Below are 72089 nucleotides of genomic sequence, written 5' to 3' on the forward strand. Positions count from 1 at the left end.
CTTGTTAGAATTCAGTTGTAGAAAGTTACACTCTTCTGGAGGTTGTAGGTTCAATCCTCATTCAAAATGAAATTGTGAATCACTTAGGTCTTCTACCCAGTCATGGCTGATGGAACGAGAGCATGCTACCTACTTGGATTGAATAAAAGGTTCCGTTCGAAATTCCATACAGATTCCCAAGTTTGACAGAAAGATTCTCGAGTTCGACAAGATACACCTGAAGAAAGTCAGAGGTTACATCGACCAAAACATTGTGAAAATAACTCAAAATGAGAACAGTAGTGCAAATAATCCAAATAATCGGTCCTCATCTCAAAAATTCACACCCGTAATTTGGAGACAATCAGTTAAATTCTCACTATTTAGAAATAACAACACAGCCGATCTCGCATTGATCAATGAATATACACATATCCAAAGCAATGTTAGAAAACGAACTACAGTCTGTAGTGGAATGGGACCATAAATGGATCGTAACATCTAATGTTAATAAGACTAAACTTCTTTGATTTTTTTTTTTTTTTTTTTTTTTTTTAAATAACAATTATAAAACATTCTCAACCATCGATTGCCATGATAAATAACAACTGAGAGCTCATAGTTCCAAATCCTCAGCTTAAAATTTACAGGCAACATGAATTGGAACAAATACTTTGAGGACATTGCCAAAACTGCTGTAAAGAAGGTAGGCTTAACAATATTATTGTGAATAAAAAAAAAAGAAAAAAAAGGTACTTGTTTAGTTTAATCAAGACATTAAAAAATGGAGATATTTGAAAAAAAAATTATATTGTACGTTATGGAATAAAGTTTTCATACAAAAAAAAATCACTTAATTCGATCAAGTAGTTTTATTTATTTTTTTTTTTTTTACAGAGGAAAATCAAACTTTAATGAGATCGATGGTGTCGCAACCATCTTGTTTATTTCACGAATGAGGAGGAACGGGGGACCAGGGGAGGTAACTCCAATCACCACTTAACGTTTGTCAAAATTTGACGAGATTATTTTGAAACATGGGCAGAAAAACTACCTAGATAAATACTTCAGTGTTTTTCATTTATTTTACAGAGTTTCCCTCTTCTTTTTTTTAATCCCTTGTGCATTTTGTCCTTTGTTAATCCCGTTTTCGTTAAAAGTCACCCCCCTTCTCGTTTGCGAAATAACCAAGATAGCCGTGATCTCATTAAAATTTTATTTTCATCTGTAATTTGATCAAATTAAGTGATTTTTTTTTTATTATGATAATTCCATAACGAGTGCGTATAATATAATTTTTTTTTTTTTTCATTTTTAATGTCTTAATTAAACTGTACAAGTACCAAAAAGGAAACAAGCAACAAATAAGCAGAGAACATTACTAAAGGCTGCTGCAAAGAAGGTGGGCTCCCTTTACCATGCTAGAAAATTATTCGAACCTGACAGTATCCTGTATCTCTACAAAATCACAATTCCTATGCATAGAATATGGTTGCTACATCTGGGCTGCTGCATCTCCCACTAGTCTCTCTCTTTTAGACAGGGTTCAAAGAAGAGTAAAAAAACAAAAATGTAGAAATTCATGTTCAACAGTAAACACTATTTGGATTATTTCGGACTACTGTTTTCATCCGTGACAAAAGTCTTCTGAATAATCCAACCCCACACAAATTGCAGAATAGTTAACACTTGATTGTTTTAACCACATCTTTACTGAAATATCTTTTCCATTTATTAAAAACTAGTGGGGGTGCCCAGGTGTTTGTAGGTGTGCGTGGAGGAATAAAAATGTGGTAGTAAGACAGGCAGGCTCGAACCCGAACAGCAAAGGAGGAAAAGAACATGAAAAAAAAAAAGTGTTAGTAGGCAGGTAGGCTTGAACCCAAAGCCTTGATGCGAAGGCAAAAAAAAAAGTGAAAGAAAACGTGAGATTTTTACCGCTGCTCTATGACGCGAGAGGAAGTGAAAAGCGTTCACATTTAGCAATCAAAAAGTTGACGTGCAGAAAGTGAAAGTTAAGTGAATGAGTTCGCGCAGGTGCAGAAATGAAATCATGCTGGTAGCCAGTTAAGTTTTCAGCTTTCCACCAGTCGTATTTGTTTCACCACAATGTTGGGTAAAACCAGCTCCCCCCCCCCAATGAATAGCAATTGTTTGATATGAGGGGCTTCCCCCGCAGTGATGAAAGCTAATTTCTTTTGGACGTACCTGGCACGAAAAAACACCAAAAAAAAAAAAAAATCACAAAAAAAGACACGCAAAAAGATGAAATAGCGTGAATTTTGTAAAAGTCGCTCAAATACAAAATAGAGACGACCTTCGTTCGCAAATCGTAGACATTGCAATCTAGGGAGTATATAAAAACTTCTAAAAAAAAAAATAGTACTACCCCCCCCCCCGAGAACCCCGGCAAAAAAAGCCTTTGCTGAACATAAAAAAACGCGTGTAGCCGTTTTGCCTTTTATATATATTGATTGCTAATTTAACAGCAAGAATTTATCATTCAATAATTTGTCAATCACACTTCAAGTTAACTTGTGTAACTTATTGCCTGGGAATCACCAAAACAGGTCAACAGTTCAGGATTCAGTTGTTAAACTTTTGGCATCTGCTGCTTCTGCTTCGAGTACTAAATATTATTTAAATAATTATTTTCGGTGTTTAAAAAAATGTAACACTTCTATTTTTATACATCCTATTTTATTTAGCTGCTGACTGTGTGTGTGTGCATAGAAAACATGGTACCTGTGCAGAATTTGAACCAGGCCTAACTCACCGTCCGCTCGTCTTTGCTTGAAACATGATGGCATGCTTAAAACATGAGTGCAAGGGCTTAAGTGCGACGTAGCAATATCAGTAGTTTTGTCTTTTTCTTATCAATTAGTTTTGTTTTGTGTAGTGACTTTTAAATTACAAAACCATATCATGCAGATGAAGCCGACTAATATTGAATAAAATATTTTTCAGTAATCATAAACTTCAATAAAAAAAAAAACAGATAAATACTTTGAAAAATGTATAGAAAATTGTAGTGATTGCAAAAATGTCTTCCCTCAGAAACGGTCATGTGTCTATGCGTTTTGTAGAGTCCAGTTGCTTGACAAATAGAAAAAAAAAAAAAAAAAAATGGCGATGTGAAGTTGATTTTATCCTCAACAGTCATACAAATTACTATGAATTCTTGACATTCGGATGCAAATTAGATGATCTTGGGCTGCATAAAAGAAAATCGTTTGAAGAAGAGGGGGTTTCATTTGAAGAAAGCGAGCTGCGCATACTTTGAGGCATAAGAGTCAAGTAAAAGAAAGAAAAAATGAAGAAAACTGGAAAGAATTAACTAAAATCTGTTTTAGATGGTCAAGGATTGCTTTGAGTTTCATTCTCAAAAGACATTGTGGACTTGTTTGTGTGCATTAACAGGTAAATCATCTGCTTGTTGTCTCTAACTGAATTTAGTGTTTGATTTCAACAATGGCCAGAGTGTCATTAGTAGTAGGCCTTCGTCAGTCAAGTTGATCAAATGGTTTTAAAATGAATAACAATGTTTTATTTGGAGAGTTTTAAAAATTATACTTGGTTTCTCAGCCAAATCATAGATTTATAATCAAACCAACAATCACTTCCAACCAAATACAAAATGGAGCGAGCTGCTTAAAAATCATGAACCTGTGATTTTTGGAAAATCTACAACAGTGAAGTAAATAATGGGCAGTCAACGATTCCCCCACTATCAAACAGTCATGAGGTTGCTTGCACGGCAACCGACAAGGCTAACCTGCTTGCCAGTCAGTTTGCTTCAAACTCCACATTGGACCCGGCACACCACTCTCTCCCTGACTTTCCTTTGCAGACAGACGCTACACTAGACGATTTGAAAATCACCCCTTCTCATGTATATGGTATCATAAAAAACCTAGACACCTCAAAAACAAGTGTACCCGATCTCATCCCAACTGTGCTATTAAAAAAAATGCTCCACTGAGGTTGCTCCAGTTCTCTCCAAACTATACAATAAATGCCTTGACGAATCTTGCTTTCCTGACTGTTCGAAAACCTCTTCTGTGATACCAGTCTTCAAGAATTCTGGTGAAAGAACTGACCCATTAAATTATCGTCCCATTAGCCTTCTTCTGCTCTACACCAAAATATTTGAGTCCTTAATTAATCAAGCCCTAGTCCAACACATTACAGCTGCTAAACTCCTGACCGACAAACAATATGGATTTAGGCAAGCCCGTTCCACAGCAGATATCTTAACTATAATTTCTGAACGTACATATCGTTCACTGGACAAAACAGGGAAGGGTAGAGCGGTAGCCCTCAATATATCTAAGGCTTTTGACAGGGTATGGCACGATGGTCTTCTAAGGAAAATTAGATCTGGAAGAATACATAATGTAATTAAATCCTTAAGTAAGAGAAAAATCCAAGTTGTCCTCGACAGTCGTACATCTAAACAATATGACATAAATGCAGGAGTACCTCAGGGGTCTATTCTTGGACCTTTATTATTCCTGATATTCATAAATGACCTCCCTGATAAAATTGTTTCTGAGATGGGTATATTTGCTAATGACACCACTCTCTATAACAGGCACGAGGGGAAAACAAATGAACACACATCTAAAGAAATGGCAGAAACATTAGAGGATGACCCCCAATCTGTACTGGAATGGGGACAAAAATGGATGGTCACATTCAATGCTGCCAAGACTAAGCTTGTTTTCTCCCATAATTACAAGAAACCTTCTCTACCACCAATAGCTAAGCCAAGAATACATTACCTGAAAGTACTTCCTTTAAACTCCTCGGCCTAACATTTACAAGGAACATGAACTGGAATAGATACATTGAGAGCATTGCCTAGGCTGCTGCAAAGAAGATGGGCTCTCTCTACCGTGCTAGAAAACTACTTATGCCTGAAAGTATCCTGTACCTCTATAAGGCCACCATTCGCCCATGTATGGAGTATTGTTGTCACATTTGGGCTGGTGCATCTGCTGCTTGTCTCTCACTCCTGGACAGAGTTCAAAAGAGAGTCGCCAACCTGATAGGTCCTGAACTATTAGCTAAGCTTTAGCCTCTGTCCCACCGAAGAAATGTTGCATCCCTTTGCCTGTCCTACAAGTACTTTAATGGTGAATGCTCTGACGAACTACAAGCACTTGTACCCCCTCGACGTGACTACCCCCGACAAACCCAACAAGCAGCTAAGTCCCACCCCTTCACAGTAGAGATCCCTAGGTGTAAGAAAGCCTTTTACTCCAATAGTTTCTTCCCCAGAACTGCTAGACTTTGGAACTCCCTTCTGGGATTCGGCTTTCCCAACTGTACTGACATGCAGAAGTTCAAGTGTAATGTGAACAAACATCTTGCTACTCCTCTCCCTTCATAATGTCCCTGCAACTTGTATCCCCGATAATAGCCCCCTACTTCAAAGTGGCAGTGTGCTTTGTTTGGGGTGAAAATTGATTAAAAAATTTTTTAAATGACTGAACCCAGAACCCAACTGAAACAAAATATGTCCATCTCCTGACAAGCAATCCACAGCCAGTTGACTCAAACGCAAAAATATCCCCTTTCTGTTTTGCTCAATATATATATATATATATATATATATATATATATATGTTATGTGTTAATAAGAAGGGTTCTATTCATGGGATGTGAAACTTTTGAAAAAAAAGTTCTTTCTACGCACTGATGAACCCCAGTTGCGCAAAATTATAATTGATGAACTGTTATACACTTTTATGCTAAAACCAGAGGCTGAAAACACAAGACCAATATTTTGAAAATGAGTAAATACTTGTGTGTCTATTCATTTTTAACATGGTATGTTTGAGATATATAAAGCAAATGGTAAAATGATTTATGTAAAAAGCATTTTAGGCACCAAGAAGAACTCAACATCAATAATTAATGAGTGTACACTCGTTTCTGAGATGATACAAGAATTGTTTTTGATTTGAATAATGTCTTATCATCAGAACCGAAATTAGGCATCAAATAGAAACCTTAAATATATGATCAATATCAAAGTGAGGATATCAAATCAAGGGTATAGCCTAAAAGTAGGTAAATATAATTAACTTAGAGAAATGCATATGAGGGTTATATCAAGCAATTGTAAATAATATTTAAATAAAAGATTAACACATAAGTGTTTGCAAATCAAGACTATAGCGAAAAGGTTGGGTTTTTTTATGGTATTTCTTTTGTTTGACTCGTTCCTAAGCAAGGGTCACTTCTCGAAAGGAAAGCTATTCTTGGAATAAAAATATGATCTGGAACTTCTATACTATCAGAATGAAATTTTGTTGTCAATAAATAGAGTTTTCAGATAAAAAAAATGGTTCTACTGACTTTTTTGTCAATTCTATTAAATTATAATATTAGCTTCTAAATTATGCAGTCAAAATTACCAGAATGTTAATGAATTATTAAAAAAACAACTTTAATCATGTTAACGGCCATCTTGTTTTTATAAAATAAATCGAAATGAAAACATAAACAAGAGAAGTAATTCTAAATGTTTAATGTGACTTACATAACAAAATAAACATAGCATAGTGAATAATTGCAGCCATCTTGTTTTTATAAAATAAATTGAAACGTAAACAAGGGAAGTAATTCTAAATATTTAATGTGACTAATGCAAAAAAAAATAAACATAGCATATATACAGTGTTTCTGAGTCTGGTTTTCATTTAAGATTTTTTTCATAATTGTTTAATATAAAAATATTTGCCTAAAAATTAAATAATGTAAAAATAACTTATATACAAGTTTTTTGCAACTGTTGAAACTTTTCTTGAGTTTTCCAAGAATTATCAAGAGGAAATGACCTCCCTTTTGAACTCTCCTATGTCTTACATAAGCAAATATGATCGTTTTCTTCAAATTCTATTTTCTACCATATCGATTTTCATAATTTTTGGAAATAATGATCTTAAAAATATAAGGAATATGGAGATACCATTGTTTTTATGTGAAATCCAGTATTCCAATTTCCGAAATTTTGTTCTGATAGGGTAGAAGCGCCTATGATCCCAAAAGGAATGACAAAAGAAATAACTATCGTAGAGAAAACGAAATGATTGAATTGCGAATATTAAATGTAGTCGTTCCAAGCAAAAATTGGCAGCATAAATCCAGCCAGAGAAGCTTTAGTTTATAATGTATGTGAAAAAAAAAATTTTTTAAATAGTAGTATGATCCAGTCAGGATCAGCAGTGTGTAGTTTCCTTCTTGTGTCAAGATGAAAAGATATAACCGAAAAAAAATCAAAGAGATTTACAAGGTGCTTTCAATAAGTTTCCAGACTTTTTTTATACGTATGATGGTACATACATGAAACTCTAGTCCCCTTCGAAGTAATCTCCTCTGGTTGCAATGCACTTGTTGTACCGTTCCAAACTCTGGAAAGCCCCATGGAAGTCCTCTTGTGTGAGCATGTCGATGACCTTCACCACAGCCTCTTTCATTTCCTCAATTGTTTCATAATGAAAGCCTCTAAGGTTTCCTTGAGCGTAGGGAAAAACCAAGTCACAGAAAGCAACGCCTGGACAATAGGGAGAGTGAGGAATTGTCTTGATGCCCATCTTGGTCAAATAGTCTGTGACAAGTTATCGACTGGTGCATTGTCCTGGTGGAAATGCCACTAACCTAATTTGAATTGTGTTGGTCTCTTCCGACAAAATCTCTTCCTGAACTCCCTTAAAACCTCAACCTAGCATTCCTTGTTGACTGTCTGTCTAATGGGAACCCAGTGCATGTAGATCATGCCTGTGCTGTCAAAAAAAAAGGGATCATCATAAGTTTCTAAGTGGATTTGCTCTGTCTGGCCTTTTTTGGTCTAGGAAAGCCAGCATGCTGGCTCTGGGAACTCTGTCTCTTGGTCTCTGGGTCATAGCAGTAGATCCAGCTTTCATCGCAGGTCACCTAGCATCAAGAACTGTCGGATCTGAAATGATCAGCTCGACCATCTGTTTGCTGTCATGACAATGTCTTTCTGATCTTCTCTGAAAACCCTTGGGACAAACTACACGCAAATGTTCTGCATCTTCAGTTTTTTTTTTGTTTGTTTTTTTTTTATTACATTTTCACCCCAAACAAGGCAAATTTCCACTTTGGTGTAGGGGGCTACTATCAGAGGCAACAACTACTGGGGTACTATGTAGGGATTTGGGCAGCAAGATGCCAGTTCACGTTACACTTGAACTTCTGCACGTCAGTACTGTTGGGGAAGCAGGGACCTGCAATGGAATTCCAGAGTCTAGCGGTTCTGGGGAAGAAACTATTGGAGTAAAAAGGTCTTTTACATCTAGGGATCTCTACAGTGTGGGGGTGGGATTTAGCAGCCTGTCGGGTTTGTCGAGGGTGCTCACGTCGTGGGGGCACAAGTGATTGCAGTTCGTCAGAGCATTCACCACTAAAATACTTGTAGAAAAGGCAGAGGGATGCAACATTTCGTTGATGGGACAGAGGCTGAAGCTTAGATGCCAGTTCAGGGCCTATCAGGTTTGCGACTCTCTTTTGAACCTTGTCAAGGAGCGAGAGACTAGTAGCAGATGCACCAGCCCAGATGTGACAGCAATACTCCATACATGGGCAAATGGTGGCCTTATAGAGGTACAGGATACTTTCGGGTGTTAGTAGTTGTCTAGCACGGTAGAGAGAGCCCACCTTTCTTGCAGCAGCCCTGGCAATGCCTTCAATGCAATTGTTCCAACTCATGTTTCCTGTGAAAGGAGTTTGAAAGCTGTACTCTCAGATAAAGAGTCACTGGCCATTGCTATAGGTGGTAGAGAGGGTTTCTTGTAATTATTGAATGAAACTAGTTTAGTCTTGGCGGCATTGAACGCGACCAACCACTTTTGTCCCCATTCCACCACAGAGTGGAAGTCTTCCTCTAGTGTTCTGCCATTTCTTTAGAAATGGTTTCATTCATCTTCCTGTCGTGCCTGCCATAGAGTGTAGTGTCATCAGCATATATACCCATCTCAGAGACAATTTTGTCAGTGATGTCATTTATGAATATCAGGAACAATAGAGGTCCAAGGATAGAACCCTGGGGCACCCCCGCATTTATATCATATTGTTTAGATGTACGACCGTCGAGGACAACCTGGATTTTTCTCTTATCTAAGAAGGATTTAATTATGTTAAGTATTCTACCAGTGATACCATATGATCTAATTTTCCTGAGGAGACCCTCATGCCATACCCTGTCAAAAGCCTTAGATATATCTAGAGCTACCGCTCTGCCCTCCCCCGCTTTGTCCAGTGAATGGTATATACGTTCAGAGATTACAGTTAGGATGTCTGCTGTGGAATGGGCTTGTCTAAATCCATATTGTTTGTCAGTCAGAAGTTTAGCATCTGTAAGGTTATGGACTAGAGCATGGTTAATTAAGGTCTCAAATATTTTGGCAAAAAGTGGGAGGAGGCTAATGGGGCGATAATTTGATGGGTCAGTCCTTTCGCCAGAATTCTTGAAAACTGGTACAACAGAAGCAGTTTTCCAACAGCCTGGAAAGCAAGCTTTATTAAGGCATTTGTTGTAGAGTTTGGAGAGAACTGGAGCTACTTCGGCTGAGCACTTTTTTAATAGCACAGCTGGGATGAGATCAGGTCCACATGCTTTTGAAGTGTCAATGTTTTTTTATGATGGCATGCACCTGAGCAGGGGTGATTTTCAGATCGTCTAGCGTGGCGTCTGTCTGCATAGGAAAGTCAGGTAGGGGGTGGTTGGAAGGGTCCAGTGTGTAGTTTGAGGCAAATCAACTGGCAAGCATGTTAGCCTTGTCGGTTGCTGAGGAGACAACCTCGTGATTGTTGGTTAGTGGGGGAATTGTTGATTGCCCATTATTTACTACACTGTTGTAGATTTTCCAGAAGTCTCAAGTTCCTAGTTTTTGTGCTTCGATGCGCTTTTTAGTGGTTTCCGTAAATTCTCTCTTAGCTGTCGCTATTTCTTTCTTAACATTATTTCTAGCTTCTATATACTTCAGTCTGTTTGAACTGGACTTATGTCGGTTAAACCTACGGTATGCATGCTGCTTTTGAGCAATGGAAGTTGCGCAAGTCGACGTAAACCATTGGGGAGAGTGGGGCTTACTATAAAATTTCCGCATGAGAACATGCGCTTCGATTACAGTTTTGAACCAGTCAGTGGTCTCGTTTGCACACTGTTCAGCAGGGAGAGAAAAAATATTTCTCCATGGGGCATCTCTGATTAGTTCCCTGATGGCTTCCCAGTCAGCCTCTTTATAATATCTCGTTGTTTTGAGCTCTTCAGTTTTGGCTCTAGAGTTTAGGGCGATTTCAACCATTATCACTGCATGATCAGCGTTCCTGAGTGGGCTGTGGGCCTTCGTTATGCAATCATCGGGAACTGTGGTCAAAAACAAATCTAGAAGTGATGCGTGTTGTTCTTCCTGGTCAGGGAAACGGGTTGGAAACGTTACCATTTGTGACAGGGAGTGAGATATAGTGAAGCTATGAGTTGTGCTGCCTGCTACATCTGTGTAAGTAGAGAATCCAAGCCAGTTTTTGTGGTGGACATTAAAGTCACCAAATACATGTGTTTGTGCGCTAGTGTCGAGGGACGAGTTCCTTGCGAATAATTGTGTGTGCAGTTCCCACATTAACATCAAACTGTGCATGTATCGTCTTTATAGACATACGACGGTTCTTATCCATGAAAATCTTTATTTGTCCAATCAACTCTGGTGTTCTGACTTCCTTACTCCTCCCATACATCTACTCATCCCTCACAAATTCCCTGCCTTCCTTGAATCTCTTATGCCACTCAAAAACTGATGCTCGATTCATGCAAGATAATCCAAAGGCAGTCCATACGTTTCTGTGACATTTTTTCAAGTTCTAAACATAATTTCATTGCATATCATTCTTCTAAAGTGTCCTCATGTCCAAATCGCATTTTTGAAATTTATTAGCTGTGACAATTAGGCTTTAGTAGGATGTATTCCAATTCCTGCTGTAGTTGTTCATTTGAATCTGAAATCATAAAAATTGGTCAGTCATCTCATAAGGCATAACAATAACATACTGAATTTTCAAGAGTCTATGACAATTTTTTAAAGTCTGGAAACTTATTGAAGGTGCCTCATAATACAGCGATTCTTGTATCTGATTAGTTCGTTCCTGTAAACCTTGATTATGTATATAAGTGTTCAAAATCTTTGATCATCTCTTAAATTATACCAAAAATATTGCAACACACCACCCCATCCCTTTTTGCGTATAGCATGAAAGTTTTCTTAGTTTAAATTGTTTTGTTTCAGAGCTTAAAAATGAAAATTACCATTTTAGTTTAAATTTTGTGTTTAAGAGTCCAAAAATAATAATAAAATGTGTGCGTGTATAAAAAAGAAAAGAAAAAATATCTATTTTTCCAGAAAAATAGAGCTTAGAAAAATTTTAACATTTTCAACAATAAATTTTGGAACTTTGTTAAATTTTTACATGTTTCAGTAGTAAAGCACTCTTCATATGGGTTTGAGATAAAAATGCCTTTTGGTGTAACATCTTGTATATAAAATAAAGTTGATTTTTTTTTTCTGCATCGTTTGTAATTAATAGCTGTTTTACTACAAAAACAAATGTTTTGTCAGTGATTTATAACCAACATCGGTCCATGTTAAAAGTAAAAAATTTTATTTCCAATTGATTTTATTTAACATTTTTGAAAATGTATTTATAATATTCAATCCTGATCAATATTTTTTTTTATCAGTTATAAACAAAAGAAAACAGGATTTCTTACTCTCACAGTCACAAGTTCTGACACTGCTACTCAAATCACCAAGTATTAATTTAAGGACAGATAATTTTTTTTGATATTCACCGGTAAAAACAAAAAATGTAGACTTCATTTGTCCTTTTCGCTTTCTTTATGTAGATTGACATACAACTTTAAAATGAAAGAGTGGGAGGTAGAAGAAAAGATTTAAAAAAATCTTGTGTATGTATTTAATAGCGGCAACATTTTGTATTACCTCCCCTTTTTTTCATTGATCTGACAGTTATCGCGGCATACTTAAGAGACAGTTTGTGAGTTTGAACCTCCCCAGCAGTATACTTATTTGGATGAAGTATGGAAAAAAGGACCTCAGCTAACTTCACTAAGAAAAATACAGATTTTGGTTGATATCGGTTTAACCTTCACCATGGCACATTCGAGCAGATTTTTGCGACCAAGAGTGCATTTTTTTTTTTTTTTTTTTTTCAAATCTACACAACTTTAATTAATCTTTGAATTGATAATTTTATCAAAAACTAGCAGGACCTGTTAACTAGCGTTGCCCGGTGGTAGCATGCTTCCCTCCCCTCCCAGTGTAAAAATTTAAAATACGGTTGTTGTTTTTGTCATTTACCAACCCCCAACCTCCTCATGTTATAAATGGTTTTTGGAATAGACACCCCATTTTGTGTCTGGGGATGGGGTTGTCACAAAATTTGCTGGAAGGTTCAGGGTATTTTTCAGGGCAAAGTTCAGGGCAAGGTATTTTAGTTGACAAAAAATGCACATTGAACACATTTTGACGTAAATGCACCCGCTTTTTTTTTAGTTTTGGGGTTGGTGCACATCAAATCGATTATTAATTCCTGGTAGCCCCCCCCCCCCCAAAAGGTGGATGTGCAGTTTACATGAAATTGTGTTCATTGTATGCTGACCCCCACCCCCAACAAATGGTGTCCATAAAGTGGGTGCTCATTGTACGTTAAAATATTATATTCAAGTTATCCCCTACTTTTTTGAAACTAACATTTTTTTTTAATATTTTTGAAACTACTTGTTTGCCAGAATTGTAAACCTTATTTCCGTTTTCAGCCACCAACCCCAAAATCTTTTTTGAAATTAACATTTCTTCAGATATTTTAACCTACTTGTTTGCCGGAATTTTAAACATGATTTTTGTTTTCAGCACTGTGCAAAACCTATAAAAGAGTTAATTTTAAAGGATTGGTCGAAGGTGGAAAGAATCTTCATATTTACCCCTTTTCTATTTGTTAAATAACGTGTGCGTCCCTAGTAATATTTAAAAAAAAAAAAAAAAAAAAAACTATTGTGGTATTCTTATTATTAAAGTAAAAGGTTAATTTAAAATAATTAACTACATCTGAACATGTGAAATAATAACGTGATTTAATTTTAGCCATTTAACGTTTGTGAAGCATTCATACTATAAATAAACCTGTAAACTAAAAAATTGAATCACCAACACGTAAACAAAATCAGACGAAATGTTTTTCTAAAGTGTCCGTAAGAACCGTTTAGTAAAAACAAATTACTGTCTCTTAACTTTATAACTAAAATAAAATATAATTAATGATTTGCCGCTGTAACTTTATTACTGAAATAAAATATAATTAATAATTATTTGTCACTGTAAATGAAATAAATGTAAACAGCAATGAAAATATGAAACTCCAATTTCTGTTTGGTAAAATAACGGAACAAATAATCAATAAACCAATTTGTTTCCTATTGATGTTAGTAAGATATTAACGAAAATAGTACTGGTATTATTTTAAATGTAGTGCAAACCAATTTTTTTTTTTTTTTTTTTTGAGATTCCAAAGTTTGTAATCGGGCCATTTGATATGTAATGATTCTTCTCAGAGAAGCCATGTTTGTTGTAATCTCTGTAGTGTTCATTTTGGAATGATGTTTCTTTTATTTCAGAATGTCCGAATATGTAGATCTCAACCAGTCAGATTTTGGGGTATGGGAAGAGGGAGAAATCATTATTTGTGTAGGGGTAAAGTATTAACAGTAGGTGATGTGCATGAAATCACTAGTCAATTAATGACAGAGTAGACCCAGGAATGTAGAAAAAAGTATAAATGTACGTGGTGTAGAATGGGGTTGTAAGAGGTCTTAGTGAATAGAGGGTAAACTTTGAGCTACTTCCTCTGTAGGTTATGATGATGACGAAGATAGCGCTCCTAGAAATAAATGTAATGTTTTAATATTACGGAATAATGTGTCTGTAATGGCATTCTATAGTTATATAAGGTAATGGCCAATAGCATAAACGTAATAAATTTTTATGTGTCATCTGTTGGTATAAACCTACGGTATTTTGGTCCAGAAGGGAAAAATTGCACGTCTTTTATTATATACAAGATAAATAAATAATAATAATTAATATTATTTATTGGTAACCAACACTGATTTTTTTTTTTATGGAGAGTGCATTTATATATTTACAAAATCTTTTTAATAAAATTATTTCAGCCAAAATTTGGATTGAAATTTTTATTTAAAAAATTGTATTTTAGGTGGTGGTAGGGGGAGAAATCAGCATTGCAGAGTACTGTCTGCACAAGGAAAGCTGCCACTCCTCCTCCTCTGGAGTAAATCATAAATGAGAACAAAAAAAAGGCATATTTGAACCCCCTCCCATAAAAAAGCAAGAAATAAATATGTCCTACCTGTCATCCATAAAAATAAAAACCTTACTTTGCATGGATGCTACTCTCCAATAAATTTTGGAAAATTGAAAACAAAACCAAATTGACTTGTTTACAAAAATGAGGCCACATTGATTTGTTTTTTTACTTGTAAAGAACTACTTGTCTGCGACAATTTTAAATGTGATATTCGTTCAAAACCAACCGAAATACCTCTAAAAATCGACTCTTTTATTTTAAGCCTTTGGTCTATGAATACCTAATATAATTCGTTTTTTTATTATTATAATTTGTTTGTTTTTATAAAAATATCAATCCAATAGTTTTATTAAAAATTTTTGTACATATATAAATGCACTCTTCAAAAAAAAAAAATTAATTTTGCTCATGAATAAATAATATAACACATTATTATTATTATCATTATTATTAACGACCAAGCAATTGGAACATAATTGTTCGGATTTGGTCGTCATTGGCAAGGTCTCAAAAAACTGGCAAATTGTAGACTTCTCAGTACCCTGGGATGAGAAAGAAGGAGAATGAGAAATGGAGCAATTATGCTCCATTGGCCTTGGAGATAAGACATATACACGGGGTTAAAACACAAATAATCCTGGTCATAGTTGGTACTCTAGGAGTAGTATCAAGTCGTCTGGAAGGACAATTGAAAAGACTACGAATCCCCGATATTTTAGGCGGCCTTCAGACCTCTGCTATTGTAGATACCACCAACATCCTTAGGAAAATCCTTGATCGTTGAACCTCCTGGTTTGGAGCTGGGATTGAGAGAAGTCCTCTGGAAATGAATACCATCTCTTTTAAGGGGGATTTTGATAAACAAAATCAGAATTATTAATAAAAATGTCAATCCAAAGATTAATTAAACTTGTGTAAATATATAAAAAAAATGCACCCTTGGTCGTGAAAATCTACTCGAACGTGCCAAGATGAAGGTTAAAATGGCGTTGACTGAAATCTGTCCTTTTCTTAGTGAATTCAGCCAAGGTCCTTATTTCATACTTCGTCTACTTATTGGTCCCCCAACAAAAGGAGGGTGGACCTTTTAAGTTCATCCTTGTCTGTTCGTCCGTCCGCACTTTTTTCAATAACTACGCCTTGGAATTTAAAAAAATTTTTGCACAAACATTAAACATGAGTAAAAAAAAAAGTAACAGCACAGATTTTCTGGTTTCCCCCTCCCCCCATCCCCCTTTCGGGTTAAAATGGCTAAAATTGACACTTTTGTGTTTATTAAAAAATTGACGCCTTGGATTTTTATAAAACTTTCTGAAAAGTTGTAACTAACTGATTTCTATATAATTTTGTTTGTCTATACTTTGCAATTATTCTTGGGTGTGCCTCCAGGGGCTCTTTTATGGCTAATAAAAACACTCCATTTTTGGAACTATTTTACCATATTTGTCCCAAATTTTCTGAGTATGTCTATTTAGCAGTTTTGCATGGTGCGGAACTCAAATTTACATATGATTGGGCCTTGGATACTTTTGGGGCTAAATGAGATGGGGGTGGGGGACAAATGATGGACTTAGTCATGTTTTTATGCCTCGTTAACTATGCACTCACAGGGGACCATGCATGTTTCACTTGTTAGGAAAAAGTAACACCTATTGATTTTTTTTTTCTTGTGGGTTTCTTTAAAAAAAAAAAAAAAGGTTTTAATAGAAAACTACTAGCAATTAATTAATTAATCAATTAAAGTCCTTTACAAATGAACTAGTGGAAGGCATCCAGCTTTACCCAGTTTTAAAATACGCTTCAATATATTTTAATTTATGCAGATTTCATATTTATTATTACACAGGCAATCCTCTACTGAATATTATATATGTATATAGTACTGATCTGGTTTAAAAAAAAAAAAAAAAAAACTTAGGTGCCATCATCTAGAATCGAAACCAAAACATTTAGCACTCCAGCCATATTCCGTACCATTTCAGCTATCGACAGATAGATTTAAAATTAAACCACTCTAAGCTATGAATAAATTTGCATATGCACAGAAGTAATATGTCGACAAGTTGAAATGAACATTTTACATTTTAACTTGCCGACATATTTCTGCATAGATTATTCATTCATCCAAACAAAGATTTTACTCGCTATAAACTATCTTTAGTGTATGATTAATATTTCCTGTTAATTTCAGTGTTATGTGAGCAGTAGTTTTAGTGTTTATTGGTTAAATATTTTCACACACACACACACACAACTGAAGACAGTTGGGGAAATTTTTGAAAATATGATGTAATCATTATTGAACCATTTGCAGAAATGTGTGGCACATAAGAGACATTCAGTTGAATGCCATACATTTTCTATATTATATTTCTCTTAATCTGTCTTCCTGTTCTAAACTAGCAAAAGTTATCGCCCTTGGATTTAGAATGGGTGTTTTATATCAAATTGATGGTTGAATATCATTAAATTTGTGCTCACTTTTGCATTAAATACTAACCCATAACTGCACTGAATGGATACCATAGTACCTTATTTGCTGCACCTTTATCACAAAGGTTCATACAAATTGGCCCAGTAATTTTCATGAAAAAGCGGAATGGACGGATAGACAAAGATAAACATTGTGCATAAGTTTAATTATTATCAAAAATAGTTTGAATAGTTTTTTTTAAATAGACAATGACGTTGAACACTTGAAAGTTAACTTTATCCTGCGCACATCTAGTACACCTTATTTTGCTCGACAATAATAACCAAAGGAAAAACTTAGAACCACTGCTAAAAGTAGAATACTCAATTGTAGAGCCATAGAGGATTTTTCTTGCTCAGCCTTTGGCAATAAGTTCTCTCCATTGATATTATTGTCGGATTCTCCATTTTCATCGACTTCGAGCAGCTCCACTTCATTAATCACACTTTCTAGAATTTCCTGTTTTCTTACAGCTTCTGGGGGTTCTCTTTCTCTCAGGTCTTCCTGCAGAACTTCCATGTTATTATCCAACATTTCTGGAACTTTTCTGTCACTAACATAAATTTCTGAAAAATCACTGCTAAAACTATCGGTTTGACATCGGATGTTGTCCTTACTAACGTCAGTTTCTGGAACTTTACTTGGAATATCTACCACACGTTGCTTTACACTCGGATGAAGGCTGTATAAGGATATTTCTAAATCATTAACATCCAGCATTAGACTGTTATTATCCTGAGATTCTGGAACTTCTCTTTGATTAATGTCCTCTACTGCTAATTCTCTTTCGATAAAGTTGGCTTCCGGAACCTTGTTTTTATCAGCAGCTCTTTCCGGAATTTCACTTTTAATGATGTCAGCTTTAGTAACTGCCTCTTCATCATCCACCGTTTTCAGAACTTTATCATTGCTTCCAACAGCTACCGGAACTTCTCTTTTACTAAATTCATCCTCGAGGGATTCACACTTGTGAAGATCGTTGGATTTATAATCCGAACTTGGTAAGTCGGTAAGTGATACTGTTGAATTTTTCTGTGCCGTATCAAAAATAGGGTTCATACATCTGTCTGGGATTGAAACCGTTTCATTTTCTTGCGCGCGATTTTTGGACGATTTCTGTAATGCCTTTTCCTGATGGTAAATTACCTCACGGAACGGTGCAAGGTACGGTTTTACAGTATCCAAGGAGTCAGAAGAAACGGTTATTTTTTTTGAACTGGACTCGTTTAAACTGGGTGCAGGACCTTTAGGTTCGGGTGTTTTTGCTGAAGATGTGTTGAACACATCGGCTGTTGTGGATTTATCTGTTGAAGGCAGTGATGCAGCATCCACATCCAATGTGGCTTGTCTGATATATGAATGACTTATCTTGATGGTGTCTTTTATCTGGTCATAAGCCCATTTGTTATTGACATAGAGATTGTCCAATATGTCACCGAGTGTTGCATCTTGCTGAAGACCTGCAAAAATGAGGAATATCTTTAATTCAAGGATTTTTTTAATGCAAATCAGGAGATAGAGAAATAATTCCCTGGTGCCTACCAGATCAGGCTGTCTGAAGATACTGGCTTCCTGATCTAAAATGCACCAAATATTGATGTCTTTTTATGTTTCTGATTTTTTTTGAGATGAGGATTGGTTATTCGTATTATTTGGATTCTTTCAACTACTGTGAAAAAAAAAAAAAAAAAACGCTCAAGATAAGAACAGTAGTCTGAAGAATCCAAATAATACAAATGTTTTTGGTTTTTCATTTTCTTTGCAAAATGCAATCATGTTCTGCAAAGTCAAAAACAAAAGCAATTTTCCTCTACAAAACAACCAAACCAAACATGGTGAATGAATATTTGAAAATATAAAAAAACTTTAAGCATAATTTTTTTTTTTTTTCCAAAATTACAGGATTTGGCATTAAATAATTTGAAAAGGATTGATATGCTGTAAACCAACCAAGAAATATTCAATGAATCCAATATTTAATCAAATGATTCAATGATAATATTCAATGAATCCAATATTTAATCAAATGATTTAATGATAATATTCAATGAATCCAATGTTTAATCAAATGATTTAATGATAATATTCAATGAATCCAATATTTAATCAAATGATTTAATGATAATCGGAAATGGGGAAAAATATATTACTGTAGTTCATTGGGATAATGTTAATTTACCAGATGGTTAAAGAAGGACTGTAACAGACACGAACAATCATACTTTACCAGATGTTAAAAGAGAAACTGCTGTAAAAAAAAAAAATAAATAAATAAAAAAAATAAGTAGTTAACTATAGTCGAGTTATTCCACCAGCTGGAATGCTTGATATCATAATATTGCATAATATTGCATCTTACAAACCAGATTTCTTGTAAATGTTCGGTATGGCTGGACTGGAAACTGGACACATTGCTGATCAAGCAATCAGAAAGCGATAACAGACGCGATTAGCCAGTACGGAGCAAAGCAGACGACTTTTGATAAATCAGAAGAGAAAAAAAAAGTTCTTTAATTTTAATCATTCATAACAATTTTAATCATACACAACAATGAATTCAACCAACCTAGATTAACAGATGTTACATCAACGGTACTGTTGTGAAAATGACACTGAAGATGAGAACAGTAGTCTGAGCTCCAATCTATGGTCCCCCCTCACCAAACTTTCACAAAAACCACTATCAATAATTTCCCCCACTCTTTATCTATGCCTAAACCTAAACGTAGATTCCATCTTTCTCAGAACTGCACGCCTGTGGAACTCTCTTCTGTTTGCCAGCTTTCCAGCTGACAACAATCTGATTGTCTTCAAGTCCAATGTAAACAAGTTCTTGATGAAACGTCCCCCTAAATAATCCAACTTACAAAATTTCCACTACTTATGTTTACTACGCTATAATCCCATTGACTAATGTATACCCATTAACCATTATCCTAGAGTGGCCTCCGGGCCTTGATAAGTGGTGACTCCTTTGTAAAAATAAATAAATAAATAAATAAATAATCTCATCTTCTCTCATCTCCGTCATCTTTCAGGATGCTTCACCACCGAATCTACACGACTTCTCCAGTTCTCTTAATCTCGCATGACAGTTTGCAGGTCCCAAACACTTTCCAATCCTGTGTCCTAAAGCAGGTTATTTATGAGGGTAATTCTTTTTCTACCACAGTTTGTGTGGCAATCTGTTGGTATCCAGAGAACTAGCTTGCTTGCTTCCTCTTTGTTATATCTCATGCAGTGACCGGCTACTCTCCTCCTTCTCTGCTGTACTTTCAATGATACTGGTGGTAGATCACCATAAAGCTGTTGGTTTGCTGCGTAACTCCTCCATGATGTATTGAGGGCCATCCTGAGCATCCGTGTGTAACAGCTATCCAGTCTCTTCTTCAGCGCATTTGTAAGAGTCCATGCCTCAGCACCATAGAGAAGGACTGTTTCTACTGTGGCAACAAAGAGTCTTATTTTCAACTTTTCTGAGAGAATGGATAACCATATCTTCCTCAACTTGTGACATGCACTCCATTTCAGTGCTTTTCTTATTTCAAAATCTTTTTCAGTGCTTTCTGGCCATGCTCCAACGTACTTGAAGTCCAAAGGATCCAAATGATACAAAGTTATTCTGCGAATATTTTACAAGGACGAACCAGAGATTAAAGCAAAAACTAGCATGGAAATAACAATAGAGTAGAAAAAGACTAGTAATGTCTGTCCCGTGATAAAGAGGCTGTAAAGAACAGGAAATCCTCTCCCACTAGATTACAAAGTTAATTTTGATTCAGCAAGAAAGGAGTTCTAAGATGTGCCAACCATAATCCATCTTAGGATACACCTGATTCTTATTCGGTGTGCCAAACTAAAATTTTATGTCTAAAAACGTTTATGGTGAACCCACACACACAAATAAGTGTCCCTAATGATGGAGGTTTGAACAGAGCTGAAAGGGAGAAACAGACCAAATATCAAGGTCTCATGTATGATATGAAAAGAAACTGTAATCTTAGGCAGATATCAATCATACCAGTTATTGTAGGTGCCACAGGGCTTATGAAGAAGAACCTGAGGTCCTACCTAACTAATATTTCTGGCAAACCAAGTACAAAAGAGATCCAGACAATTGCAGTTAAGGGAACAACGAGGATACTAAAAAGAGCTCTCCATTGGTTTCAATAAAAAGCAGGCCAATGTTGGCAGCTGGTTTGGCTGCCCCATACCCAACGTCACAATCTTAAAAGGAAGAAAATTTAAAAAAAAACACACACAGGCTCCCTATCTTGGGGAATGAAATAACAAACTACCGCTAGCGTAACCCCCCCTCCCAAAAAAAAACAATGCTCTTTGGGTAAACAAATAGAGCTTAGGCGTTTGAACAATTTTTAATCATTGTAATTTCGCATACCCATCTTAGCAACAGTCAAACAACATAACAGTTAAAATGTAATATGTTGACGCAGCGAGATTGAACTCACTACACAAGTTTGTAGTGTAATTAAAATCTTGTCCGTAGCTGAATACTTGATGCTTCGCTGGAGCTATCAAGGGTATTTTTTATCGTGACGCCATCACTAGATGGGTTGCCTACCATGACTTAAGAAAGGCCCATCTATCCTTGAGAGAATGACAGCCTGCGCCAATTTCCCAACCTGGTGTTTTACCTCGCAGTACATACAACACCTTGCCTTCCCAAATGGTCACCCATCTGATATTGGTCAGGCTCAACATTGCTTAACTTGCCTAGACAGTCGAGTTTCAATCCTGACTTGAGGTAGTTGCTAGTCTAGCTACACTGAAGAGCTGTGATACAGCGAAACAGTTTGTCTGTGGATGACTAATATATAATGAAATAAGAATTACAAGTTAAATTTACCAAAATGATCCAAGATGGCAAAACTAAAGTATATTATAAATATTAAAGAATTAATATTTATAAAGTAATTTCAACCAGATGTAAAAGCTCGATAAAACCAAGTAGGAGATAGAGCTTATAATAAGAACAATATATATTATTTCTATAATTTGGATAATTATATATGTGTGTGAGTGTGTGTGTGTGTGTGTGTGTGTGTGTGTGTGTACACAATTATGCAAATTATAGAAATAATGTTCCAACGTAATAGAGATGAAAAAGGAAACAAACCAAATTATATGTTCATCAACGTTTTGTCTTTATTCCAAGACTTCTTCGAGATGATTAATTTAAAGAAATTTCTGTAAATAATGAATTTCAACAAATAAAAAAAACAAAGAAATACTCTTTTTATTTCAATTATGTGCCCAGCATTTGAATTATTCATTCCAAAAAGAAGAGAAAGGGCACCATATCTTTTTAAACATAATGACTAATGACATTAAAAAATCTCATCCACAACGCTATATACACTTCGAATGTTAACAGCTTTTTCATTCTGAAACAGAACAAAGACATCCTTTTCACATTACAAGTAGATTTTCAAATATTTTATTTTCTTTAAATAAATAATCCTCAGGAAGTCTTAAAATAAAGACGAACCATTGATGAACATATAATTTAGTTTGTTTGCTTTTTTGTTTCTCCATATACTAGCAGGGAAACCCGACTTTTCCCGGGATTGAACGAATGTTTCACATGTTTTTTTTTTTTTTTTTTTTTTTTTACACAGTGATCACCACTTATCAAGGCCCGGAAGCCACTCAGGGATAAGGGTTATTACAAGTACATTACGTTAGTGTGGAGATTTGATGAAATGTTTAATTAAGGGGGCGGTTCATTAGGAATTTGTTAACATTGGACTTGAAGACATCCAAGTTGTAGTCCGGAGGGAAGCAGGCAGATGGAACAGAGTTCCACAGGCGTGCAGTTCTAAGAAAACACATTCCCACCCAGAGGAAGCTTCACATGCTTCCCTGCAGATACTCTCTCCACAATACATTGTAATTTACATTGCACTGTAGAGAATCTACTGTTGATTTTATAAAATTATTTTTTATTTAATGGCTTGAATTAAATTTTAAAATGAAAAAGTTAAGTATCATGGTACAATTGTGCTTTAAACAGAAACATTAATTTTGAATGCACCCTTGTCATATAAAAGATCCTATTGTTGATTTTATATGCTTAACTTTTCTGTTTGTATGGTAATACAACTTCTCTAATATACCTATGATGTTAGGCTGTATACGATGTTAACTTTGATCAAAATCGCCTGTTCTTTCTTTCATTAGATTTTTTCGATTATTGATACTTACCGAATGCATTCTGATACAAAACTTATCTAAAAACACTGACAGATACATAAAGTACATTTGTGTGAAATTTCATAAAAATCGGCCCAGGCATTTCAGAGTCCATAGGGAATGAATCTCAAACGCCCGCGCGCGCGCGCACACACACACACACACACACACACACGAAGTTCCTTTTATATATCACTAGTGGAGGGTACTCTGTGTTGCCCGGGTGTTTCGAGGTGTGTGTGCTCGGGCGGGGTGTTAATCAAAACATAAGAATAAGCGAAGTAAATATTTAAAAAAAAAAAATACAAACAAAACTAACGTAAGGCAAACGAACGATGTTAAATGCAAAAATGGAAACAGAAAAACGAACGTTAAAACTCTTTAAAAAATCTGAAAAATAAACCCCCCCCAAAAAAACATGTGAAAAATGGCTTAAATAACCCCGGGGGGTATCTGGCGTTGCACGGGTGTTTTTGGGTGTGTGTGGGTGGAGGGGTGGGGGGGGGGGGGTAATGAAAACCTAAGAATAAGCGAAGTAAAAAAAAAAAAAACCCAGAAAAACGAACGTTAAAAAATCTGAAAAACACATGAAAAATGGCTTAAATAACCCTGCTTCAATATTAAAATTTAAAAAATCGAAAAAAAAAAAGAAGACATCTCACACCACGATTCGAGCCCAAAACGTTTAGATAATGAGGCCACGCTCCAAGCAACTGAGCTAAGACGACGTTGACAAAATTCTGTCGCTTTTTCAAATATCAGGTTACGACATACTCGTCATGAGAGGACGATTTTTGCTGCCCCCCCCCTGTAGAAAACTACTGATTTCAGGGTGAAGGAATTAATGTTTTTGGCCAATTTTTCGATATTTGTCAGGCGAAGGTTGGAAGTTTAAAATGATACCGATCTGGCGAAAATCCATGACCCGTGTGGGAAGTTTTTGCGAGACATACAAACACACATACATACATACATACATACAAACACACATTTTCGCTTTTATATTTATAGATTAGCCTGGGTGCAAAAAAAAAAGTGGTAATAGGCAAGCAGATTCGAACCCGTGACGCCAAGGCAAAGTGAAAGAAAACCTGACGTCTTACTCCTACTCGATGACACGATCGGAAGTTTGGAACGTTGAAATTAGTAAAGTCATTTCAACCAATACAATGACTTGCAAAAATGGTGACGCAAAAAAAAAAGCGACCCCTCCTTGTAGAAAACTGCCGAGTTGAGAGTAAAGGAATTAATGTTTTTGGCCATTTTTTCGATATTTGTTGTCCGAAGGGTCGAGCTGAAAAACCATACCGATCTTGTGAAAATCCGTCGCCTCTGTCAAAAGTTTTAGGCAAACATACAAACATACATTTAAACACAGGTGAGATTTATATAATAGATAGTAGATATATCTTTGCAATAAATGAGCAATGGTATCAAATTCTTTTGGTAGCTCAATTAACCATACAATTGTGACCATCCAGATTTTGATGAAACTTAGAAAAAAATGTCATATCATGTTCTATTGGTCCTGAAGCCAATTGTTGTTATTATTTGTCAGTAGAAAAAGTTTTTTTTAAGTCTATTTCTTATAATTCAATTTAATGCGAAAAGTCGCTATGCGGCATTATGATTGATGTCTGCTGCTGTTCTCTGTAAAGATTGTGCTCTTAGCATGTCATATCGTGCTGTTCTCACATGAAGATCTGATAACTGTTATATCCGTTAAAGCAGGGGAGGTAACTCTACCTTTTATAGAAAAGGAGTTATTTCCCTTTGATCGTGTTACATGATCTTGACAAAGAGTACAATTAAAATACAGCTTTAATTCATTACAACATTTCTATGTTTATATAGAATCTTCGTACAGTAGCGGGCGCTAGTTTTAACGACAGGCTTAAATAGATCTAAAAGCTCAGTTTTCGCTAATTGTCTTTGAAAACTGTTTTCATTAAAAAAAAAAAAAAGCAAAATATTGAATTTCAAGTTAAATCAATGGTATCTACTTAATTATGTCACTATAATGAAAATATCCCAAAATTATGAAAAACTATACGGTAGAGAATTAATTAATAATGAAGACAGTTTTCGTAAACAATTAGAAAAAATTGAGGTTTTAGTTATCTCCCCTAGATAAAACATGTCGTTCAAACTAGCACCTAGTAGAAGTCAAGCTACACTTTATCTTTTAATAGTAAATCAATTAAAATAGCAATAAACACACAAAATAATGCTGTTAAAAATATCTCAATAATGGCATATTTGGATATTATTCCCTCTTTAAGACCATATGCGTTTTGGTACATTTTTACACTTCTTTTTCAGTAAAAATTTATATCTTTCTTAGAACGTAAGATAGGTATAATACTAAAACGACGGAATTTTCGACCTTCATAGGAAATAATAACAATAAAAACTTGTAAAAAAAATTGATTTATCCTAATTTTTGCTGCCTTTTCAAGAAGAAAGATTATATAAAAAAAAAAAGTCATATTTTCTATTTTTACTCTCCATGTAAAACCGGTGAATTTTCAATAAATTCCCCAAAAAGCCATAAACAGGAAAATTGGTACCAAATGTTATTTTTACATATTTTGACATAAACAATGAAAACCACGCAATTTTTTTAAATTTAAAAAAAAAAAAATCAAATAATTGATTGATTTCATTAATTCATTTACAAACTTATTTTTACAAAAAAACTGAACTATATATAAACTGAAATGAAATAATAAAAAAAAAAAAAAAAAAATTTCATATTTTGCCCATATCCCGCATTTGATCTTTTTAGAAGTTTTTTTGGAGGGGGATTTACATCTTAGTTCTTATCTTAGTTTTTTTTTTTTCTTACATATTAAAATATATTGGAATGATCAAATATAATACTGTATATTTTGGCGTATAAAGAACATCTGTAGCCATTTTTATGGAGATGGGGTAAAGGAATCGATAGTGAGGAGGAGGATGAGAAAGAGGAGGAAGAGTCATTCACAATTGATAGTGTGATACTATAAAGTGGCCCTGGGGTGGATTTGAGCCACTAAGTGCTTAGAGGGGGGGGGGTAGACAAAGAAATCGGAAATATCCTACAATGGACAAAGGGATAGGAAATGGCTTAGAAAAACAAAGAAAGAGGAAATATCCTACAATCAACCATAAAGGGAAGGGAAGCTTCCGGTAGCCAGGGTGGGGTGGGCGACCTGACAGACCAAGACAGAGGAGACAGACAGTTGAGATCGAGATGCGCTCGAGAGCGGATGGAAGTTGAACACTTAGTTGACAGTTAGATGCCCGTCGCAGCGGATGGAAATTGGACAGTGACAGTTGAGATCTAGATTCGCTAGACAGCGGTTGGAAGTTGGACAGTGATAGTTGAACAGTTATAGAGTTGACTGTGAACTAGAGACGTGGACAATTTTAGAGTTGACTGTGAAACAGAGAGACAAATGTAACGTCGATAGAACAGGGGAAGACACACTCACACGTCCAACAGTCAATTTATATGTGAACATTGGCGTTGTGTTTTCCTTTCTTTGTTTATATTTTGTGAACCACGTGTGTTCTCATCGACAGTCGCCAACGGGAAAAGGACGATCCGACCAAAAGAACAGTTGAACGAAAAATCCACGGTACATGACGTTGGGAGTCGGCAATTGCCAAGGAGCCACACACGCGTGGGGTTACAATAGGAAGCATAGAAAGATGAATGCTCTTTTTTTTTTAAATTCTTTTTGCTTTCAGCTTAAACTGCAGGAAATATTAAAGTATAACCAATAATAAAAAAAGAAAGCTTTTATTTTTTAATGCATTTCAAATGCATCAGTCGGGAGAGATTGGGGAATGGAGAGACAGAGAGGAATCAGATCTAAGATTGGAAAGGAAGGAGATATGAAATGAAAAAAGAAATGGATAGAATAAAATGATATATACTGTATATTTTGGTGTATAAGGCGACCGTCTGATAAGATCAAGTACAAAATTTGGAGCAAATTTATCATATATCAGTTGTATAAGACGACAGCTAAATCATGAAACCATGTTTGTTTAGACTAGGCTAGATATTGCAACATCCGGTATCTCATGAAATATTGGCTTTTAAAGATGATTTTTTAACTTTAAGGGTCGTCTTATATGCTGAAATATATGGTATATGTAATTTTGAGTCATAATCGTTGTTGATTTTTCAGAAAAAAGAAATTTGAAAATATATTAAAATTAAGTTTTACAAAAAAAATTATTATGTATTATTTACATTTCAGAATTTTCCTCTGAAATTTCAAAATATTTCCAAAATAATTTGTTTTAGTGATTGAATTTTTCAGACTCTGTGAAAAAAAAATGTGGAAGATTGACTCTTAAAACTTATGAATAAACAGATTGTTAATAATTAAAAAATATTTTCTTTTAAAATTGATGGAGTTTTTAGTCAGTGAGAAAATAAAGAATATATTTAGAAATCGAATGTAGATAATTTTTTCTATGGAAGACCAATTTGTATATCACCGCATCTCATTAATAAGAATCGTTGTGTAAACTATATTACTTGTTTTTTGTTTTTTTTATTGTCAGAACAAAAATATAATTTTTAAACCAAGTAACCGAAACAATGATGAGTTCAAAGTTAATTAATTTCTTTGTGCATGGCCGATTTTACAATCTGTTAACATTAAATAAAAAGTGACTTTTAGTTTATAATTCCATACAAAAATTTTAAATTGAAAATAAGTTTCCAATAAAGTTACTTTAGAATTTAGTTAAAATTTAAATAATGCTTAATTTTAGTTATTAAAAATTTATACTTCCTAGAATAAAGAGGAATTTAATAGAAGTAATTTAAATATTAGTTTTTTTTCAGGCTGACAGTTATGACATTGAAAACTAATAATACTCGTTATCAACAAGAAAATTTGTCACTTATGGCCGTCCATAGATACCAGAAGTTAATTGTTTTAAATGTTATCTGCTTAAATATGAGAAGTTTATTTTGATATACACACCTACGTATGTCTTTTTTATAATATTTAAAGCCAAAGCTAAGACTTTTACTGCTATATTTCACTTTATTTAACCAAAACTTTATCAAGGTATAATCTATATTTGTACTGACTCTTTTTTTTTCTTCCTATATTTTGAATGTTTAATGTTACTCTTTTTCAAAAAATTTGCCGCAATTGATTTTTTTTTTTTTTTTGCCATTTTTTAAAAAGTTTTGTCAATTTGCGATATTCAAATTAAATTTTGCCTGTTTTATACAGTGTAAAATAAATAATAGTTATATGTGATTTAAATCGTGATCCTTCTTCTTCAATACAGAGTAAAAAATTATGATGAATTAATTTCCTTTTACTAGTTTTTACTTGTATTTTTTGTTATGGGCGTTTAAAATTAGTGCTATACCTAACATAAGAAGAATCAATGAAATTTGTTTAAAAACTTACCATTTTTGAGAAGAAAATATGCCCAGTTTGGTGGGTCATCGGGATAATAATCTTTCAGAACTTGGAAATATGGCACATCATTTAAAGAAGTTCCCAAGGAATAGATTGCTTTCTTTTCTTTGGTATTTTCTTTTCTTCTTTCTTTTTCTTCTTCTTCTTCTCCTTCTTCTTCTCCTCCTTCTTCTTCTTCTTCTTCTTCGTCATCCTCTTTTTCTTTTTTGTCATCGTTTTCTTCTTCAGATTTGCTATCTACATAAAAGAAAACGTTTTTCAATTTACTAAAATCAAGAGTAAAAAATGATAATTTTTAGAACCTTCAATATTTTTTTATTTGAATTGTTCAGAGGATTTCTCTCGTCTTTGTTTTTATTTTCATTAAATTTCCCCATCAATAATCTCGAATCTTCTCTTAGTACAACTTTTTAAATGTGGAAATCTTTGTCAAACTCAAGAACCTACACAGAACTTTGAACTGAACCGGAATACAAAAAATGAAAATGAGTATCTGTTCTTTCATACACTATGTAATCGTCTGAGCTCCAATCTCTGGTCCCCCCTCGCCAATCTTTCACGAAAAGCACCCGTCTAGCTGAAACCACTCTCAGTAATTTTCCTCACTCTTTATCTGTGCCTAAATCAAAACGTACATGCAATAACCCTTATCTCAGAGTAGCCTCCGGACCTTGATAAGTGGTGACTTTCTAGTAAAAAATAAAAAAATAAAAATATCAAGAACTGGGTGGCCATTTCATATTAAATCTATATATTATAGTGCCCACCCCTCCCATCTTCTAATGTCTAAGATTTTCTTAATTTTCCAGTGTGTTAATTTTTTTATCTGAATGGTTTTTGACCCAGAATGCAATGGTGAATTTTCTAGGTTGCTTTCATCATCATTAGCCGGATTTTGTTGAATAATCAGTCTCTTTCTACAAACTGGCATAACTACCTTGGGTGTAACTGGACTAGATTTTACAATGGTTGTGGTGACATCCTCACTGATTGGTTGACACCAGTAATCCGTTTCAGGAAGTCTTCATAATTTTGGTTATGATGCCAAAATTAACAGAGATTTCTAGATATTGTCTGAATTTTCTTCACTTGTTTCTCAAATGACTGCTTACCAATGAAACATCCAGATAGATACTCTGCAGCCTGACATATCCAGGATAATGGAAGTACCTCTTTGTTCTGTAAGGAAACTAAGTCCAGAATGATGGCATTTGTAAGTGCAATTACTTCTGGTCGCCTTGAAAAACTTGGACTAATCAGTTCATCTCTTGAAATACCAGCATATGACAAATGCTCACCAAACATTTTAAGTTTTCAAATAAAAATGTTTGAAATCTGTCAGAGATTTAAGTTTGAATAGACATCAGTATGAGTTTTCTCAATTAAGTGCCTTATTTTCGACTGATGAATGGTGATAAAATTGGATGCAAATTTTACATTGTTCCAGTTTTTTTTTTTGTTTTTTCTTTTTCATCTTTTAGATCAAAAAGTTGTAGAAGGAGTTTATTGTTTATGTCGACTCTAGGAAGTGATGGTCTTCTGTCTCTTTTAGTGAAATTAAAAATATCCTTTAATTTCTTTACATTACAATCTTTTGAAATAAAAATATCCCCAATTCAAATTTCAAATGTAAACTAAAAAAAAAAATTAATAATAGTTTAAAAAAACATTAATATTATTTCAAATTATAATATCTAATAGACAAACTGTTTAAAATGAGCAGAAGTTAACAATTATTTTACCTTTGGACTGTTTATTAAATTGTTAGGTGAAAGTACAGACTAGTTTAAAATAAAAACCCTCTCCTCCGCATGTTAAGAATAGGTTTCTAAATACTAGCATTCTCTGCACAAGTACAATTGTTTTAACATTTATTTTTTTGTATTGTTTAAGTTGTTAGGTGAAAGTACAGACTAGTTAACAAAAACAAAAAAAAAAAACCACTCCTCCACGTGTTAAGAATGGGTTTCTAAATACTAGCGTTTGCTGCATAAGTATTATTGTTGTTTTTATTATTCTAATATTTACTTTTTTGTACTGTTTATTAAGTTGTTAGGTGAAAGTACAGACTAGTTAACAAAAAAAAAACACTCCCTCCATGTGTTAAGAATGGGTTTCTAAATACTAGCATTCGCTGCACAAGTACTTTTATTTTTAATTGTTTTAACATATTTATTTCATTTTTGTATTGTTTATTAAATTGTTAGATGAAAGTTCAGAATAATTAAAGAAAAAGAAAAGCACCCTCCACTCACAATGTTAATGTTTTTTTGTTTGTATTTACATAAAACTCGTTTATTTAGTTTCGTTTGTATTCTGTTTTCATTCTAACATATAAATATAAATCAATTTATGATACCGAGCAAAAGGTTTGATTTTTAGGAAGAAAAGCTAGTATTATTAAAGATGGGGAGGGAGTGTCGGCGCTTTATATTGAGTTATCTCCCCGTGGCGTGTTTAACAAATTCCATAATAACTGACTTCAATGCACTCTCATAAGAACGTGTTTTTCCACTGTAAAAAAAACAAAACTACTCGATCAAATTAAAGGAATTTTTTTTTCAGAGATCTTCAATCCAAAACGGATACGTACAATGTAACCTTTTTTCAATATTTTTGAATGTCTTGATTAAACTGTACAAGTACCGAAAATAAAGACTGTTCTTTGCTTAATTTGGTGCTATTTTTATTTTTTTTTATTGGTTGAATGGCGGAAATGTGCGAGAGTTTTAAACAAGGTGTATGATTTTCTTGACAGCGTAAAAATTACAAGCTAGCTTTCTGTGTCACAGTTTTATCACCTTTGTTGGTGTCATGAAAATAAATCAGTAAAATAGAATTTTTATTCAATAAATACAAAACCACATAAGAAGGGCCTACTAGTCGTGTCTGGCTGCATAAGAAGGGCTAGTTATGTCTGGCTTTGTATGATGCCCTAGAGATGTAAGTGCAGATCTGAGCATGGGACAATGTGATGTAAAATGGTTTATAAATATAAATGTATTAATTTGCATATGAGGGAAGTGGCTGTGTTAAGGACAAATTTTGTAGGACAATGAGTCAGGTGTTTGGCAACCGAGAGAACACTTCAAAATTAAGAAGTGATGTGAATTACGGTCGCAGTGAAAAGGAATGCTTTCACTTTTTATTTAGATTATTACAATATGGATACACCTTGCCATTCTTTTGAGATTGGCTTTTCCACTACACTCTTAAAGGGATAACCCACTAGGTGACTAGACTTGAATTTTAAACTAATCTCTTTCAAAATGCTCGAATTACAAAGCTAAATAATTATTTTCAAATAAATTAATATTTTTTTATCATCTGTAGACATGTTTCATTAAGAGTACCACATATCGGTATGGCTGATGAAACTGCTTTGTCGGTCGAACGATTTGAACTCCAAAATCCTTAAGTCTATTTGCACTGTCCCTTCAATGGCTGCATGGTTTATGCATTAACTTTAGACTTAAATTTTATTACACAAAACTTTGGTTTCAACATTTTAGCCTATAGATTAGGAAACTTTGTTCTTGTTAAGAATACCTCCTCAGCTCTCCCAAGGGGCTTGTCCAAATTGAATAGCAATTGTCTGATATAAGGAGTTTCCCCCCGCATTGATCAAAAGCTGATTGCTTTCTGGGCGTTCCCGGCACAAGACCGAGAAGCACACGTTCACTTCAGATTAGTTTCACTTTATTTATACTAAAAAGCCAAACAAACACGCTACAGAGCGAAATAGCGTGAATTTTATAAAAGTCGATCAAAATAAATATAGACACGACATCCCTTTGAAAATCGTAGATATTATAATCTAGGGAGTATATAAAAAGTTCTCACATATAGTACCCCCCCCCCCCACGAGAATCTAGATGAAAAAAAGCCTTTGCCGGACATGCATAAAATGCGTGCGCCGCAGACCACCCAGCATTACCCAGTTGGAAAATACACATAAATATTATTATATTTTAATTAATGCAGAATTCTTATTGTAAACAGAAATAATGTAATGTCAAATTTGTTTAAAGAATAAAAAAAAAAACGGAAGTAAAAAAACAAAAATACCTGAGATATGTCCATCCATCCATAGCCCTTTAGCCCGTGGAGGGGGCATAGGCCATCTACAACTTTTTGTAAATGCTTTTGTAGCGAGGAATTCTTTTTACAGGGTGAGGGTGCTGGCCCAATGCCCAACCTTCCCAGAAGGTACATACAGCGCCTACCCTTCCCAAATAGTCACCCATCTGGTACTGGCCAGGCTGAATGTTGCTTAACATTGGTGATCTGGTGAGAACCGGTGTGTCAACGTGATTGTGCCGTACATCTGAGATATGTGCATGCAAGTATTACGTTTTTTTTTCTAAATGGTTCACTTCTTGTAAGTAAAAAACAAAAAAAATATTTGAGCTAAGATCGAAACCAAAACCTAGAAACAGTGAGTCAAGAATGATAACCATTACGCCAGCTTGACATGATCTTTAAAAAGTGTTTTCAAACCTACTTATTCTTAACACAAGGAATCTGTAATGCGAACGATTCATGCATGCGCATTCGTGAAACAGCAAACATAAAAATCTGATGACCCCCCCCTCGCCCAATTTTTAATTTTTGACCCTTTAGCTGCCCTTTTTTTTCTGGATGGAAACCAATTAAAAGGTTTTCCACATGCCAGAATACCATATATACCAAATTTCAAGTCTGTAATTCAAAAATTCGTTGAGTATTTAAGTTGAGAAGTGTCCTCACGCGCACACACACACATTCTCACTTTCATAGATATACTAGCAGGCTTCGCGGCATTGCCCGGTTATAAAATATGCATAATATTGTACTTTAATTAATACAGAAACCGAGACATATGTATGCGAGTATTATGTTTTTTCTAAGCCGTTCACTTCTTGTAAGTAAAAAAAAAAAAAAAAAAAAAAGGAAAAATACTCGACTTGAGATCGAAACCAAAACCTAAAGACAAGCGAGTCAAGTACGATAACCTTTAGACTAGCATGACACAATCTTTAAAAAGTGTTTTCAAAATACTTATTCTTAACATAAGTAATCTGTAATGTGAATTATTCACGCATGCATATTCGTCAAACAACAGCTAAAAATCTGATAACTTCCACATACCAATTTTGTCAATTTTGACGACTTAGCAACCCTTTTTGGCAGATGAAAAAGGGTTAAAACGTTTTCCCTATGTTTAAATATCCTATATACAAAATTTCAAGTCAATAAATCAAAAATTCGTTGAGTATATAGGTTGAGAAGTATCCTCACACATTCTCACTTTTATAGATATATAGATAGACTAGCCCGGTCATAAAATATGCTTAAATATATTTTAACTCGTGCAGATTTCATATTTATTATTGCAGCACAAATTCTCTATTGAATAAATATATATATATATATATATATATATATATATATATATAACTACTTAATTTACTCACATAAATTTATATACGAAATTATAGATTTATGCGTAAACTTTAAGTATTTACTTCAAAAGTGCTCAATACGTAGGTAGAGCTAGTTAGTAAGTTATAAAATGTATATGGCGATTAAGCTACACTGAATATTCCGCATTTCATCCACTCTAGGATTCTTCAGGCTTATGCATAAGCCTGAAGAATCCTAGAGTGGATGAAATGCGGAATATTCAGTGTAGCTTAATTGCCATATACATTTCATAACTTACTATATATATATAACTGATTTCAAAAGTTAAAAATAAAAAAGACTTAGGTGCCATTATCTAGAATTGAAATCAAAACATTTAGCACTCCAGGCACATTCCCTACCATTTGAGCTATAAACAAATAGATAAGAAATATTTCCAATTAAACCATTTCCAGCTATGAATGAATTTGCGCATGCGCAAAACTAATAGAAATATTTCTGTATGCACTATTCATCCATGCAAACAAAGATTTTACTCGTTATAAACCATCCTTGGTGTATGATTACTATTTCCTGTTAATTTCAGTGTTATGTGACCAGTAGTTCAAGAGTTTATCAGTTAAATATTTCCACACACATATAGACATACATTTACTGTTTTGTGTGTGCCTGTTTACATTGGTAATCTTTTAAACCTACACATTTCAGGTGAAAACATTATTACGTGTCATGTCTAAAATTAGTATAAATTCCAAAAATGATACAGTAGAAAAATAATTACCGATAAAAATAAAATTTATCGAGTTTTATTGTATGTTTTAATATGAAAGAGCTGTGTGACCAGTTCAGGATGCCAAACTGCCTTATCTCTCTTGACTTAAATTAAGGGTCTGCCATTTTTAAAAAGACCATAATTGTGAATGATTTTTTTGTTTTTTTTTTGTTAAAAATGTATGTAGTACATCTTCTATTGGATCCTTTTTCGTAATTTTTGGAATTTATACAAATTTCGCCATGACGCATAATAATATTGAAGAAAAATTCATGCAAAAAAAAATCACTTAATTTGATCAAGTATTTTTTTTTTTTTTTTTTTTTTTTTTTTACCGAGGAAAATCAAATTTTAATGAGATTGATCGGGTGGCAGCCATCTTCTTTTTTTTTTGCTTAAAAGGATACACCAGAGGGAGATAACTCCAATCACCGCTTAAAATTTGTCAAAATTTGACGCGATTGTTTTGAAACATGGACAGAAAAATAGTTATTTTTCACTTATTTTACAGAGTTTTTTTAATCCTTTTCTCATTTTGTCCTTTGTTAGTCAAAATTTCGTTTAAAAGCACCCTCCTCCTCATGTCTGTAAACTGCCAAATGGCAACGATAGATTAATCTAATTAAAATTTGATTTTCCTCTGTAAAAAAAAAAAATAAAATAAAAATAAAAAACTACCTGATCAAATTAAATGGAAATTTTTTTTTGTTGTTTTTGAGAACTTCATTCCATAACGGGTACGTACAAATATAACTTCTTTTTCAATATTTTTATTTTTTAATGTTGTGATGAAAACAGTTTCTGGCCATGGTTATGGTCTTTAGTATGGTTTCAAGAGAGAGCCACCTCACATCTTCAAAGTCTGCCTGAAAGCCAATACCAAAGTGTACCTGGATGTGCTGAAGACTGGTGCAATCAGGTGGCAGACCGTGGGTATAGCAGCAGGACTTAGTGCCAGCCCGCAAGTCCAAAGAGACTCGGGCTTGAATTCAGAACGAGTGCTACGACTTTATATCCTTCTCTCACTGACCCTACTCCTCCGCTGACCTGAACCTGCTGGACTACTTTGTTTGGTCATACATCAAGAACATCACCGACATGACCTCCCGCAACACTAAATCTAGCCTTATCGCAGAGTATTTGCCAGCACTTGTGGAAAAGGTATGCTCCCAGTTCTAGACCTCTATCAAGTCAGTGATTGAGGATGAAGGCGGCTACATTGAATAGATGTCAGCTATACTACATAATCAAGTTACCTGAATTGAATTTCTCAAGAAAAGTTTTAAAGCTGTAGTGTTGTTTTCTTTAGGGGGAGGGACAAATTTATTGTTCTATGCTGTACCACCCACATTAAATTTTTCTCTGAGGTCATCAGATCTAAGCCTGCATTTAAAATTCTTATTACACATCAATCCTGCCATTCTCAAGTTAAGTATATTTGAAAACAAATATTTCTTGACGGAAATTTTATAAAAGAACCACAAACTGCATTAATTCTAAAGAAAAAAGTGTTTTTATTTTTTTTATTTTATTTAAAAAAAAAAAACAAAAAAAAAACTTGTAAATATCTACATAATTATAAAACTCAAATCAGCTTGCTTGCTTGGGCATTTAAACCGTCCATCCGGTTTCTGACTTCCGGTTTCAAAAAATTTGTCTGCTTACCTATTTCATGGCTCCCCTGTCTTAAGTCAGATATTAAAAGCCACTGCTGCTATTCAGAGTATACACAAGGTCAACAATACTTTTTTGTTTTAACTTATTTTAACATATTTTCCTTAGAAATAAATGTAATTTAACCTCTGTTGAGTTCAAAAAAAAAAAAAAAACGATTTAAATATAAATATACAATGTATAACTATAATTAAATTTATAATCATATTTACTACTTTTAGTAGTGCTCCTGTGGATTCCAACAATTTATTTTTTTCAGGTCTTACTTAAAACATATTTTCTCAAGGAGGAGGGGAGGTAGAAACTTGGTTTTAGCAGGGCTTCCTTAATTTTAATTAGTGCTTGCAGTAGTGCTCTAGAGGCTCCTGAGTTTTATTTTTTTTCACTCATCACTTAAAAAAAAAATGTTTTCTCAAAACAATAAAAGACAATATAATCTCAAAATCACTTCTTATTTGGAACATTTTTTTTATCTTACCCTTTAAGAGCCAACTAGAAGTTTACAAAGCTGCTGGCTTTATAAGCTATAATTTATATAACTGAGCAATCAAGTCTAATTGCTTAATTTCACTCAAAAGGTGTTAATATTTTGGGGGAAGAAAATTAATAATTGCTCTTACCAAAAAAGAGAAATCAACATAGAATTATCATTTTCATGCATAATAAGATTCTTATTACATATTGATTCTGTCAGTCTCAGCGTATTTCTCTCCATACAATATGCATTCTCAAAAAACGGTGACATAATTTCGCATGCATTTACATACACGCATACACATTTACACGCTTATCCTGCCTTGACAGAGTTCAAAATAGACTTTGTAGCTTAGCGGGGGGATGCCCTTTTCTCTTCCCTGCAACCTCTTTCCCACAGAAGAGACATTGCGTGCCTGTCTCTGCTGCATCGTTATTTCCATGGCAAGTGCTTGTCTGAGCTTCAATCTATGGTCACTTCCCCCCCAAACTTTCACAAAAAACACTCGTTTAGCCAGAACCACTATCAATAGTTTTCCACACTCTTTATCTGTGCCTAAACCTAAATGTAGATTTCATGAACAAAGCTTCTTTCTTAGAACTACACGCCTATGGAACTCTCTTTTGTTGGCCTGCTTTCCAGCTGACTACAATCTGATTATCTTCAAGTCCAATGTAAACAACTTCTTGATGAACCCTCCCCCTAAGTAATCCAACTTACAAAAATTCCACTACTTATGTTTACTACGCTATAATCACATTGACTAATGTATACCCATTAACCCTTATCCTCGAGTGGCCTCCGGGTCTTCATAAGTGGTGATTTCTGTGTAAAAAAAAAAAAAAAAAAAAAAAGTGTGCAGCCAACTTAAAAAAGATTACGGATAATTCATGAGTGTTCGTATATAAAATTGAACCCTGACCTGTATTGATGAATGGCTTAAACAGTTCAGCAAGGTTTTTTTTGTTGATTTCTTTGCCATTTAAAGCGTTGTAGAAAGCCATCAGCCAGTTATTCCGCATTGGCAATGTCCGTAAAATCCTATCCATGGCGATTATATTCCCCTCACGATCAATGGTACGCTCTATTTCTTGCTAGAAACAAAAACAATATATATATATAATTACAATAACAACAATTTGAAATTTAAGAAAGTTTCAGACATATTGTAAATATGCATAATGCAGTGCATAGATGAATGCTTCAAACAGCAGTAGGAATTTTTTTTTTATGGAAATCGCGCCAGACAAGGCATGAAGCCACTTGATAACAGAGGATTTTCTATACTGATAGCTTTCTTCCTTGGACTGCTTACCTTTGGAATTCCTTTTCTGCTCATTACTTCCCAGATCGCACGAGCATACAAGATTTAAATGCAATGTAAACAAATATATTGCTATAAATCTGGCTCCTAGCACAGTAGCCTCTTCTGCTTTGGTGGCAGTATACCTTGTTTGGGATGAATAAAAGTAAATAAATTAAAAAATACTTTGCCCTCATCTGCAGATAAATAGACTTATTGAAGTACACTTTTATTTTATTTTTTTATACTAATGAGTCACCATTTATCAAAGCTATAAGCCATTCGAGGGTAAAGTGAGATTTTCTATTCGATTATGGAGCAGTACTATGAAAAGATTCACAGAATGGCATAAGAGATATTTGTTGAAATTGGACTTGAAAAACGAGCATGTTATAGCCTCTAAGGAAACATTCTTGTAAAAACGTGTTCCACAGTTGGAAAATTCTTGGAAAGGAACTCTGTTCATGGAAGTTTAATTGAGATTAGGTAAACGGAAGATAGGAGTGTTAAATATATCATAATTTTTTTTTTAATTCACAAGAAAATCAACACTTATCAAGGCCCGAAGGCCACTTGAGGATAAGGGTTAATGAGTGTGCAATGGTCACCGGGATAAGAGTGCAGTGATTGGTAGTGGTGGAAAATGGGCAGAATTTTATAATTTAAGGTGGACGGCTCAACAAAAACTTGTTTACATTGGACTTGAAAGCAACCATGTTGTAGTCAGTTGGAAAGCAGCCCCATGGTATAGAGTTCCACAGGCAAACAGTTCTAGGAAAGAAACTTTGTTCATGGAATTTGTGCTTAGATTTAAGCATAGACAGAGAATGGGGGAAGGTTTTAAAAGCAATAGTTCAAGGATTCTTACTGCAGTGGATTCCGTAAAAATATTCCTGATTTCCATTAAAAGTGGTTTCGCTTCCAATTCACGGCGGAAACTACTTGAGTGTTCCTTGAGAACTTCCTCCGCTGAATTCATGACAGAGAAAGGAAAGAGAAAGTAAAACCTGGAAAAAACAAAACACAAATCATTTGAACATTTTTTAATATATCATTAGTGTAGGTCAAAGTTTGTGTCACGGCATCGTCGTCATTATCATCATCATCATCATCATATTTGGTTAAATATCTGTCTTACATGCGGGCGTGTGTTGGATAGCTTTTGAGGTATCACACAATAATGTCTGAACACGTATAGCTACATCACCCACCATCAGTCATTCCAAAAGCTCCAAAATGTCCCCATGGGTGTTACCAGATCAGACTGTCTGAAGATATCGGCTTTCTGACCTAAAATGCACCAAACATTTTTTTTTTTTATTGTCTTTTCTTTTTATTCCTTTCCCTTTTTGCAAAACTCAATCATGTTCTGTGAAGCCAAAAATAAAAGCAACAATTTCCCTCTACAAAACAACAAAACCAATCACTAGGAAGAAATATTTGAAGATCTAAAGAACTTAAGGCATAAAAACTAATTACAAAAGTTACTGGATTCGGCATTAAGTAACCAAAAAAAGGTTGATATGATGTAAGACAAAACTAACTAACCAAAGTGTGTCCAAGGTCATGGCACAAGTAAAGTGACAACGGATAAGTTGGAAGTCATTCACGAAATGTCATTTTCTTTTTTTTTTTTTTTAATTACTATTTCACCTCAAACAAGGCACATTGCCACTTTGATGTAGGTGCTACTATCAGGGACCTAAGTTGCAGGGGTACTATGTAGGGAGTTTAGCAGCAAGATGTCTGTTCACATTACACTTGAACTTCTGTATGTCAGTACAGTTGGGAAAGCAGAAAACCAGAAGAGAATTCCAAAGTCCTGCGGTTCTGGGGAAGAAGCTATTAGAGTAAAAGGCTTTCTTACATCTAGGGATCTCTACTGTGAAGGGGTGGGACTTTGCTGCTTGTCGGGTTTGTCAGGGGTATTTCCGTCGAGGGGCCACAAGTGCTTGTAGTTCGTCAGAGCATCCCCCCATTAAAATACTTGTAAAACAGGCAGAGGGATGCAACATTTCGTCGATGGGACAGGGGCAGAAGCTTAGATGACAGTTCGGGACTTATCAAGTTGGCGACTCTCTTTTGGACCCTGTCCAGGAGCGAGAGAATAGTAGCAGATGCACCAGCCCAAACGTGACAGCAATACTCCATACATGAGCGAATGGTGGCTTTGTAGAGGTACAGGATACTTTCAGTCTTACCTCAACATACGACAAGGAGATGAAAACGGTAATAATCTCTCTGGCCAGGTCTTTATCTATCCCTCTTTTTTTCAAATCCAGCCTTATTACTTTATCTCATGTTTTCCTTGGCTTTTCCCTACGAACTGATTCTGCTTGAGATGCAAGTGTTCTGCATCTAAAAATCCAAGAAATGTCTTTCATTTTTTTTTTTTTTTTTAACGTGATCATACCATAGAAGTCTCCTGTTACGCATACGGTTTCTACCCAATGTTCAGATTTAATCCACTTAGGTTATCATATCATTTCTCTTCATGCAACGCATGTCTTCAATCCTTACTAGCCAGATTGCATTTCCACACCTCATCACACCGTGTACACATGTAAATCTTAACAGCAGGTTTAGATCTCATGTCCTCTGTGTCTAAAATGGAAAATTTATATGGTACGGCTACATTAAAAAAAAAAATGAATGAAAGTTTTTTGGTTAGTAGATTATAGAATTTTTTTTTTTTTTTTACATAGGAGTCACCACTTATCAAGGCCCAGAGGCCACTCGAGGATACTGGGTTATTGAGTGTACAGTAGTTAATGGGACAATATCCTAGTAATCATTAGTAGTGGAAATTTGGTAAATTGGGTTACTTAAGGGGAACGGCTCATACAGAATTTGTTTATGTTGGACTTGCTGACTAACAAACTGTAGTCAGCTGGAAAACAGGAAAATGAAGAGAGTTCCACAGGTATGCAGTTCTAACAAAGAAGTTTTGTTCATGGAATCTACATTTTAGTTCAGGCACAGATAAAGAGTGGGGAAAATTATTGACAGTGGTTTCAACTAGACGAGTGTTTTTCATGAAAGTTTGGTGAGGGGAGACCATAGATTGGAGCTCAGACGAGTACTTGCCATGAAAATAACAATAAAGCAGAGACAGGCTCGCAACGTCTCTTTTGTGGGAAAGAAGTTGCAGGGAGGAGAAAAAGGGCATCCTCCACTAAGCTATGAAGTCTATTTTGAACTCTCTTAAGGCAACCATTCTCAACCTTTCCTCCATTATTAACCTCTTGGCTTTATGTATTCCTCCATTTACTCCCAACTCCCATACGGCCTGCAGTTTTGCACATGGGTTCACTTCCTTTATGCCAATCCCGCGGTGCTGGTAGAAGTGAATGGAAGGAGATTAAAGCCCTTCAGTTTATCCCGATCTATTCGTCAGGATTGTCCATTATCACCAATGCTCTATGTGCTTGTGTTGGAGCCTTTCCTGCATAGGCTAAGGGTGAATCTGGCCCTACATGGTATCACTTTGGTAGGTGCTTTTACCACAGCAAAGTATTTTGTCTATGACGACAATGTAACAGTGTTTGTGACAATGTCGAGATTAGTGTTGTCTGTGCAGAAATCAAATTGTATGAGACAGTGGCAGGGGCCAAATCCTGTGGCTTGCGCATATTGGTGCCTCGAGGGGAGTCTCCCTTCAGGAGCCCTTTCATTAAAGTGACGGATCTTGCAAGATACTTGGTACCTGGTTCGGTCCCGATCATCAGTTGGAGAAAAACTGGTCCGAAATTTTGAAAGCAATGCGAGTTGCCGCTAGTCGGTGGATCTGCAGAAATCTATAGCAGAAACAAATGGGACTTTTTTCTTTTGCAAATCAATGCCTCTCCCCCCCTGTGTTATTTGGCCACATACTGACCAATCGGGTGCGGTGAATTGATCCTTTCTCTCCCCTAAGGAAATCGGATAGCTTCCAGTTTGAAGGAAAAAAAATTCTCCTTACCGAGAGAGACGCCCAGCAGATCGGACCCCTTTTCCTTGCTCTCTCTCCACCTCTGTGCTATTTCATCCGGTATCGATGATTCCTACTGGCAATAACTACCACGATAGAACCAGGTAGCCAGAGTCCAGCTTTTACCCAGGGATAATATCTCGCTGTGAACATTCGCCTGAATAAACCTTTTCTTTTTTTACATTTATTGAAGTTGTTGTGTTCGTTGTATCAGAAGCTCGTGTTGAATTATTTATTTTCTCAGGTTGTGCCCTAAAAGCACGAACCCTAAAAATCTTTCATTAAAGGGGTGAGCGGAGGTGTGTGCGTCTCACGCATAGATCCAATATTCACATACCGACATTCAATTCCTCCACTCTATTCAGATACTCTGCTCCATTTGCAGTGGATTCTGTCTTCGTTCTTACGGCCTGCAGTTTTGCGCATGGGTTCACTTCCTTTATGCCAATCCCGTGGTGCTGGTAGAAGTGAATGGAAGGAGATTAAAGCCCTTCAGTTTATCCCGATCTGTTCGTCAGGATTGTCCATTATCACCAATGCTCTATGTGCTTGTGTTGGAGCCTTTCCTGCATAGGCTAAGGGTGAATCTGGCCCTACATGGTATCACTTTGGTAGGTGCTTTTACCACAGCAAAGTATTGGTCTGTCGTGAGTTCTGTTATTTCCATCCTTTTGAGGGCGGTCTGAGTATGCCAAATGTGGAGATTCATCAACATCTGCTTTGGCTGTATGTCCTAGATCGAATGTGTACACAAGTTGATGGAAACAGTGGCTTCTCGAAAGAAGATACTAAAAAAGGCTTTGAGAAGTGTACACTTGGGTGAGGGAGAGGCACACAAGTTGCCCCAAAGAGAGTGCTCCTGTTATTGTGAGGGTTGTTGCGCTTAGAAACTCCTCCTAAGAGTGAAAGAACGCCTCTCTGGCACACTGCTGTTGACCCAAAAGGCATTACATTAGGCGTTAGTGAGGGAATTTATTAGGGATGATACAATTGAAGGGCTCACTTTGACAAGATGACAGCGTAGCTCAATTTGGTTTTAGACGACCTAGTCGGGGTGTCTCACTAACGACGAGGCATCTTTAGCCTGTCTGGTAATCCAAAATGCTCTTTGGATCAGAAAGAGACTTTACTCAGTTGGCTTGGCAAGTTCGCCTGTTTGTAAAGGGTGTAGCGACATGGATGAGATTTGAAATCATGCCTTCTGCTATTGTTGCATCATTGAATGAGTTGCAGGGCTCATCGTTCACATCATGAAGTGCCATCTTTCAACCTGGAACCTATCAATGTTTGTAGTAACTGTGTCCTGGCAACTGATGGGCTTAGAAGACAAATATGTCTGACCTTGCTAGCTGTGATGAGGAGTGTGATATGGATGACTCGCATGAAAGTGGTTTATGAAGTTGAGGACTTTGCTCCTCTTGACCTTGTTTGAATCTTTATTTGAAGATTCATATTAGAGCTGAGAGGGTTAGACTCTCTTCGTCTGCCTTTGTTGCAAGGTGGGTGTCTGTCACATAAATGGTGTAAGACTTTGGTATTTTGATGTACTTTAGGTTAGAGAATTTTGGGTTCCAAAAACAACCGTGAGCCTCAACTCTTTTCTCAAAGTCACATCTAAAGTTTAGCTTAGGTTTCATTTTAAGACACTTCAGGTTCATAACTTAGTTAGTGTGTGAGAGGTATCATTAGTCCCCATTTTTTTTTTTTTCTGTTTCCAATTAGGTGACAGATCTCAAGAGATAATATTTTAAAATATAACTTATTTTTTGTAAATACTTTTTATATGAATCTAAAAATATATTTGCCAAAAAATAACCCCGCGACTGAAACTTGTGAGTAAATGTATTTTATTATAATACCACAACAGATTTTGACAATATTTTATGCTGAGAAACCCAGTAGCACGTTCGTGTAGCAAACTGATAGCAAATCAGCAGCAGAAGCAAATAATCATACATTATTTAGTCATACTATTTTAGTAAAGTGCCTTATGTACAACTAAAATTCAGTTCTGCTAACTCAAGCAACTTTACACAAGGTTTCTATACGACAAACAGCAGGAGCAGTCTGTTGTACATTGATCAGGCATAATTTTGGTTGTATATTTTTAGTAAAACCCCAATCTATATATCTATAAAAGTGAAAGTGTGTGTGTGTGTGTGTGCCTGTGTACATTTCCCTACGCAATAACTCTGTCAATTTTCAGTCTACAGACTCGAAATTTGATATACAGGGTAGTGAGATTTGGGAAAATCTTTGTTAACCACTTTTGGCCAGAAATTCGGCTGTTAAGGGGTCAAAGTTCAACGATTTAACCTTTGAGAACTCTACCCAACTCCTCTGACAATTTTGAGTCTAAACACTTGAAATTTTAGATATAGGTTTCTTGGACATGGATCTAACTTAATAACTTGATTTGAGTCCAAAACAATAAATGTTAAGGGGTCATAATAGGGGTCAAAGTTAAAAAAAGTTGACCGTTTTTTTTTTGCTCAACATACACCTCCAAACGCCTGGGCAACGCCGGGCTGAAATGCGAGTTATACATATTTTTTTCCTAATGGTTACCACTTGTCAAGGCCAGATGTCACTAGAGGATAAAGCTTACAGAGATGGAACATTTGTCAGTACTAAATTCGAGTAGTTGTATAGACAGTTCTTGATGGGAAAGATGTAAACTATTTTATCTCACCTACTTTTTGCCATGTGACAGTGGTAAACTAAGACAAACTACAACAAAGGTATACCTTAGAATTCAACACAAATTTTATTAATTTCTCGGTTGCAAAAAAGGAATGCCTATTTTGCCTCTGTAAAAAGAGCTGTATGGTGGTTACCATAATATAACTCTTGTTGGGTAGGTCACCATTTCGGCGGGTCCCCCTTTTGGGGAGTCGTCGAAATTAATAAGGCGGGAGTGTTGGAATGGTCTAGAACCAACCTGGGAATGATAACCAAGAAACAAAGGCATTTCAAAACGAAACGGTTTTATATACATTTCTGTGTACAAGTGGTATCGGGTCATAGAAAGGTCGGGATTTTCATTTGTGCCCTGACTCTGAAACAACTCGTCTCTCTGTCTTTTTGCTTCCAAAACTTTATGTATCTCCTTCTTTCCCACCAGAACTGTTCTCCGTCCTGATTGGCTACAACCTCTGGTCACATAGAGAGAAAAGAAGGAAGGGAAAGGGAAAAGTAGAGAGAAAGAGAAATGTAATGGAGAAGTAGTAGTCTTGGCTTCTCTACACGAGTCTCCCTCCAATAACGGAGTTAGTTAATATCCTTAGAATTATTACTATGTCTATTTCTGTTTAAAAATAAAAAATTTTCTTTTTCCATGTGACTTTTCTTCCTGATCTAGATTTATACATGCCACCAGAAATTTTACTCTCTACTTTATCGGTATCATCTGTTCTGACATCCTTATCATTAGTAGTACCTATCTGTGCTTTCTCGGTCACTCTAGTTCTATTACTGCTAGTTGGCTCTGTAAACGGTTTTAACCTATCAATTGATACGTGTGCATGAGTACCGTTGTTCATATCAATCTGGAAGTGTTTATCTGATCGAGTCAAAACTTTATAAGGACCTGAGTACGGTGCTTCTAATGGTTTCCTAACTCGATCAACCCTTAACCATACTTTCTCACAGGAAAGTAAGGTTTTTTTGTATAAAAGGTTTTGCATTTCCATGGATAAATCCTTTTCCATCATTGAGTACATCAATTTGGGACATCCATTCACACAAATTACGTACATACTTGTTGTTAACTGGAGTTGATTTTTCTACTCTCTGCTTATGTATCAGCTGATGAGGAATCAATATTGGTGCTCCAGTAACAGTGGTAAAAAGTGAAAAACCTGATTCGTTAGGGGTGCTGCGTATACCTAGTAGGATCACTGGTATTGCTTTCATCCAGGACTCTTTTCGCGCTATTATCGCTGCTTTAAGGGTACAATGTGCTCTTTCAATCATCCCATTACTTTGAGGATGATACAAAGTTGTTCTCAATCAGTAAAACACTACTACCTTGGCCAACTCTTGAAACAATTTGCTCTCAAATTGGCTACCTCTGTCAGTTACAACATGCAATGGGACTCCAAATCGAGATATCCATGCTACCGACTGCACAGTTATTTCGATCATTGGCTGTACTTCGATCCAGCAAGTTGCACGATCGATACAGGTCAGCAAATATTTGTATGGATTAAGGTAAAGTTCTGACTCATTGCACGTTAGGGGTAACGGGCCAACAATATCAATATGTACCGTTTGGAAACGTGCAGATGGTACATCAAACTCCTGGACTGCAGACTTTGTGTGTCTGTGAACTTTTGACTGTTGACATACAACACATTCTACACAGAATTGCTTGATCGTTAAGCCAGAAGTATCTAGACTTAATCAGTTTTATAGATGCTCCAGTTGTAGGATGCGCTAAACCATATAAACTGTCGAAGACAGCCCTACAAAGCTCTTTTGGAACAAACGGCCTCGGGTACTTGGTTAAAGTATCACACAGGACCGAGCCAATTTCACGTGTCCCGCAGTATTCTTTTAAATTAGCATATGACTTTATTTCGTAATCTCCCTTTTGTATCTCCTTCTTTCCCACCAGAACTGTTCTCTGTCCTGATTGGATACAACCTCTGGTCACATAAAGAGAAAAGGAAGGAAGGAAGGGAAAAGTAGAGAGAAAGAGAAATGTAATGGAGACGTAGTAATCTTGGTTTCACTACAGCTGTTAACAACCTTGAAAGGTGAGTCTTCTATCTTCATCAGGAACTGGATGCAGGTTCATCTGCCTTCGAAGATCTGAGTTTACAGCCGTTTGAAGGGGGTTGTTATGATGCCTTCTGATGAAAAGATACAATTCTCATCTAGAGACAATATTACAGTTCATAATTAATGTTCATTGAAGGAAAGGTCCTTATAACAGATTCAGACCACAAAGTCTCTGGGAGATCTATCTAATAAAAATTGAGCCTAATTATTTAATCTTTAAATAAGCCTCAAGGAGATGAACAGGGAGAGGCGCGCAATATTCCTCATTCAGACAGTGTTGAGTTCCGTTCTCTCTTTGACGGCTGTATCTGTGAAACCTGATTGGTCCAAAACAAATACAATGGGAGGCATGATGTAATTGTCAAAAGTTCACACTGCAGTTGTAAATGGAATAATAATTTGTGAATCTAGTAGCGGTCAGAAATACACAAACACAAAAGAAGTGGTCTGTCGGGATTGATGAGAGTTAGCTGCGAACCGGATGTTGACACATTCACAGAGACTGAATAGAAAAACGTCTTGTATGCACCGGCTTGACACAAGGCTTCTGGTTAAAACAAAAGAGAACAAATTATACCTCCCCCCCCCCCAAAAAAAAAATGATTGTGAACCAATAGGAAGCTTTGGCGCCTTTTTTTTTTAAAAAAAAAGGTTGACTTCCATCGCCGCTGGGAGCTTCTGAAAAAATATAAAAGCCAAGATTTTACAAAGCAGAGAGAATTTCAGCAAAAGGATTAGACACGGGAGTTCATCTCAGTACATCAGTGAACATACGGACGGATTGTGTCACCAAACCTTAAGAGAAGTACAGAAGAAAGAAGACACTAATGGACTGAAACCAATTCTGCTCCCACGGGCCAAGCACCTTCGTTTACTAAGCGTTGTCTGATTCACACCTAAATCGATAAGTACAAACCAAATGAAATTTTTTTTTTTTGTTGTTGATTTCTCTCCACGCTGACTTTTTCTCTCCCACATTCACGAACATTCTCCCGCCCCACTAAACGAACACTTTCCACATCAATAAATAAAGCTGCTTTTCTCACTTTTAAAGGTTAATGTCTGTCTTATTTATTTTATGGAGTCAAATAATTGCATATTAAAATACAAACCTGAATAAACCATGGGCCATAGGTCACAGAAGTTTATTGATACAGAAATTATCAAATTAAAATTTTCGGTTATTTAGAATTCAAACTAATTTACAAAACAAATATACAAGGAAATCTTTATCATGTACGTGCCTGTCACAGAACGAACATGTCATATTCCAAAAAATCACGTAAATTGACCAAGTAGTTTTATTTTTAACAAAGAAAATCAGATTTTATGAGTAAGTAAAAAGAGACTGCTTGGCGTTGCCATTAAAAAAAAAAAAGGGCAGATGAGTCCACAATAATTCAAACTTGCGAGATAAGCCTTGTAATGCTACAGATTTCACATTAATCGCATTAAATCGTTAAAAAATTGTTTTTATGAAAATAAAACTACTTGACCAAATGACGTGGGCCTTCGGGATAAGATCAAAGTGTAGTATCTGTTCTTCAGCTGCTGCACTTCTATTTCTTGTTCTCTTTCGATGGAGGAGAAATCCTTCACGACTGAGACAATTTTAATTTTTGTACCTTTTCTCCACGTTAAAAAACGACCCTGGTGTCTAACTCTGTCCCGTGGGGAGACATAGTAAATAGGTACACCATAAAGATTTTTTTCTGTAGTGGCGGGGCGCCGGGTCGGATTGGCGGATCGGATGTACGAGATTGCCGCCCATTTCCTAAAAATACGTGTTTTACACCTTTATTTAAATTTTTTCGACGATTACCATAGATTATAAAATTTAGTATCATAATAGCAGAAAAAAAATTTACAAAAAAATAAAATTAACGACTTTTAAGAAGGGGGTTCATTTTCTCGTTATAACGTTCTACTTCATTGCTACCTGACTTACTGTCCATTTCTTTACCGACGTGTCACGTGATTAGAAAGTGAAACTCCTTCTTAAAAGTTATTAAATTTATTTTTTCAAAAAATTTTTTTTTGCTAATGTGATACTTAAGTCCGTAATCTATGATAATTGTCGAAAAAAAAACTTTAAAAAAAAAAAAAAAAAAAGCCGAAAAACACGCATGATTAGAGGGTGGACACTTTCGTACAGGTCCGCCCGGCGCCCCGCACCTGTAGTTTATTACTTTTATTATTAAATTCTAACTCAGAACCAATTTTTCTAGTAAGTTTTCGAAATCAACTTTTCAAATTTATCAGTCTTAGCTATTGTGGGATGGGCCATTTTAAAGACAGACTAAAAACGTTTAGGAAATATTAATGTTTTGAAATATTTTTTCTTCTAAACGAAAATTAATTCTGAAAGAAAATATATTTAATTAAGATCTAAATCGCAAGTGTAATATAATAAACGCAGTTTGAAATTAAAATTTTACATATTAAAACGTTAAACTATGTCGTGTAACCAATACACGCATCTTTTTTTCTTTTTTTTTTTCGCGTTATTTAAAGGGTTTAAATGTCAGAAGTTCCGAAACACTTTTTTTTTTTTTTTTTTTTTAGAAGCTGAAATGTAAATTAAATAAATATAGGATAGTTAGAAAATAAATATATAGATACCTGCAAAATTGTTTGTTTTTTAATACACGAAGTATTAAAAAAGTATCTCAAATTTAGAGAAAGGCGGACTTGAAAACAAAAAAAAAAGGAAAAAAACCGCAACAAGTGAAAAACTTGTTCAACGAACGATAACTCTGCGTAAATAGAGATGCAAAAAAGATATTTGATTTTGCCTACAAAAGTTTAGGCTCTTATCCAGAATTCAACCCAATTTAAAAAAAAAAAAAAGGGGGGGGGCACTTCTGCAGTAAGCGGATTATTATTAGGGAGCGATAATTTCTTCACGGCAAATAAATAACAAACAAGAATTTTTCCGAACAGAAAAATATTTAAAAACCAAAACATTTATTATAAAAATGTATCAATATATAATTGTAAAAACATTTGAAAGTCTGCGCAGAAAATATAATTTTAATAAAACAATTTTGTAGTGAAAGCAATATTGAATTTTTATAACGTAAAATTGTTTTTTTTTTCGAACAAATAAGTAATTTAAATTAAACATTTTTCGAATACAAGTACGCACCCAAAAAGATGGTCGCCATCCGTATACTGCAGAAGTGCCAAAAATACAGAAAAAATCTGGGTGTCGTAATTTTTTTTTTTTTTTTTTACATTTTTTTCACAAAGATTATTACGAATGATCACTAATCTACCTGATTACAAAAAAAAAATCAATATTTAACCTTTTTAACGGATGTTCCGTTTCTAATACAACGTTCTAGTGAATCGATCCCCCATTTTGAGAGCAGTGACATTTTTCGGCCAAATTTCGTGAGTTTAGCCTTGTTGACAAAACCAAACTGCTAAAAAACGGGCGAAATTCGTGAAATTTGGTCGAAATAAGTCAATGCTTCCAAAATGGGGGAGGGATTTATTAGAACATTGTATTGGAAACGGCACACCTTAAAGATGTTAAAAATTTAATTTTTTTTTTTTTGATAATCTGGTAGCTTAGTGACCGTTCGATAATAATCTGCTGAAAAAAAAAAAAAGAAAGAAAGACGAAAATAAAAAGATTACAGGGAGGGTGTACCGGCTGTACCGCTAGGTGTAAGAAATTTCTTCCCTACACACCCAATTTCCTCCCTGCAGATAGCAAATGAAATTCTACAAACAAAAGCCATACCTTTTAAAACTCAAATTTTATTCAAGATGTATCAATAAATGAAAGTTCTTTGGTTCACAGTAAGTCCTTTGCAGAAACAGTGGCTGAATTTGCTATCCATACGCAATGGAGCCTTTAGTTATGATTCCTCTGTGGGAATGTTAGTTCAGGTTTCCTTAGAAGGATCCATGTTGTACATGGTGAACACGGCGGGAATGTTTTCACCCAATATGGCATATTTTAGGACCTCGTGGTCTCTGGAAGAAATAGGAATAATTTCCTATAATCAAATATATCAAGCCGAACACTATAGAATATCCTCATTGAGTAAAATAAGTTCAGCAATTATGTTGTCTCTCTATTTAGAGAAATGTCCTTCGTCCACCCACTGCATGGTGTCCAATGAAGGTAAAATCCTGGCACTCTATAACAGAGCACCGCTGTGTGAGTCTTTTACTGTTCCGTGTTCATTGTCAGACTGAAAAATAAATGCACATGTATACAAAATTAGTGCCAAACTGGGGCATTCAAATTGAACCAATCAAAGACCGTCTAGCAAATCATGTTAGGCGGGCAAACAAAATGGCGTTGTTATGGAATTTCTCACACACTGCCAAGGAGGAGAGGAAAAAGTAATGGATAATCATTACTTTTTTCCCAATACAAGTTAATAAAACGGTTGGATAAACAACGAATAACAAGTTAATCCAATAAACATAAATCTTAACTTTGACAATTTTATAATTACAATATTTTTTTTTCTGTTAAATTTATTAACCGAATATGATTATTTTTGAAAATTCGAATTGAGATTCAAAATTATAACTTTAATTCAGTTAACTTTTTTGTATTACACTGCCAAGGAGTAGAGGAAAAAGTAATGGATAATCATTATTTTTTCCCAATACAAGTTAATTACAACTTTAATTCAATAAATTTTTTAATATTAATATGTGTGCCATTGTCTGTTGTCAATCTTCAGTATAAACTTCAACTTTTCATGCATCCAGACATTAGCTAATTTCCACTATATGGACCGACCTGAGGAGCCTCATCCTTACAATTAGAACAAAACCACTCCCCTAAGTTGATCTTGATGATCAACTCCTACGCAGCTAAAATGGTACCAGCTGTCACAAGAATCACAGCACACCATTGGTGATGTTCCATCATTCGGAACAGAACAGGTTGGACAGAAAAAGGGACCTCCTTCTTCTATAAATTCAGTTGATGCAATATCATCATTACCCTTAATTTCCAAGGGCACAAGATTTTTTAAGAAATGGACCTGTTTGCACTCATCCTTAAGAACAACCGCAGAACGAACATTATTGTCGTTTCCAGTAATTAATTTGATTATTTTCCCCAGATTCCAAAATTGTCTGGTTTTGTTGGGAGTCTTAATAAGTACTATATCTCCAACAGATAACTTGGGGGCACAATTGCTCCCGGTTTTGGCATCCACTTCTCTTAATGACAAGAGGTAATCATTATGCCAGATACGATTGAATTTTTCAACAAATTTATTCCTCATTTTGAGGGGAATGTAATAAGGCAGTCCTATTTGGGGGTCAGGACATGATTCAGCATCATAATTATTAATAAGCAAACGAGGTTGATGTCCTGTTTGAAGAAAATGATTCGGAGTTAAAATACTAAAGTCTTTGTCGGCAGAAACAATATAAGTGAGGAGTCTGTCATTTATTGCCTTTTGCACATCATATTTGATGGACAATGTGTATGGATTTAAATTGTTCCTTCAACTCGTCTGATTCGAGCACGTTTGATAGCAATATTCCGGACGCAACAAAAGATTTTGCCTTATCGGAATATACATGCGTAGGGATACCAAATAAGTTGGTAAACCTTACAAAGGCTGGCCCTGTCAGTTGGGCATTAGAATACGCCAACTGTCCCCCCTGCAGAGGGTAAAAGTCCCTCAATGGGGGTCCTGGATATGACCTTAAACTATATCCAGTGGTAAGGCCCCAGCTTGTGGGCTTTGGGGAGTGTGGAGCCACCCTTTAATTACCATTGCTCCCAGGTCCAATCTGACCCGGAGTGGTAGTACCTGTTAGGGTCCCAACTATAGGTTAAATAGAAACTGATGTGAAAACAGCAAATATATTCTATTAAAAAAAATTTTCTTCAAAATCTTTGGATTCGGCATTAAATAACCTGAAAAGAGTTGATGTGCCATAAAACAAAAACAACCAACCAACCAACCAACCAACCAACTTACAAAGGCCAGCATAAACGAGTGGGTGCTCATATCCGGCAATATTTCTAAGTGAATTGCACGCAAACTCATGCATGTAAAGAGTAATATGTACATTTTAACTTCTACCCCTCCAACTTTAATAGAAAATTGACTGGTGAAATCCACACCAACTTGTTTGAATGGGCGAACAAAGTTCACCCTATGAGCAGGTAATATCGACCCTCTAGGTACCTTACAAGGAAGAGCACGAAGGCTTTTATGGCTTGTCTCCCCTGAGGGATCCAAACTCCAGACAGCCTTAACTTACTGAGGGTTGAATTAACCCCCATGTGGCAACAGTTAAGATGAGCTTCCTTAATTGCCAGTTTTGATAAATAATGATATTTTCCCAACAAAAGGGGAAACTTGACCTCAAAGGGCAGAATATCAGAATTCTGTATCCTACCTCTGGTTCTAATTAACTCATCTTTATCAAGGAATAACCCTAAGGCAGTAACCTTAGGGGGAAGCACTTTCCCCGGATGGTTCTTTCAAGTAACTTAATTCCAGAGGGAAAGCCTCTATTTGCATATTAGCAAATAGCAATAATTTGGCCCTATTAAAATTGTCAGCACTATAGTGACACAACAAATTATAAAATTTCAACACCTTTTCCAAGACGCTGATTGCCTTAGATAAGCTGGAATATCTTGTAATATTCAACGGGAAGGTATTTTTAGAAAAACGTGTCTCCTGAGAGTACAAACATGATACAATTTTTTTATTAGTTTCATTTAGACAAAGTAAGGGTGAAATTGGCCAATCAATGCCATCTCTATTTAGCCATTCCGGGCTATACATTCAGAAATTTAATAACTGGAAAAATTTAGAAGTATTGATACCTCTAGTTAGAAGATCTGCCGGATTTTCCGACGAAGAAACATATTTTAATTTTGGTAGAACACCAAATTTAAGATTAATAACTTCTGAAAATTTTTGATCTCTGCAATCCTGTTTTCAATGAATATATTTTTCTTGGATACTTTACCGTTGATGATCCACGAGAGGGCAACTTCGGAATCAGACATCAGGAAAAAATTATCAATATTAAGGGGCCCCAGAGCACCTAAAACTTGGGGGCTACCTTAAGAGCCAAATACATGGCCAATAGTTCCAAAGTGGGAAGTGACTTCCGCTTAATTGGGGCCACTCTGGCCTTTGCGAACAACAGAGAACAATTCACTCCCTGTTTTGCATACAGGGTGAATATCCGTACGCATTTTTCGACATGTCACAAACAGATAAATTCGACAGACTGATTTTCTGTCAATACACGCCTGGGAAATTTAAACTTCTCCAAGTCGTTTAAGTCCTTGGCATGGGTTTGCCACAGCTTAATGAGTTCTTTGGATATCCGCTCATCCCAGGATAACTTGCTTTTCCAGATCGAACTGACAATGATCTTCCCCTGTATCGTGACGGGGAGTAGCATAGACAAAGGGTCATATACTCCTGATATTTGCGAAAGAATTTCCCATTTGGTATTGACCTCGGGGTCCACTAAAGTGGGAAAAAGTTTGAAAGTGTCCCGAACAGGATCATATAAGTAACCAAAGGCTGGGAAGGGAGAAGAAATAGTTTCATCCTCCAACATTTTTTCTTGTATCTCAGAACAGTTAGAATTGCAGGATCGTTGATCGAAGCCTGCCTCTGACAGTCTGCTACAAACATTATTATAAATAGCAAGTAGGGACTCTCTGTCACAACTGGTAGTGACAAGATTATCCACATAAAAATTATTGTAAATAGCATGTGATACTGCATCCTTTGCGTATTTTTCCGCATAGAATTTCAAAATGAAGGGGCTAGCATTGAAATCAAATATAATTGTTTTGTACCTGTAAGTACACAATTTGTCACCTTTTTTAAAGAAAAACAAAATCTGTTTTTATCCTCTTCCGACTTAAAGTGAATTTGTAAAAAGGCCTTTCTTATATCACCGAGAAGGACATATTTATTTTTCCTGAATCCCAGCAATAAATCCAATAAATTAGCAGATAAATTCACGCCCATGTAGGCAGCGTAATTAATTGACATCCCCTCTCGACGTATTAGGGAGCAGTTGAATATGGGACAAATTTTTGTCGTCACTCCAGTTCCCTCCTTAATAACGGGTCTATGTGGAACCCAAATATAATCTTCATACATCCCAGGCGGAACAAAAAACTGCTCCACTATTCCACATTCCTCATAATCCTCAAACACTTGGAGGTACTCATTATACATTCCCTTCCTTTCTAAGGTCTCTGCCACTCTGTCCATTACCTTTAAGGAAGTCACAAAGCTACTGTTTACCAGTGAGATCATGCCATGATACGGTAAGTCTACGTGATATTTTCCATCGTCCCATACGATAGAGTTTTTGAACTCTTCCATTTTTTCTTGTCCACAGCTGACAACTTAGCATCTTCTTCAATACCTAATGAATCAAGACAGAGCAGAGTTTCAACCCCACGCTCGACGGCGGACTGGGAAAAGAAAGGTTTCAAACCGTCCTCATAAGAGAGTGTTGGATTTAGCACCGAATCAATCAAATAACTGTTGGATTGAGGAAGTGATTTTACTTTATAATTGAAGGGAGGCGATTCTACCTCATTCAAATCTTTTTTTAAAAAATGTCGGCTCTCGCCAAACGGAATTATGAATTTTCCATGTCACCATGCATTTCCATTAAGACACTCAACTAGCTTGAGATCGTTTAACTTGCTCAGAAGGTCCAATCCAATAATCCCCATAAGGTGGGTTCCATTCAAATTCTTATATTCAGGATATTAGCCGGAAACCTTCCTGAGATAAGTTATCAACAACTTTATTGAAGTTATTAACTTTGAATTTTAAATTTAATTTTTGGGCGAATAAAGCTGCAAACTTAAAGGAGTTTTGATTCCCTAACTTGATCGATATTTAGCACTTCTTCAATCTTAAGGAGTCACTCCCGATAAGCGTGTTTACCCCTATATTAACCTTCTTGTGGTTTATGGTTTTTTCCGAACACAGTTTACTGAGAATCTCCTGGGCGAAAAACGAATGTTGTGACCCAGTATCTATTAAACAGAAGAAATATACTGGTCGTCCATGTGCCTTCATAGATATTCTGATGACGGGAAAAATACTATTCCGTGATTCAGAATATATTGTTTGGCCCACAAAGGATTTATTTCCTTTGGGACACATGATGGTAAAATGGGTTCTCATCCCACATATTGCACATGGGTAAGGAAAACCCTTACTACCACGACAAGATACCTTTGCGTGCTCACCCAAACACGGAGTACATAAATTTAACTGTTTAGCGCTTCGACACTTTGTTTCGAAGGTGTGAAACTTACTACAATTCTTGATTGAATGATCTGTAGCTTGGCACAGTTTACAAGATAAAGTTCCCCCCCCCTTCTCTTGAGGAAGAAGATGCCATTTTGGCTTTCATCTTAGGTGATGTGGGAAAAAGTCACTCGAACTTCTCAAAGTAAATCAGGAAATAAATTGCAACAAAGGTATGTTGCGACCTTTCGCTTTAGGTAATGTATTACCTTGGTCTTGTAAAAGATTATCAAAGATCAATTCCACTGGAAAAATAAGTCAACTCAATTACAACAATCTGTTCATTAACTGAAATTGGCAACAAAAGGAACAGTGATGATCGTTCCCAGAAGACCCTATTATATGCTTGCACATCCAATCAGAACAATCGTACAATAACACCTATTGCTATAAAATTGTGCGGGAATTTCTGGTGTAAACTTTCCATCTCTCCCTAGCCAACAGCCGGTAAGTCCTGTTCTTGTATTTCCAACAAATTTCCCACCGAACATCTTCAAATACATGCGACATAACATTATTTAGTGAAGGATATCTTTCCCCACTTCTATTCATCAACTCTCTTCTAATGGCATTAGGACACTTAGCAAATATTATGTGAGCTATCACTGCCTCTGAGGTCCCACCCTCAGCAAAAAAATCAGTCCCATTGGACTTGTCGAGCTCAGTCAAATTTCTCTTAACTTTTTCGAGAAACGACTTCAAAATTTTTTAATCCGTTATAAACATAAGGTCGAATTAAATTATTATCTAACGTTACTTAAAACGGGAGAAGAATTTCAAAAATTTTTTACTTATTCATTTTTTAGAAGTGCACTGCAACAAATATCACAGTCTTATAGATTTTGAGACATAAGTTACTTCAATGAAATAATTACATTTGATTTAACGAAACAGAAAAATATTTACCATTAATCTCTTCCAATTAAGAAGAAAAAAAAATTTCTGCTCGTCTTAAATCAAACATTTATAAATATATTTATATTTATTTTTTTTTTACTAGCGCTTTAAAATGGTTCTTGATCTCAAAAAAAAAATTTTAAAAAAAACAAAAAAAAAAACGAGAATCTAAGATTTTGCAATAAAAACGAGAATCTAACCTTTTTTTTTTTTTTTTTAATTCAATTTTCACCCCAAACAAGGCACAGTGCCACTTTGAAGCAGGGGGCTACTATTAGGGAATTAATTAGCGGGGTCATTATGAAGGGAGAAGAGTAGAAAGATGTTTGTTAACATTACACTTGAACTTCTGCATATCATTGCATTTGGGAAAGCAGAATCCCGGAAGGGAGTTCCAAAGACCCGCAGTTCTGGGGAAGAAACTATTGGAGTAAAAGGCTTTCTTGCACCTAGGGATCTCCACTGTAAAGGGATGAGACTTAGTAGCTTGTCGGGTTTGTCGGGGGTAGTTACGTCGGGGAGGTACAAGTGTTTGCAGTTCGTCAGAGCATTCACCATTAAAGTATTTGTAGAACAGGCAGAGGGATGCAACATCTCGTCGATGGGACAGAGGTTGAAGCCTAGATGACAGTTCAGGACCTATCAGGTTGGCGACTCTTTTTTGAACCCTGTCCAGGAGCGAGAGACAAGCAGTAGATGCACCAGCCCAGATGTGACAACAGTACTCCATACATGGGCGAATGGTGGCCTTATAGAGGTATAGGATACTGGCAGGCATAAGTAGTTTTCTAGCACGGTAGAGGGAGCCAACCTTCCTTGCAGCAGCCTTGGCAATGCTCTCAATGTATCTATTCCAGTTCATATTCCCTGTAAACGTTAGGCCGAGGAGTTTAAAAGAAGTACTTTCAGGCAATGTGCTCTTGGCCATTGCTATTGGTGGTAGAGAAGGTTTCTTGTAGTTATTGAAGGAAACAAGCTTAGTCTTAGCAGCATTGAATGAGACCAACCATTTTTGTCCCCATTCCACTACAGATTGGAGGTCATCCTCTAGTGTTTCTGCCATTTTCTTGGATATGTGTTCATTTGTTTTCCCCTCATATCTGTTATAGAGAGTGGTGTCATCGGCAAATATACCCATCTCCGAAACAGGGAGGTCGTTTATGAATATCAGGAACAATAGAGGTCCAAGGATAGACCCCTGAGGCACTCCCGCATTTATGTCATATTGTTTGGATGTACGTCCGTCGAGGACAACTTTGATTCTTCTATTACTTAAGAAGGATTTAATTACGTTATGAATTCTTCCAGTGATTCCATATGATCTAATTTTCCTTAGAAGACCATCGTGCCATACCCTGTCAAAAGCCTTAGATATATCAAGGGCCACTGCTCTACCCTCCCCTGTTTTATCCAATGAACGGTATATACGTTCAGAAACTACAGTTAAGATATCTGCTGTTGAACGAGCTTGCCTGAATCCATATTGTTTGTCAGTCAGGAGTTTAGCAGCTGGACTAGGACTTGATTAACTAAGGACTCAAATATTTTGGCGAAAAGCGGGAGGAGGCTAATAGGGCGATAATTTAGTGGGTCAGTTCTTTCACCAGAATTCTTGAAGACTGGTACCACAGAGGCGGTTTTCCAGCAGTCGGGAAAACAAGATTCGTTAAAGCATTTATTGTAAAGTTTGGACAGAACTGGAGCAACCTCGGCAGAGCATTTTTTTAATAGCACAGCCGGGATGAGATCTGGTCCACATGCTTTTGAGGTGTCTAGGTTTTTTATAATAGCATGTACCTGAGAAGGGGTGATTTTCAAATCGTCAAGTGTGGCGTCTGTTCGCAGAGGAAAATCAGGGAGGGAGTGGTGTACAATGTGGAGTTTGAGGCAAACTGACTGGCAAGCAGATTAGCCTTGTCAGTTGCCGTGCAAGCAACCTCATGATTGTTTGATAGTGGGGGAATAGTTGACTGCCCATTATTTACTACGCTGTTGTAGATTTCCTAATTTCTGTGCTTCGATGCGTTTTCTGGTGGTTTCAGCTGTCTCTATCACTCTCTTACAATTATTTCTAGCTTCTATAAACTTCTGTTTATTTGTCGGTTGAATCTGCGGAACGCATGCTGCCTTTGACAAATGGCAGCTGCACAAGCAGAAGTAAACCATTGGGGAGAGTGGGGCTTGCTATAGAATTTCTGTGTGGGAACATGTGCTTCAATTGCAGTTTTGAACCATTCAGTGGTCTTATTTGCACACTGTTCCACTGGAAGAGTAAAGATATTTTGCCATGGGGCATCTCTGATGAGTTCCCTAATGGCTTCCCAATCAGCCTTTTTGTAATACCTCGTTGTTTTGAGTAGTGGGTCTTCAGTTTTAGAGCGAGAATTTAGGCTAATTTCTACCATTATCACAGCATGATCAGCATTCCTGAGTGGGCTGTGGGCATTTGTTGTACAGTCATCAGGAACCGTTGTCAGAAAGAGATCTAGAAGTTAGGCATGTTGATCTTGCTGGTCTGTGAAACGTGTCGGAAATGTAACCGTCTGAGATAGGGAATGGGATATAGAGAAGCTAGGTGTTGTGCTACCAGCTACGTCTGTGTGATTAGAGAATCCTAGCTAGTTACTGTGGTGGACATTGAAGTCACCAAATACATGTATTTATGCGCTAGTATCGAGGGAGAGTGCTATATCTATGCTGTCTGCGACTTTGTTTATTAGGGTACAGTCTTGGTTTGAGGGAGAGCGGTAGAGAAAATACAAGTAGCTAATATTGTGTTGCATATTTAGTCTGAAGCACATAAAGGCATGGCCCTCTGATTCTAGTTTTATTTCTCTAGTTAGGGGGAGTGTGTTTCGAATATAGACTCCAAGTCCATGCATATGTCTGTCCGAGTCCTTACGGTAGAGTGGGAGATAACCAGGCATGTTAAAGTGGTTAGAGGGAATGGAGGAGTGAAGGTTAGTTTCACTTAATGCTAAGATATCCGGGGTGTTTACAAGGAGAAATGACTCAACATCATCTAAGTTAGTTCTAAGCCCGCGGATATTAGTAAATGCAAGCCTCAAGGGAGGAGGCAGGTTGTTTTTCTTTGAGTTTGGTCCTGGTTTAAACGTAACTTTTGCTTGAGCTGTCATTTCATTTTATTTTATTTAAAAGTTTCAGTTAGGGTGGATGAGTGAGGGGGTGCTGGACAAGTAGTTGTGCAGAATACCAGACATGCAATACAAGTAGACCATCAGCTGTCCTCACCCACAGGATTGTGGCCTCAGGAAAGCCCACCGGGGATGAGTGCAGGGTCCCTTTCCATGCGGCGCGACATGGCACTACAAACATCCCGATATTTTACAACTGTTGATGGAGCAGCCGCTCTAAGCACTACCAAAGAGTTAGGGCTCCTGTACTATCAGTCGGAAACAGCAGCCAGGAACTGTCAATCCGGTACCCTCAATCCATTAGGCAAAGCCAGCCCAGTCCAACTGCACCGACATATATGGCACTGAAGCACCCCACTGTGTCCAGTTTAGGGGGATGGGATGTGGCGGGAGTGGGGAAAAGCGGCGTTCATTGCCCTAGTCAGGAAACAAGGTCAACCACTGGTGATTCAGACGAGTCCCTGTGATAGTACCTCTACACCTGGCCAATAGGCAAAGAAGGAGTATGAAAGCCGGGCGATAGACAGAGTCTATCTCCTCCTTAAGCAGTTTAGGTTTGCCAACCGGTGATTTGTTTGAGTTACCAGCTCTAGGAAGGTTGTCGTCCAGGACTGAAGAGACCTCCCTCCCCTAGGTTTAGTTTCAGAGTTTTCCTTCTCCTAGACGGATGGCCTGGGAAGACCTACGGGTCCATCAGCTCCGAGGGGGTTCGCCCCGCGCCTGGGTCCTAATCCAGGTATTTCTGCGACCCCGCATGGGTAGTTAATATTTTTTGGTTATTTAGGTTAATATCTCCTGGAAAAATCGGGCATTTATGTTAGCTTCTACAGAAGATTTTCACTCCTCAAGTGTGGTTTAAAAAGGGCATTATTATGCTGTCCATTTTCATTTTTACTGAGAGAGGGTATAGGTAAAAATTCATGCAGTGGAAGCAGCTAAATTTGCTACAGTATTGGATCGAGAGAGACGAGTTAATGTATGGTTAGATATAGTTTTGTAAGTTTAGCAATGTATGGTTAGATATGGTTTAGTAGGTTTAGGAATGTATGGTTAGATATGGTTTAGTAGGTTTAGGATTAGGATAAAGTGTTAGAGTATGATCTACTTTCTATTAGAAATTCTGATTTGGTGCCCAAACCGGACATTTAGTAAGACTGAAAGATAAGATATGCTCAGTATAGATACAAGAGAACATTTGATATGGAGTACAGTTATACCTGATAGATATAGGTTATTGCATATTCTGTAAGTATAGTTAAAGTATAGATGGATGGATAAGTAGTATTGTATACGAATGCATGGAATTTTAGACAATTTGAGTAAGTTGCCTTTAGACTACAACGAAGGAGAATGACTTCGCCTTTCTCTTAATATCCGGAAGTTTTTATTTCAATGAGTACCGGTTTAGTTTGTGTAATAATTATTGCAATACTATCTCTTAACAAAGAGATATTAATGGTTACTGTTCATTATAGATTACTTTAAGTCAATGTATTGGACTATGGCTAGTAAGTATTTACTTAGAAGCTTGGTTATGGGTTGGGAGTTATAATCAGGAGCATTCCTAGGAAATTTTAGGTGTTAATGGGTATCGATTTACGAGTTTGTTAGGGTCAAGGGCGGAGAGCAAGGACCCCTCTAAGTTACGTGAGACGGATTAGGTTTAGTGGCAATTTAGGAAATAGAGCAGTTTTGTTTTGTTAGTGATCAGGAGAAAGAGAAAGACCTAGCTTGTTTTTGCAAAAAAAAAATGGGTTGTAAGAAATTTCTTTCCTACACACCCAATTTCCTCCCTGCAGATAGCAAATGAAACTCCACAAACAAAAGCCATACCTTTAAAATTCAAATTTTATTCAAGATGTATCAATAAATGAAAGTTCTTTGGTTCACAGTAAGTCCTTGCAAAAACAGTGGCTGAATTTGCTATCCATACGCAATGAAGCCTTTAGTTATGATTCGTCTGTGGGAATGTTAGTTCAGGTTTCCTTTTAGAAGAATCCATGGTGAACACGGCGTGAATGTTGTCGCCCAATATGGCATATTTTAGGACCTCGTGGTCTCTGGAAGAAATAGGAATAATTTCCTATAATCAAATATATCAAGCCGAACACTGTAGAATATCCTCATTGAGTAAAATAAGTTCAGCAATTATGTTGTCTCTCTATTTAGAGAAATGTCCTTCGTCCACCCACTGCATGGTGTCCAATGAAGGTAAAATCGTGGCATTCTATAACAGAGCACCGCTGTGTGAGTCTTTTACTGTTCCGTGTTCATTGTCAGACTGAAAAATAAATGCACATGTATACAAAATTAGTGCCAAACTGGGGCATTCAAATTGAACCAATCAAAGACCGTCTAGCAAATCATGTTAGGCGGGCAAACAAAATGGCGTTGTTATGGAATTTCTCACAAGGTGTATCAGAATTTGGTGGGAGAATTTTTGACACCCCTAACATGAAACTGCGAATAAAATGTAAAAAAAAACTCGTAATTTCTCTTTTAAAAGTGGGTTATTTATTTTCTTTATGGAATATAGTTCCAAAATAAACTATTAAAGTTGTTTAAAAGATAATAGAAATATTATTTTTTATTTAAAAAAAACCCCAGTGTTTACAAAGTGCCAGCGCGCCTTCATGCAGCCATTTTTTTTACGTAATGAAATCAATTGGATTTTATGAGTCCATTTTTTTTTTTTTCAATTTTTAAACTTTAAAAATCTATCAAAGTTTCTCTATTGGTTAAATTTTTACGATATTTTCAGGGCCAATGTGATATTTTATGCTCTTTCCAATAAACCGAATATAATATTTTAGACAAACTTTTTTTTTAATTCACTCCCCCCCCCATTTTGAAATGTCTATTAAAACTTTAATAATTAATTTATGCACAAAAGTTTTATACATCACAAATTGAAGATAAAAGATCAATAAATAATATATTCAAATTTAAAACAAAAAAAGAAGTGATTTTTAAAAATTTACCTGTAAAGTCCGAAGTTTAAAACCTTTTATTTTAAAAACCACGTTGTTTTTTTTGTTTTGTTTTTTTAAATGAAACCTTATAATCTTATATGGTACAGAATGTTCGTTTTATTACGAAAATTATTTCTATTTCATTCAATGTTTTTTTTTTTTTTTATAGATATTAAAAAAAAAATTCACTCCATAAAGTGGAATTAAATATATTAAATCAAAATCTCGTGTATCTTTTGAGAAAAGAAAAAAAAAAAAATTTCTTGAACGGGTTTTTTTTTTTTTTTTTTTTTTTTAAGCAAAAAATTATAAATAAAATGTGACTAGTTTTCAGTTATGGAGGCACAAATTTCTTTACGCGCAAAGGTAGATGGCTAACACCAACGTGTAGTTTTTACTTCCTTCTGTCCATCCGTAATTCAAAACAATAAAAAAAACTACTTCCGGTTTTAAATAAAAACGCAAAAGTGTTCGCATCATGGCGGGTTTTTCAAATAGGCGTTTAAAAAATTCTTTTATTTAAAAAAATAAATGGATTTTAAAATATAAATTTGGATGAATTCTTAACAATGAAAATGCAACTACACATTGATTAGTAATTTTTAAAAGTGTTTTTTTTTTTTTTTTAATTTATATCGATTTTTTTATAATCGACCCAAATTAAATTTCGTTTATTTTCTTCAAATCTCTTAAAGAAACCCGATTTAAAAAAAAACAAATATTGCCATCGGTGGCTCGTGCATGGAGCTGTAAGACTGCAGCACCCCTAAGTTATTTCTACATAATATTAATGATAGAATTAAAAATAATACGTTTGTTTTTTTTATTATTATTATTTTTTTTTTTCTATGTGTACATTATAAAATTATTAAGTTTAATGTCGGTATCTCCAAATTCATATAAAAACAAAAATAAAACTTGCTTGGAGCTGTGAAATTCACAGTTACACTTTCTTAATGAAATTCTCTTGTGCGCATGTGCGCTTTAGACAGCCGATGAAAGCCGCTTGAGGAACTGTCGCTTGTCGCAGCTCCGCGTCGTGAAATTCGTTGTTTGCTTAGAGTGTGCGCCTGGGACAGAGTTAGACACCAGGGTCGTTTTTTAACGTGGAGATAAGGAATGTATAGATATGATAACATTGTTATTGAAAAAAAAACAAAACAAAAAGGAGGTTTATATGCAATTTTTCAAAATTATTATTAAAATCTGCATATAACGTGTTCTTGTACATAAAATATTGTGCTTTTTCTTTTTTTTTTTTTTTTTAAATACGCACACTTTTAGCGTTGCGATTTAATTCGGTAGCAGACGCAAATATATGCAGAAGCTGTTTTTTTTTTTTATTAAACGTATTCGGGGATTTAACAAGCTATCAAATATACAATAAATAAATCTTACCATAAAAATAAAGTTACTTTTCCATCTACCTGCCTTTTTTGTTTGTTTGTTTTAAGTAGTTTTAAATGTTATATATTTTGCAACAACTAAACTTTACAAAAAAAAAAAAAAAAAAACTGTTTACATTTTTCCCTAGAAGCAAACAAACGAAGAAACAGTTTATGTTGAAAATACATTTTAGTTAGAAATCTTTAACTTGCATATAAAAAAAATTAGCATTTATTTGCCTCCATCGAGGACAATGTTAGAAATTTTACACTTTGAAAAATGGATTTTTTACACAGGGTTTTTTTTTAAAATTAAAATGCGTTTGTAAATAAAAAAAAAACAAACAAACAGTTTTTATAATTATGCATTTTTAAACTTTACATTGAATTTGTTAGTAGATGGGGCAGATAATACGCATTAAAAAAAGAAATTAGAATTCCTTCTGGACTGAGACAATTTTAATTTTTTGTTTTCTTTGGGGAGAAAGCTACATTAAAATTCGATGTTTTATAATGCTTATATATGACATCCTATTTTCTTATAATACATCTCCACTTTATGTCGATCTTTACCGGCATGGGAAGGTCAGTAAATAGCCAAGTCTGTTTGTTCTTTTTATATAAAATGCAAGTTGTTAAAAGATTTCTAAATAAAATTTTGTATCTTTAAATATTTTTGTTTATTTGTTCACTATATAAAAATTTTTAAAAAATTATTTTGTATTTTATTTACAAATACGTTTTGTTATAAATACATTTTTCAAAATAAATTTTGTAAATAAAACTGTTATTAAATAAAACGCTATTTCCAAATAGTAAACTCCTAAATTAACCATCGTAAGGAGGCAAGTAAATTTCAAAGTTTTTCTTTTTTGTTTTTATAAAAAATGAGTTATCTTTGAAAATGTTTTTCGTTTATTGCAAAAAAAAAAACAACAAAAAAAAAAACGCAAACTTTTATTTAATCTGAAAAGTTTAAAAGGAATAAATGTATATATTATTTTTATTATTCTGTAAAGTGTACATAATTTAAATAAATATTTTTAATAAAAAAGTTTTTGCGTATTATCCATTTCTGATTGATTATTTGTCTTTGTTATATATTTGAATATTTATTTGAATGTTAGTTTATTATTTGATTAAATATTTATTTATATATTCGAATTTCTTTTACACGATATTAAAAAAATATGTCAAATTTTTGAAGCAGCACCCCCACTAATCTCAGGCACGAGCCGCCACTGAATATTGCATAATTTGCTATTAAACCTGTTAAGTTTTTTTTTTAATTTGGTCTTTGCTTCTTTAATTGAAAAAAAATTAGGGTTTGGATTACATTTTTCAAGGAGTTATAAGCTTGGAAAGACAGGGGGTCGAATTATTCAATATTTTTTCACGCATTCGTAAGGTCAGTTTCTGACACACCTAGTGGGTCCTTCCATACATCTACCAAGATAACTTCAAGTTTTTATTGGCAAGACCGAGAGAGTGTCTTGTTGTGGCCAGTTGTCTTACAAGCCTTGACATCGTCATGACACTTAGTCTTGCATGCATGCATGCTTCCAGGCTCCCTACTTGTCAGAATGAGATATGATTTTTGACTATTAAAGTATGTATTTATCGTAGCCTCGCAGTCGTCAAGGCAAACGATGGCAAGATCTACTCAAACAGAATAATGGCACGCAGCGCGTGTATGCTCTCCAACTGTAAAACCCAGTTGTGCGCACAAAGATCGTTTCAGCTACGCGCACATTTCCTTTCTACACACATGCAAATTCTTTAGGCACAAAGCTAAAACTCTGCCTTTTCATGCAGACGTATTCCAAAGCACCTTACGTCACAAAGATGTTTTTTTTTCATCCAATCGGATTACAAAGAAAGCAAATTTCAAAAATATTTTTTCTGACAGCTTTCGTGGAGCCAATTGGAAATCTATAAAAAGGTCATTTTGCGCAAAAACCAGTCAGTCGACGACAGCACAGCCCGCCATAAACAAACAGTTTGACTCCATTGTCGTTGACGTTAAACTCGTGTGCACCCATCATTTGATTCTCGACATGGAGATGGACTTTTTACCCTTTTCTGATTCTAGGCTGAAGTAAGTGATGGACTTTTATGTTGTTTGATTATTCCTAAAAAGGACTGATTATTTTTAACCTAGAACTTTGACTTTTTCTGCTTCATTACATAAAGAACATTTTATTACCTCAGTCGCAGGAAGAGACTCTCAATTAAGAAGAAACTTTCTGGTCTTCTCTTTTCCCTTCTTTACGATTTTGAGAAAATAAATTTTGTATAAAATTTATTCTCTGCCTCGGTCATCTTATAACCTAACCCTAACCCTAACCCGACGGTCATCTTATAAAAAAAAAAAGTCTTTGCTGGTTCCTATGCCTGTTTATCCCCATTTTATATTTTTTAATTTTAATTTTATTTTATTTTTTTTTTTTTTCTTAGTTTGCGGGGCTAACATCGATACCCACAGGCCCAAAACACATTACCCCAAGCATTATCTCCTCCATCGGATGTGGAGTTGATTTATTGCTATCATGCCTCTACCAAGAAATGCTGACCTGTTTGCTCTGTCTTTTATTTTATATATATATATATATATATATAACTACTTCATTTACTCACATAAATTTAATATACAAAAGTATAGATTTATGCGTAAACTTTAAGTATTTACTTCAAAAGTGCTCAATACGTAGGTAGAGCTAGTTAGTAATTTATAAAATATATATGGCGATTAAGCTACACTGAATATTCTGCGTTTCATCCACTATAGGATTCGTCAGGCTTATGTGCGAATTCTGTGGTTGTTTCTTGTTTTTATATATGTTGAGGATTTTTAGTTAGCCAATCAGCTTTCTAGTATTAAACTGTAGACGAGAAATAGCAAACAACTGTGTTCACAAAATAAAACTTACTCTAGGATAGCAATACAAAATAGCTTTAAAACTAACAATAACAATAGAAAAAAACAAATAAATAAATTAAATAAACATGAGTATACATAAACGATCACACATATATGTATATATATATATATATATATATATATATATGTATATATGTGTGCATGTATGTGTGTACACATAGGTATATTTATATATATATATAAAAAAAAAAAAAAGGAAAACGTCTACCTTAAACCACTAACCTAGTTCTAAAACAGATCCTTTGTTCAATAAAATGCATGCCCATTGGCTGATAGGAAGAGGTGCGGTGGATACTAGAAAGCTGATTGGCTAACTAAAAATCCTCAACATATATAAAAACAAGAAACAACCACAGAATTTGCGCATAAGCCCGACAAATCCTATAGTGGATGAAACGCAGAATATTCAGTGTAGCTTAATCGCCATATATATTTTATAAATTACTATATATATATATATATATATATATATATATATAAAACTTTCCAAAGTGCCCCAATAATGACAGCTGGGTTTTTACCCCACACTAAATAATTTGGTACTTTTACAGTTTAATCCAGACATTAAAAAATAAAAATCTAGAAAAAAAAAAGAAAAAAGTTATATCATATGTATCTGTTTCGGACTAAAGTTTTCTTTAAAAAAATTTCACTTAATTTGATCAAGTAGGTTTTTTTTTTTTTTTTTTTTTTTTTTACAGCAGAAAAACACGTTTTTATGACAACACGCTGAAGGTAGCCATGTTTGGATTTTAGAACACGCTACAGGGAGATTACTCAGTCTAAAGCACTGACACCCCTCCTCCCCAGCTTAAATATGATCTTTTCATCTTAAAAATCGAAACATGGCTACCTTTTGATCGGTATCATAATAAATTGTTTTACCGCTGTTAAAAAACTACTAAAGGTTTTTCAGGGAACTTTATTCCATAACGGATACGAACAATATAACATTTTCGATATTTTCATTTTTTCATGTCTTGATTAAACTGTACAAGTACCAATAATTTCATGTTTACCTGCGACGCAGGTAAATACTGTTTTTGAAGCTGCCTCAAAACAATCTCAAGTGGGAGGTGATGGTGGCTAAGTGGTTAACGATTGACAAGCTAGATGTGCCAAATTTGAATTTAGTTCGTTTCACAGATACGTTTTCACTTAGAGACGTTGGCAAGCTTCGCATAGTCTTTCCTACCAGTACTGGTGTCTTTCTAGAAAGAATTCAGGTTTGTTTTTGATATATCCTAAGGTGGCCTATTATACGGACAATCAAAGATAAAGTATTCTATTTTTTTTTTTTTTTTTACTGAGTTCGCATCTCGTCTCCGTTGCCAATTTGATATGTCCTAAGGTGGCCTATTATACGAACAATCAAAGATAAAGTATTCCATGAAAGGAATAAATAAATATACACTGTGGTTTGAATACTGAAAGAGAAGTTTATTTACGTATTTACATAGAGACAAATACAGCATGTTAACGTTCAGGGAGAAGTCTCAGTTTTTTCAAGGGTCCGGTGAAATCCGGTGACTCTGTTCCTTATCTAGAATGTTCTGGGTTGGTTACCTATTTCCACATAACACCTCCCCCCAAGCCAATTTCTCCTTGGAGAATTTTGCTTAATACCATTTGTTTTTAGGTCTGGGGCTCAGTCGATTAACTTTTCTTTTCACCCTTGTACTTTTTCTCCTCGACACCGTCTGAGCGGGTGGAGCTGGTGATGAAACTGGTACTCTCTGACCTGGAGTAGAAGATACTACTCTCGGAGTAGGTTGTGCTATGGGTAGAGGAATATTAAAAAAGTCATACAATACCTCTCAGGGCAGTTCATTTTCTTCTGCCTGTTTGTAGTCATCAGTGTGTTGAGGTCTTAGCTGATTCATATGCCTGCGACAGTCAAATTTACTACTTCTTACCAAATATAGCATGTGCCCAATTCTTTTCATAATCATCCCCTCTTCCCAAAAGCTTTTCCCAGTCCTATAGTTCAAGAAGAATATTTTGTCACCAGGTTTGTAGAACCTTGTCGAGTGATTTTCTCTCGTTGCTGTTGTCTTGGTTGCATTTGGTAAAATCCTGTCAAATACGGATCTGATTTTCTGTGCAAACATTAGTTCAGCTGGTGACAAACTGGCATTCGTGTTTGGGTTAGGAGTGATCCTGTATACAGACAAAAAATTTTCAAGACTCTTCTCATCAGTGTTCATTCCTTGATGTTTTCTTAACACTCTTTTGAACGTGTCAACAAATCTCTCTGCAAGGCCGTTTGACCTTTGATAGTATATTGCAGTTGTTAAATGTTCAATGGATAGGGCCTTGCAGAATTCTTCAAACTCTTTGCTGGTAAATTGGGTGCCGTTGTCATTGACAGTAGTTTTAGGTACTCCAAAACGACTGAAGAGATGTTTTAATGCATCTATAGTACTAGTCGATGATGGATGTTTACACTTAAGTTCTTTCCGGCCATTTTGTAAAGCTGTTGACAATTACTAAGAAGTAATATACATTCAACGGACCTGGATAGTCAATGTGTAACCGCATCCATGGTGCATCCATCTTCGGCCACGGTTGTATCTATACAGGTGGTGCCTTTGCTGCTAGCTGATACCCTTGATACTCTCTTACCATTTTTTTGATGTCCCGGTCCATATTAGGCCAATGTATATATCCATACATCAAGGCCTTCATTTTGGACATGCCTGGATGACCGCTATGGAATTCTTTTAGCATTCTCTTTTGCAGTGTGATCGATATGACGACTCTGTCTGCATACAATAAAGTCCATGAGCAAATCGAAAATGGCGAAAGTTTTTTAGTCTTTCTTTGACTTGTCATTTAGCTGCACCTGGTTTTTCATCCTTACAATGAATTCATCCGTTTCTGCTGCCTTATTGATGTCATCCAGAGTCACTGGTAACTCTCAAATTGTATTGCACAGCAGTCTGGAGAGTTCTTTTTCCTCTCTTAATGCAGCTATCACTGTGTCGTCTAGAGGTTCTGCACACTTTTGAATCAATCTGAATAGTTCATCTGCATGTCCGATATTTTTGGATGAAATATACTCCATTTAAAAAATATAATTCAACAGAATTATGCTTTATCGTTGAAGTCTGTTTGCAGTGTGAGTGGGTAGGCCTTTTTAGATTCAAAAAAATAATCAACAAGGGATTGTGGTCAGTCTGCAACGTACAAATCCTGCCATGAATAAATCTATGGAATTTTCTAATTGCATAAATTATTGCTAAACTTTCTTTTTCAATTTGAGAATAGTTTCTTTCTGCAGGCAAAAGTGATCTGGAAGCATGAACTATTGGCTTTGTTGATCCGTCTTCCAGTCTATGGAGAAGTACTGCTCCTATACCATAATCACTTGCATCTGACGCCACAGTCAATCCCTTCTGTGGACCGAAGTGTGCCAGTGCTAAATCAGATAGCAAGCATTTCTTAATCTCTTCAAATGTGCTTTGGCACTCCTTTGACCAAATCCACTTTCATCCTTTTTGTAATAATTCATTGGTGATCTCAACTTATTGTGCTAAACCCAAAAAAGAATACGTTTCTGAATTTTTGAGATGAGGAATGGTTATATGTATTATTACTCATCAGATTACTGTTCTCATCTTGAGTGTGATTTTCACAACATTTCGGTCGCTATAACCTCCGACCTTCTTCAACATTTCGGTCGCTATAACCTCCGACCTTCTTCTATCTCTATACTTATTACATGTATATATTAATGTTTTTTTTTTTTTTTTTTTACTTGTATATATTATCTATTGTTTATAACTACTGGTTCCTATATCGTATTGAATTCTATACTAGGTCTACTTAGCAGTCGGTTATTCCCCAGTATATGTGCTGCTTCTTTCAGCTGTCTTACTCTCCACCATTCCTCTCTGTCTATAACTTTTATTTCGTCCCATAGTGGTAGATGGTTTCCCTTTTCTTTCCAAATATGGTCAGCTATACCTGACTTTTCAGTCTCTCCACAAAAAAGATTGTAACTGGGCAACATTGCTAGCTGCTGGCATCCTATCAATGGCTTTTGTTCTCTGAGGATCCGGTTTTCTGCATTGGCTGTCAATGATTTGACCCAGATATTTTATCTGTTTTAAAAAAAAATCTACATTTTTCGGCACTCAATTTGAAACCAAATTCCTCAATTCTTTGGAAAACTGTTCTGATATGCTCCTTATGTTTCTGCACATTTCTACTCTTTATAAGGACGTCATCCAAATATGCGATTGCGAAACCTAAATCGGCAAGCATTGTGTCCATTGTTTGCTTAAATAATGCTGGAGCTACTTTCAAACCAAAAGGCTCCCTTTTGAGTCTGAAGAGTCCTAAATTGGTATTGATACACAAATACTTCAAAAATTATTCACTGACTATTACCTGAAGGTAAGCCTCAGATAAATCAATTTTGGAGAAAATTTTCCCTCCATTCAGCTTTGTAAAAATGTCTTCAGGGGATGGGAGTGGATAACTATGATCCATAAGACAG

The 72089-nt window shown here is 35.4% G+C and overlaps 1 protein-coding gene across 3 annotated transcripts; it reads right to left on the reverse strand.

The window, feature by feature from the left end:
* Nucleotides 1–11641: 11641 nt before the first annotated feature.
* LOC145242570 (uncharacterized) lies at nt 11642–50229 on the reverse strand. Of its 3 annotated transcripts, none has more exons than XM_080105661.1 (5): nt 50073–50229; nt 39038–39176; nt 37789–37960; nt 28528–28776; nt 11642–18339 (listed from the first exon to the last, which is right to left on the reverse strand). In XM_080105661.1, exons 2-5 carry the CDS (start codon nt 39146–39148, stop codon nt 17141–17143), a joined length of 1731 nt encoding a protein of 576 aa, XP_079961787.1. In that variant the 5' UTR covers nt 39149–39176; nt 50073–50229; the 3' UTR covers nt 11642–17140. The 3 variants fall into 3 exon arrangements, with proteins under 3 accessions (XP_079961787.1, XP_079961786.1, XP_079961788.1); XM_080105660.1 differs by lacking the exon at nt 50073–50229 and adding an exon at nt 49547–49698; XM_080105662.1 differs by lacking the exons at nt 39038–39176; nt 50073–50229 and adding an exon at nt 49547–49689.
* Between the last annotated feature and the right edge of the window lie 21860 nt (nt 50230–72089).

The sequence above is a fragment of the Euprymna scolopes genome, chromosome 21, assembly GCF_053919585.1.
Source record: "Euprymna scolopes isolate OS-2025 chromosome 21, ASM5391958v1, whole genome shotgun sequence".
Lineage (NCBI taxonomy): Eukaryota > Metazoa > Mollusca > Cephalopoda > Sepiida > Sepiolidae > Euprymna > Euprymna scolopes.

Coding starts and splice junctions, on each gene's coding strand:
- LOC145242570 (XM_080105661.1), bottom strand. CDS start 39,148: ATGAATTCAGCGGAGGAAGTTCTCAAGGAACACTCAAGTAGTTTCCGC. Junction 28,777..37,788: donor TAAGCCATTCATCAATACAG/GTCAGGGTTCAA, acceptor TCTTTTATGTAG/ATAGCAAATCTGAAGAAGAA. Junction 18,340..28,527: donor ATATTTTCTTCTCAAAAATG/GTAAGTTTTTAA, acceptor TCATTTTTGCAG/GTCTTCAGCAAGATGCAACA.